We start from the raw sequence: 71796 nt of genomic DNA, 5'->3' as shown, positions 1-71796 counted from the left end.
TCTGAATGAGATGCTGTGTCTACGGGAGCAACAGCCTGAATATCTTCTTCCTTTCAAATCACCTTTAGGAATGATTTGGTGAAGAATGCAGATGACAGGGAGGCTCCTTTCATTCTGTGACCCATTTTCAACATCAAGAATATATGAACACAAAGGATTCCAAGTAAGTTTCGATGATGTTGACACTCTCTACAATTTCCCAAATTTGAGTTGGTGTAGAAAATTGCTTTCTGAACAAACACAGACTATACCAGCGCCGTTATGGCATTTAAATATCAATGGGCAAGTCACCCCTCATGCATTGGAACTCCTTTGGGCCCAACAGATGGTACTGTCTTTCTTTTAACCAGATGGCCGTGCCTTCAGGGAATCAATCAGTGCTGTGCACAGTCATTGCCTCAGTCAAATAATTGGCCGGGTTTTAAATAGAAGGTCCATCCCTGTTGGTGGCCACCGGCTCTCAGAGAAGCAGATGTCCTTCTATCTGAAGACCCCCTCCCTTTGAACAGTTTGGTACAGTTCTGATTTTTTTATTAATTCATGTAATCTAAAGTCAAAAAAACTTTCATAAGTCTTTCATATTTATACCTTTCTATAAAACACAGAGATAGACATCACTATCTATCCAGGGCCTCTCAGTTGTACTGAAGACTAGGCTTGTGTTCCATTGAATACTGGAAACTAAGGGGTGATTATGGTGCAAAATATATTGAGGGACGCCACTCCACATCAAGCACAGCTGACCAGCAGACTCTCCCTGTTTGGCCACATTATGTGCTCACCTTCCTTAGCCATCAAGTCCTGGAGTGGGACTCAAACCCAGAGCAGGGACACTACCCACTGCACCACAAGACCCCCATTGCAACAGTTGCTACACTGCAAAAATAATTTGTTGACTGTGAAGTAATTAAAATTATCCATAGGCTTTTAAAAAGCAAGCTTCATTTATCCACTATTAATTTGCCCCTTTAACTCTCCTACTCCTTCTGACCTTGGAATTGTTGTGGACTGTAGTCAGATCCCAAATTTCTCAATGAAAACAAAAGGTTCAGGATTTGTGGGGTTAATTGCTGTCCCTGTGAAAACAGATCATTATCCTGCAGAGTAATTGGCAAGCCGTTAGCAACCACTGGCATGGAAATGGGTGCTGAATATTACTTTCAACAGGGTTATGCTAATTGAATCACAGTCATGAAAATCTGTCTGTGGAATTCCAGAAACATCTTTCTGTTTTTGTGTGAGTTTAAAGTGGAATTGCTTTACTCTTCCCCTGAAGTCAACACATAGGATACAAGCAGTGCATTCATTTGATGTTTCTCTCCACTATATTTTGAGAGAATTATGCCAGTTTTTTTTAAAGTTAATGCCTCAACTTTAGGTATGTTATATTTTAAGTCTGTATCTATTTACTGTCAATGTTTTCCATTATAAATCCCCATGTCCATATTTATAACTTATTTCCATATAAACATGTCACACTGTAATTACATGCTTTGACCAGTGGAGGTGCTGCAATGTAACCATTAGTAGGAGGTTGTTATGACACATTACTAGTTTACATAAGATACAGGAAGTTATTATGATCTGGAATGCTGTATTTGGAAAGGCAGTGGAAGCAATTTTGGTTGTAACTTTCGGAAGGGCATATATATTGGGCAGCACTTTCATGATGGGCTGAATGGCCTCCTTTTATTCTGTATTATTCTTTGATTCAATAAACAGTTTTTGTTATAGATATGGCCACAGAATTATATAATGGAATATGAAAATAAGGATGGAATGACTGACTTTAAAATGGAGGTTTAATTACAACTGTGAGCTCAGGTCCAATTTCTCCCTGGGTCTGGACCCCCACATCACCTGAAAAGGATACTTGGCCTTGATTCTCTGTGTACAATGCCACAGATAATTGACAATATTATATTGAACTGATTCATTTGATAATATACATATTCTACCAGTTGGCAGCCCTAAGTATTGTGCACAGTGAGTTGAGAAAGGATATCCTCCAAGTGAAGTGGAGTTCGAGGGTTTGGAATAATATAGGCAGTGCATACAGACCTAAGATTTCTTTTTATTGATATATTTTGAATTGAGTCCTATGCGTTGTGTACAATAACCAGATGCCTAAGCAATCCAATCAGCTGGAAAATTAATGAGGGTTACAATCTCATATGAGCGCCAGTAGTCTGGTAACCCAATATATTTATCAGGAGGATGACACATTTCACTCACTGCTCCCACTGTTATCAACAACACACAACTGTTTCACCCGGTAGGTTACACAGGAGCAGAATCATATTCAGCACCTTCGGTAAGAGTGTGGGTCTCCTTGTTGGCCCAGTAATGAAGGGTCTGTTTTGGTGTAGTATCAAAACCATGTGCGGTGAAAGGGCCCTGGCTTGTTCTGAATTTGCTAAGCTCAGCTGGGGCAGGGTTTATAGAATTTCACAAGGAGGAAAGTTAGGCATACTAGGCCTGTCCCAATCCCTTTCAATTTTTTCCATTTGAGGCTATACGATTGATCTCAGTGGGGTCCAGGTTAGGGTGGAGAGAGACCTCTGAATCTTTGTTCCTATTCGGAGAAAGAAAAGAAGCTGCACTTAATGATTTCAGAGTGTCTCAAAGCAATTTAGAGTCAATTACGACTAAGGAAGTGTAGTTACTGCTATTGAGGGATAAAATATTGTCCAGGACACCAGGGAGAATCATTGCTCTTCTTTGAATAGCACCAACGGATCTTTTACAAACATCTGAAAGAACAGATTTAACATCTCATCTGAAAGACAGCACCTCCAACAGTTCAGTACTCCCTCAGAATTGTACTGAATTGCCAGTCTAGATTTTCACTCAAGGCTCCAGACTAGGAATTGAACCCATAACCTTCTGACTTAGAGGGTTACCCACTGAACCACAGCTGACAGTTCTGCTTCTTGTTGTTTTCTAGTGACTCCTGAATAAAATTGGAGATAGTGGGTGAAAACAGATTGAGACTCAGCCTTGATTCTCTTGATTGCAAAGCTTGCCAAAACCCAATATCTAAAGTTGTATCAAATCCCTTTCAGCCTTTTCCAAGCAACTGCATTGTAAAATAAAAACCGAAAATGCTGGAAAAACTCAGTAGGTCTGACAGCATCTGTGGAGAGAGAAACAGAGTTAACGTTTCGAGTCCGTATGACTCTTCTTCAGAACGTTAACTCTGTTTCTCTCTCCACAGGTGCTGTCAGACCTGTTGAGTTTTCCAGCATTTTCTGTTTTTATTTCATATTTCCAGCATCCACAGTATTTTGCTTTTATCACATTGCATTGTAAAATAGTTTGTTTGAAAATTTCTTTATGGGATATGGGCATTGCTGGCTAGGCCAGCATTTATTGCCCATCCCTAATAGCCCTTCAGAAGTTGATGGTTAGCCACCTTCTTGAACCGCTGCAGTCCATGTGCTGTAGGTACACCCACAGTGCTGTTAGGGAAGGAGTTCCAGAATTTTGACCCAGTGACAGAGAAGCGGTTCAGATTTACTTTTTGTCAGCAGGCCCCTAATTGGGATCTCTCTGATGAATAACCGTAAAATACTGAAGGATGTGGTGGTTTTGTGGTGAGGTCTGGACTAGTTGAGGAAAAGTCCAAATGAAATTTAATCTGCAATGCAAATGGATCAATTACTGTCCTGCATTGACCAGGTTGCTGGCCTGAATAGTGGAAATGTCATTATGCATCAAGCTCATGCAAGCCTAGTGTCCCATCGTAGAAAGTTATATGATGCTGCTCCTTGTCATAGTATACAAATACAGTGAAACAAATACAAGGGATGGTAAGTGTGACTGGAGGTGATCAACTCTGTGAAGCTTGTTATAAGTTGAATTTATTGGAGATTCTTGTGAAAGTTGTCATGCAAAGAGAATTGACCCACAAAATGTCAAATAACATATCTTGTTCCAGAAACCATCCATTTCAGCCAACTCAGTATGAAACAGACTCACAAAATTACAAATCAAAAGAAGGCCATCTAAAAGTTCAGAGCGTGCTACCTACCATAACAGGTCTCTTTCATGCTGGCCAGTTTCACTCTGAGACCAAGAGCTTCAATGGGAGAGGTGGGGAGAGTCTGGCTTTTGTTTAAGTAGAAGGTTAAGGGGTGATTTGATCAAATTTTCAAGATATTAAGTGAAACAGATATGGTAGATTGGGAGAAGCTATTTCTGTTAGTTGGCAACTAGGATTAGGAGGCACAGTCAAAAATTGGAGCCAGACTTTTCAGGAGGTAAGTTAAGAAATTCTTTATGCAAATGGTGGTAGATGTTTGGAACTCTCTTCTAAAAGGGCAATTGATATTAGATTAATTGTTAACTTTAAAACTGAGATTGATAGATTTTTATTAACAAAAGATATTAAAGGATATGGGGGAAAGGTAGATATATGGAGTTAGGTTACAAATCAGCCATGATCTCACTGAATGGTGGAACAAGCTCAAGGGCCTAAATGACCTAGCCCAGTTCCTATGTTCCCAAGTATATTGCCATCTTTGATCAATGAGGTGTTTTGATGTTGAGTTCTGAATCCTATTTTAAAATCAATGTTGGACCACTAGAAAGTGAATGGAATATATAAACAGAAAATGTTAGAAATAATCTTTCAGGTCTGCGTCTGCCTGAGCTGCTGAGTATTTCCATCATTTTCTGTTTATCCCTCAGATTTCTAGCATCTGCAGTATCTTCCCTTTTCTATTAGAAGTGAAAATAATAGTTCATTCTAACTTTAGTAAAATGTAAGCCGAGAGATTACTGCTTGCGATATTAGTGAACTGCATTTTTCCGTACAGAAGGGAGAATTTATTTGCTCCATTCTGTGTTTGCTGGCTCTTCTGTTGAGCAATAAATCTAATGCAACTACCCTTAGCACATTGGTATGGAATTCCTCTACTTATGCCAACTTAAGAACCTGTTTATTTTAAACGAGTTGCCAATGAAAGATTGGACAGAGCAATGTCCCACCAATGTGTTAAAGTTTCTTTGCCGACATTGTCATTGATCTGTAGACTATTATTGTTACAGAACTACTTTGTAGGAGAAATTTGTCGGGCTGTGGGGAAAGGGACGGGGTAGTTAGACGAATTGGATGGCTCTTTCAAAGAGCCGGCCCAGGCACAATGGGCCGAATGGCCTCCTTCTGTGCTGTATGATTCTATAAACTGGTTCTATATATGAATACACACACACACACACACACACCGGGCTATTGTTGTGCATCAGTTATTGGACAATGTTCAAGAGTATAAGACGCAGCAACATAGGATGTGTAACTTGATATGGGACTGGCAACGTTTATCAGCTCAGGGGCAGAGCTGCCGTTGAGTTCCCTATTAAACTAGGATAGTTCTTTATCCGGAGCTGCTCTGTGTATCCCGCCTAGCTGTCATGTTCTGAACACCGTGCTGCAGACTGCGGTTGAGTGACGCCTCCCTCCGTTCACCTTCCAGCCTTTCCCTTTCTCGACCAGAAACCCTATTCAGCACCACGGAGAGCTCCAAGTAACTGAACTCCTCCTCCCCTTCCTCAGTCTCTCATCTCTGCTAAAACCTTTCATATTGGCCCCTTTTACCAGCTCCTAGTCTGACCAGAGGTTGTTAACTATTAACCCTACAACAAACATTGATGATTTGAAAGACTCCGGTCCCGAAACAGAACAGCATGCGGAGGTCTGCCGCGGAGATGAGTTCAATGCTGTACCTGTGCCTACTAACTGTTGCAACAAGTAAGTGCTTCATTTATCCCTCCTTGTTAGCAGAAGTTAGATTGAACCCGGGCAAAATGTGTAACTGGACAGGTTTACATTGAAGAGGCCACCAGGCTGCAAGGAATTGGTGTTATTAACATTGAAAATCGTGCAAGTCTCTCACACACATTGCGCGTTTAAATCCTATTGCAATAGGAGTCTGTGTGACTACAGCCGAGCTGTTAGGGTCAACTGTGAGGAATTTCTATGATTTTCTTTTGAGGCTTTCAATGCAGAGCGAACTGAACGTGTGCCTTCCTGCCCGGCATCGGGAGGGTGAAACTGGCAAGGCGACAACTATTGGCGAAAGAGGCAATGCACACTTGAAACTGACTTACAGAGAAAGAATGAGTGGGAGAACAGATGAGGGGGGAAAAATAAAACTGCCAGGGCAAGTCCAGGTCCAAAATGTCGGCCCTCCTTGTAAACTGGAAAGGAATGTTGAAATACGCGTTACTTTGAACGGTTTGGCTAAGATGAAATACCATGGAATACCATGGTCAGCTTCCGCGATACAGTGTGGGGAGGGAGCGGTGCTATACATTCGGCCTACACTGGACCTTGGGGCCATTTACACCAGATCAATAAACTGACATCTCTTGTACTGCATTCACCATGAGCTCTGTTTTCTGGAACTTTCTGTCACACACAACCAGGAGATTGCAATTACAATTCATTTTCTAATGTGTATTAGTGCGAGTGCATTACCCTGTGTGGAGGTGGCCATATGGCTTGGGAACTTGACACCAAGTCGCTCACTTGATTGATTGAGTGTTCCCCTACATTACGTCTGATTAAAACCAAGAGCTTAGTATAATTGTGCGTGTGCGGTGTGTGTATGGGCGTATGTGTACGGGTGTCTGTAGGGTGTGTATGTATGTATGGATGTATGTGTGTATGGGTGTGTATATGGGTGTGTGTGTGTGTGCGCGTGTATGGGTTGTGTGATTGTGTGTGTGTACATGTGCGTTTGTGTACGGGTGTGTTTGTGTGTGTGTATGGGTGTATGTGTACGTGCGTGTGTATGGATGTGTACATGTGTTTATGGGTGTGTGTATGTATGGGGTGTGTGTGTGTGTACATGTGTGTGTATGGGTGTGAGAGAGAATAGAAAGACAGTTCCACTCTTCCTTCTCTGGGAACTAAGCCAATTTAATATTTCACTTCACAAACCCCATTTTCATTTAACTCATTCTCTTGGAACTACCTACTGTGACATTTACAGCCATTGAGTGAAGAAACCTCTAGCATACTGATATCTTCAACTGCTAATTGCCTATGCACCCAGTCCTGCTAAAAGTAGCTTGTGTGGAATTTAGTAGTGTGCAATTTCAAAATGTGATCAAAAAGATAAAGGTGTCCAGCATTTTAGCTTTTAATGGTTATTTTATATCTGATTTTAAAAAAATAAGCGTTGTTAACAGGCTTTTATTTTTTTCAAACCCAAAAATGACAGGCTTACTAACCCTACCTCTCAGTTAGAGTGGTTGATTCCCTTGCTTCTCTCAGCTTCAAACAGTCCATATCTGGTGTTCTGCTCTGTTTCCTTTACATTCCAATTCTAAAAAGTATCTCTGAAAAATAAGTCTTCCCCACCTCTTCTCCCTAAAAGTGTTATATCACCCTGGCGTATAGTTCTATGGCAGCTGACCCAAATTTCATTTATCACTTGACAGGATGCGTTGACAACAATTACAACAACTTGCAGTTACACAGCATAGTGACAGCCTTCTATCTCCTGTTTAGAGTTTGCACCACAGTGTTAAACTCTGTGTTAAGCATTGCCTGGTGGGTTCAGGAGCCCCACTCTGGCACTGCAATCTCTGCCATATTTGCTCCAAAGAAAGACAGTGGGCTGAGAACATACAGGATTCGCTGGACTGTCTTTTCACTGGGCCTTCTTCTCAACCAGCTGAGCTTTTCGTTTATGCTCACTTTTTCCAATGCCCTTCCAAACAGTCAGCCTCCAGAGATCATGACTGTCAGCTACTGTCTCCCAGCTGTCAGTGTCCACCATCTTCATATCTTGCTTGCAGGTGTCCTGGAAGTCATGACCCAGTGGCAATTCACCGTACAGAAGGTCTTTGGGTCTACAGCTGTCATCCACCCAATGAACATGGTTGGGCCAGTGCAGACATCATTGGCTTGGCAATGAGTGTGTGCTGATGGAATTAGCATATCCCAGGACCGCTGAGTTGGTGACCTTGTCCTGCCAAGAGATGCCGAGGATACGTCTGAAACAGCAAAGATGGAAACTGTTCAGCATTTTCTCCAACCTAGCGTGCGTTGCCTCGGTCTCACCACTGTAGAGGAATGTGCTGAGGATGCAGGCCTGGTAGTCTCATAGTTTAGTGTTCGCAGTTTGCTATTGCTCTATGCTCTCTTACTCTTGGACATAACAGCTGCAGCTTTGGTGGTGCATGTTGATTTCATCATCAGTTACCAGATTGATAGTCATAGTGGAGTCTAGATATGTGAAGCTGTGAAAAACCTCCAGCATCACATTGTCAAAGCTGACAGTTGGCAGTATGGCAACATGCTGGACCAAGACGTTTGTCTTCCTGATGCTGATGGTCAAACCAAACTGAGGCACAGTGTCAGAATAAGGGGCAGATCATTTATGACTGAGATGAGGAGGAATTTCTTCAATCAGAGGGTGGTGAATCTTTGCAATTCTCTACCTCAGAGGGCTGTGGAGGCTCAGTTATTATGTTTAAGACAGAGGTCAATAGATTTCTAGATAGTAAAGACAACAAGGGATATGGGGATAGTGTGGGAAAATGGCATTGAGCTAGAGATCAGCCATGAACTAATCAAATGGCAGAGCAGGCTTGAGGGGCCGCATGGCCAATCCTGCTCCTATTGCCTATTTCACTATGTTCCTAAGTTCCTATGATTACAGGTGTGAGAGAGTCTGTCCATTTCACTGAAGAAGTTCCTCAATATGAAATGCTAGTGCAGCATTGTCAGCGTAGAGCAACCTTCTATTGAGGTGTTGCGTACCTTTGTCTTGGCTTAGAACCATAGAACCATAGAACACTACAGCACAGAAAAACAGACCTTCTATATATCCCCACTTCTGACCTTATGATGGAGGGGAGGTCATTGTTGAAGCGGCTGAAGATGGTTGGACCTAGGACACTACCCTGAGAAACTCCCTCAACGGTGTCCTGGGGCTGAGATGATTGACCTCCAACAACCACAACCATCTTCCTTTGTGCTAGGTATGATTCCAACCACTGGACAGTTTTCCCCCAATTCCCATTGACTTCAGTTTTGCTAGGGCTCCTTGATGCCAGACTTGAACAAAAGCGGTCTTGATATCAAGGGCAGTCACTCTCACCTCACCTCTTGAATTCAGCTCTTTTGTCCAGGTTTGGACCAAGGCTGTAATGAGGTCAGGAGCTAAGTGACCCTGGTGGAACCCAAATTGGGCATCAGTGAGCAGGTTATTGCTGTGGAAGTGCTGCTTGATAGCACTGTTGATGACCCTTTCCATCACTTTACTGATGATCGAGAGTAGACTGATGGGGTGATAATTGACTGGGTTGGATTTGTCCTGCTTTTTGTGGACAGGACGTACCTAGGCAATTTTCTACATTGTCGGACAGATGCCAGTGTTGTAGCTGTACTGGAACAGCTTCACAAGGGGCGCAGCTAGTTCCAGAGCACAATTCTTCAGTACTTTTGCCGGAATGTTGTCAGGGCCCATAGCCTTTGCAGTATCCAGTCCCTTTAGCCATTATGTTGATGTCACATGGAGTGAATCAAATTGACTGAAGACTGGCATCTGTGATGCTGGGGACCTCGGGAGGAGGCTGAGATGGATTATCCTCTTGGCACTTCTGGCTGAAGATTGTTGCAAATGCTTCAGCCTTGTCATTTGCATTACTGGTGCTGGCCTCTCCCATCACTGAGGGTGGGGATATTTGTGGAGCGTCCTCCTCCAGTGAGTTGTTTAATGGTCTACCACCATTGACAACTAGATGTTGCAGGACTGCAGAGCTCAGATCTGATCTGTTGCTTATAGGAGCGCTTAGCTGTCTATTGCATTAAACTAAAGATTAATCTCATGGACACTGTTCTGAGTAAACCCTGTTACATGGACAGACTGGAGAAGATGGGGCTGTTCCCCTTAGAGAAAGGAAGGTTCACAGAATCACAGAATTGTTACAGCACAGAAGCACATTTGGCCCGTCATGTCTGTGCTGGCTCTCGGAATGAGCCATACACCTAGTGCCATTCCCTCACCTTCTCCCCGTAACCCCACATATTCTTCCTTTTCGGAAAATAATCCATTACCCTCTTGAAAGCCTCAGTTGAATCTGCCTCCACCACACTCCCAGGCAGCGCATTCCTGATCCTAACCACTCGCTGGGTGAAAAAGTTTCTCCTTATGCCACCATTGCTTCTCTTGCCAATTACCTTAAATTTGTGCCCTCTGGTTCTCGATCCTTCCACCAATGGGAACAGCTTCTCCCTGTCTGTCCTGCCCAGAACCCTCTTGATTCTGAACACCTCTATCAAATCTAAGAGGGCTTTGAGAGGAGATTTGATAGAGGTGTTCAAAATCATGAGGGGTCTAGACAGAGGGAGAGACTGTTCCCATTGGTGGAAGAGTCAAGAACCACATAGCAACGTGATTAGCAAAAGAACCAAAGTTGAGATGAGAAAACCTTTTTATGCAGCGAGTGGTTACGACTTGGAATGCAGTCCCTGGGAGTTGTGGAGGCAGATTCCATTTTGGCTTTCAAAAGGGAATTGGATAAGTCTCTGAAGGGAAAAAAATTGCAGGACCATGAGGAAAGGGAAGAGGGGAGAGGTGTAGTGGGGCTAGTTAATTGCTCCTATGCAGAGCTAGCATGGGCTAGATGGGCCAAATGGTCTCCTTCTGCAACTGTAACCATTCTTTCATTTTATTCTATGATCCTATGAAAGTATAAAGAAATCAATTTTAAAATGTTTCTTTTCTTTGAACACTTTCTTTAGTTATAAAAGTACTGGAGGTGTGGAAAACCGGCTATTTGACTGGGTGGGGCGGGTAATTCAGGAGGTCATGAAACCTTCATGAATAGGTCTAACCAGAGCTTGCAGCCTTAGTAAGTCACAAAACAAACACCAGACACCTCAACACCATTAAATTGACATTGTTCACCTTCCCTTCCACAATCTTGAGTCAGTGTCAAACCAACCCAGCTGCTTTTACCTCCTAGCAGCCAGCTCAGAGGCAGACGTCTGCAGCAGATTCTCTAACCAGAAAAGAGTTTGTGCCTGGGAAGAGCCTGGACGCGATGGGGAAATGAGGGGGTTTACAAAGCTGGAGCAATATTACCCTGGGCTTAAAGCACTCTTTCCTTTTCTGCAGGAAGCCACAGTGCAGAGGTCGAGGAGAAGTTAATGTCTTACCTCCTGAATCCCGAGAGGTACAATAGGTTGATCCGACCAGCCATCAACAGCTCTGAGCTGGTCACTATTGTCTTTCAGGTTTCACTGGCACAGCTCATCAATGTGGTGAGTTAATATGGCCTGAGGATATGTAGCCATGGTGTAGATCAACAACAGCTTGCATTTATGTAGCGCCTTTAACAATAGTAAAACATACCATAAGGAGATATTAGAACAGGTGACCTGTCAAAGAGGTAATTTATAAGTAGTCTTGTGAAGGAGGAAAGAGTCAGAGGGGTTTGGGGAGGGAATTCCAGAGCTAAGGGCCTAGGCAGTTGAAGGCATGGCCACCAATGGTGGATCGAATAAAATCGTTGAGGAATCGATGAAGAGTTATAGTGAGCTTATATAGGGCAATGTTCCAGTTCCATCTAGATACTATGTCCACGTCTGGGACAGAACTTTATGGCCCCATCGCAGGAGGGGAAGGGAGGGGTGGGTCGGAATGTGCGGCGAGCTGTTCAAAAGTCAATTGATTTCGGCAGGACCAGAAGATTCCACTGGCGGGAGATGCCCCTGGGCACCGCACTACAAGGGGGAAATTCTGGCTTTGACAGGGCCACGAAGAAAACCAAACCAAACATCGTATATTTACGCTGGTGAAAAGATTCTCACGGTCTAAGAATGCAGCTGAACTGAACTTTGATAAAATTATTTGACAGACTCGTAGACTTTGTCTAGCCAGGAGCGTAGACTGCAGCTCAGAGAAGGGGCACTGAACAGGCCAGATGCATTTAAATGCTTCATGCAGAGGTGGTATTGTGTAGCAGATTATCCAGGGTGTCAGTGAAAAGCATATTTAGGAGGGACCGGGATAGTTCTTTGGCAAAAGATGTGATTATAGTCTGTTGGCGACAATAGCCTATTTAAAATTCATTTTTGGTATGTAGGCATTTACTATCCATTCATAGTTGCCCTGAGTTTAATAGAACTGAGTGGCTTACCAGGCTACTTCACAGGGCAGTTAAAAGTCAGCCACGTCGGACATGTGGGGACTGGAGTCACATGTAGGCCAGACCGGGTAAGGATGGCAGATCTCCTTCCCTCAAGGACATTAGGGAACCAGTTGGGTCTTTTTTTATGTCAATCTAGCAGCTTCATGGCCACTTCTACCGATAGGAGCTTCTGATTTTCAGATGTTTAAAATGAATTTTCAAGCTGCCATGTGACTTTCTTTACCTGCTGTTTTATTGAGAATAGGTAAATGCCTGTGTTTTGAATCCAGATTTAATGGTCACATCCACTCCTCTAAATTCTGATGTATCTGAATCAGATTTGCTGTTCACTTTGACAACATATGAACTGGAGGGTGGTCCGAGGTGGTGGCTGCATCATATCAAGTAGTTCTGACAACTCAAAGCTAAGCCAATGAGCTGCCCCATTATATTTTTATCCTACAGCTAAAGAAAGACCCTCATATAGCACCTTTAATGACCTCAGATTAACCCAAACCACTTCACTACTCATGAATTACTTTTGACTTGTAGTTACTGTAGTAACACTGTGAATCACAGTGCTCAATTTACACACAGCAAGCTCCACAAACAACAATCAAATAAGTAATCAGGTCAATGTTCGTTTGTGGCGTTGGATGAGGGGTAAATATTAGCCAGGACACTGGGGAAAAACTCCCCTGCTCCTCTCCAACAGTGCCCTGGGATCAGTTTAACATTTTAGCTGAAAGACAGCACCTCTGACAGTGCAGCACTCCCTTAGTGTCAACCTAGATTATGTAATCAAGTATCTAGAGTTAAGCATGAATCCACAACCTCTGACTCAGAGACAAAACCACTGAACCATGGCTGAGATTTAATTACCCCTGCATTTAATCGGTAGTTGAGGGTTGCCTTCTGACATAATGTGTGCAAGTGGTTGCCTGTGTTCCTTTCTCCACAAGTGGTCTCCCTTCCTCTCCTGAAGATGCTGTTTCACGCTGGCTTATAGTTCTATAGGTCCTTCACCCAAGTGGTTGTTCCACTAATATGAGCCCAGACAGTGAGTATTTGATCAAGGGAGTGAGAACAGCCAGATGGATCACTCCCGGGCATTCTTTTGAGATTTTGTCCTTAGTGACAACCACTTTCTACACATAGGCCATTGAATAACTACTGTTCCTAGCTGAGATAGGTTAATGTAGCACAAACAATGATTCAAACCATATCAGCATTTTAATAGTGTATAAACCTGGGACTATACTCCACTGTACATATAGGCTTTAGAGGAGCATAGGCATGTGTAAAACCATTCCATGACATTTACAAATATTGTTCATGTTAACTCTCTGTGTCCCCCATCCTCACACCCCCTTGTGTCTAGAATGAACGTGAACAGATAATGACGACAAACGTCTGGTTAAAACAGGTCAGTACCTCTCAAATGTTTTCTAAAATGTGGGAATGACCACTCAGAGCATTGAGACAGGATCACTTCTGCTTGTGTGCTCCATTGCAGGAATGGTATGACTATCGGCTCCGCTGGGACCCTGAACAGTATGAAGGGATTCGCAAGCTGAGGATACATGCCACCAAAATCTGGCTCCCAGACATTGTACTGTATAACAAGTTAAGTTCAAATCCCGCATACCTGAAGGGAAAAAAAATGGACATTTCTACAGCATCTTCCATGAGCTCAGGACATCCTAAAGAATTTTACAGCCAATTCAATATTTTTCAAGTGTAGTCACTGCTGTAATGTAGGAAACACTGCAGCCAATTTGTGCACAGCAAGCTCCATTATATGTGCTCAATTATACCTGTCCATGCCCCTTACTAATTTAACTGAAATTCATTAACACCTTGGGTAAACAGTGAATGCAGGAACAAAAAGGACGGGTTACACCTTAACAGGACTGGGAGTAATGTCCCAATGCTGGTGCTGTTGGGGAGGGTTTAAACTAGATTGGCAGGGGAGTGGGAACCTGAGGGGAAATTCAGAGAGGAGAGGAGACAAACTGGCAGTGAGAAGTAGAGAAGTATTAACTGGTAAGGAGGATATATCAGAGAGTAGTATCAAGGTAAATAGAATACTTTGAGAATTTGATAGAACTAGAGTAAGCAATAGTAGGTCATTAGATGTGGTCAGAGCAAGGGGGAAAGTTAAAAAGCCTAAATCAGTATTAATGTGCGCGCATGTGAAAGCACAGAGTGTGGTAAATAAGCTTGGTAAACTACAGACACAGGTTGACAAATGGAACGATGATGTTATTACTTCAGTTCTGCCGAAGGGCCATGAAGGCTCAAAACGTTAACTGATTTCTTCTCCGCCGATGCTGCCAGACCTGCTGAGTTTTTCCAGGTAATTCTGTTTATGTTATTACTATAACAGAGACCTGGCTCAAAGAAGGACAGAACTGGGCATTAAATATTCCTGGGTACAAGATGTTTAGAAGAGACAGGAAGGGAGAGGGTGAAGTGGCAGTATTGATTAAGGATGGTATTACAGCACTGAAGAGAGAGACTGTTCCAGAGGGGTCAAGGACAGAATCTCTCTGGCCAGAGGTAAGGAATGAAAAAGGTGCAATAACATTGATCGGTGTAGTCTACAGACCATCAACTAGTGGAGGCGATGTAGATAAACAAATTTGCAAAGAAATTACAGAGAGGTGCAAGAATTATAGAGTAATTCTAATGGGCAACTTCAATTATCCAAATATAAACTGGGATAGGAATAGTAACAAGGGACAAGAAGGGCGAGAGTTAATGGAGTGTGTTCAAGATAATTTTCTGCAGCAGTATGTTTCCGGTCCAACAAGAAGGCAGGCACTGTTGGACCTGGTTCTGGGGAATGAGTTGGCATAAATGGATCAAATATCAGTGGGAGACAATTTAGGGCACAGTGACCATTGTATCATAAGGTTTGGGTTGGCCATGGAGAAGGATAGGGCACAATCCAGAGCAGGGAGAATTAATGGGGGGAAAGCCAACTTCCATGGAATGAGAATGCATCTGAGTCAAGTGAGTAGGAAACAAATGTTGGCGGAAAAGATGGTGGCTGAACAATGGGCTACCTTCAAAGAGATAGTATTGCAAGCAATGTCAAGATATATTCCCTTGAACGAGAAAGGTAGGACAAATAAATCTAGAACACCCTGGATGAGAGAGATAGAGGTAAAGATGAAAAGGAAGAAGTGCGCGTACGACAGATATCAGGTAGAAAATACAATGGCGAATCTGGCTGAATATAGAAGGACCAGAGGGGAAGTGAAAAAACTAATCAGAAAAGCAAGGAGAGAGCATGAAAAGAGGCTGGCAGCTAACATAAAAGGGAATCCCAAGATCTTCTATAAGCATATACATAATAAAAGGCTGGTAAAAGAAAGGGTAGGGACAATTAGGGATAAAAGAGGAGACTTGCATGTGGAGGCAGGAGAAGTAGCAGAGGTATTAAATGAGTACTTTGCATCTGTCTTTACAAAGGAAGAGGATGCTACCCAGGCCGAGGTGAGAGAGGAGGTAACTGGTACATTTGAGGAATTTACAATTGAGAAGGAGAAGGTATTAGAAAGACTACCTTTACTAAAATAGATAAGGTACCAGAACTGGGTGGGATGCAACCGAGGGTACGGAGGGAGGTGAGATTGGAAATTTCATAGGCACTGGTGATAATCTTCCTGCCTTCCTCAAACACAGGGGTGGTGCCAGAGGACTGGAGAATTGTGAATGTTACATCCTTGTTCAAAAAGGAGTGCAAGGATAAAGCCGGCAACTACAGACCAGTCAGTTTGGCCTCAGTAGTAGGGAAACTTCTGGAAGCAATAGTTCAGGACAAAATCAATAGTCACATAGACAGTGAGGGATAATTAAGGAAAGCCAGCATGGATTCATTAAGGGAAAATCATGTTTAACTAACTTGCTGGAGTTTTTTCAGGAGGTAACAGAGAAAGTTGAGAAGGGCAACACTGTTGATGTGGTGTATATGGATTTTCAAAAGGCATTTGATACAATTCCACACAATAGACTTGTGAGTAAAATTCTAGCTCATGGAATAAAAAAGAAATTAGGCACTTGGATAAGAAATTAGCTGAGTGACAGGAAACAGAGAGTAGTGATAAATGGTTGTTTTTCAGATTGGAGGAAGGTCTGTAGTGGAGTTCCCCATGGGTCAGGGTTGGGACCCTTGCTTTTCTTGATATATATTAATGACCTAGAGTGTGGTGTGCAGGGCATGATTTCAAAATTTGCAGATGATACGAAGATTGGAAGCATTGTCAACTGTGATGAGGATAAACTTGAACTTCAAAAGGACATAGACATATTGGTGGATTTGGCAGACAAATGGCAGGTGAGGTTCAATGCAGAGAAGCGTGAGGTGATTGATTTTGGCAGGAAGAATATGGAGAGACAGTATAAAATAAAGAGAGAGACTCTAAATGGGGAGCAGGAACAAAGGGACCTCAATGTATATTTTTTTTTATTCCTTCACGGGATGTGGGCTTCGCTGGCTGGGCTAGAATTTATTGTCCATCCCTAGTTGCCCTTGAGAAGGTGATGGTGATCTGCCTTCTTGAACCGCTGCAGTCCATGAGGTGTAGGTACATCCACAGAGCTGTTAGGAAGGGAGTTCCAGGATTTTGACCCAGTGACAGTGAAGGAGCAACGATAAAATTCCAAGTCAGGATGCTGAGTAACTTGGAGGGGAACTTCCAGATGGTGGTGGTGTTCCTGTCTATCTGCTTCCCGTGTCCTTCTAGATGGTAATGGTCATGGGTTTGGAAGATGCTGTCGAAGGATACTTGGTGAATTCCTGAAATGCATCTTGTAGATGGTACACTACTGCTGCTACTGTGTGTCAGTGGTGGAGGGAGTGAATGTTTGTGGGTGTGGTACTAATCAAGCGGGCTGCTTTGTCCTGGATGGTGTCAAGCTTCTTGAGCGTTGTGGGAGCTTCACTCATCCAGGCAAGTGGGGAGTATTCCATCATACTTCTGACTTATTCCTTGTAGATGGTGGACAGGCTTTGGGGAGTCAGGAGGTGGGATACTCGTCACACGATTCCTAACTCTGACCTACTCTTGTAGCTGCAGTATTTATGTAGCTAGTCCAGTTCAGTTTCTGGTCAATGGTAACCCCTAGGATGTTGATAGTGGGCTATTCAGTGATGGTAATGCCATTAAACATCAGGGGGCGATGGTTGGATTCTCTCTCTTGTTGGAGATGGTCATTACCTGACACTTGTGTGGCGCGAATGTTACTTGCCACTTATCAGTCCAAGCCTGGATATTGTCTTGCTGCATTTGGACATGGACTGCTTCAGTATATGAGGAGTCGCGAATGGTGGTGAACATCGTGCAATTATCAGTGAACATCCCCACTTCTGACCTGAAGGAAGGTCATTGATGAAGAAGCTGAAGATGGTTGGGCCGAGGGCACTACCCTGAGGAACTCCTGCAATGATGTCCTGGACCTGAGATGACTGACCTCCAACAACCTTAGCCATCTTCCTTTGTGCTACGTATGACTCCAACCAGTGGAGAGTTTTCACCCTGATTCCCATTGACTCCAGTTTTGCTAGGGCTCCTTGATGCCACACTCAGTCAAATGCTGCCTTGATGTCAAGGGCAGTCATTCTCACTTCACCTCGGCAATTCAGCTCTTTTGTCCATGTTTGAACCAAGGCTGTAATGAGGTCAGGAGCTGAGTGGCCCTTGCGGAACCCAAACTTGGCGTCAGCGAGCAGGTTATTGCTAAGCAAGTGCCCCTTGATAGCACTGTTGATGGCCCCTTCCATTACTTTACTGATGATACTGATTACTGGAGAGTAGACTGATGGGGCGGTAATTGGACAGGTTGGATTTGACCTGCTTTTTGTGTACAGGACATACCTGGGCAATTTTCCACATAGTCAGGTAGATGCCAGTGTTGTAGCTACACTGGAACAGCTTGACAAGGGGAGTGGGAAGTTCTGGAGCACACATCTTCAGTACTATTGCCGGAATATTGTCAGGGCCCATAGCCTTTGCAGTATCCAGTGCCTTCAGCTGTTTCTTGATATCACGTGGGGTGAATCCAATTGGCTGAAGACTTGCATCTGTGATGCTGGGGGCCTCAGGAGGAGGCTGAGATGGATCATCCACTCGGCACTTCTGGCTGAAGATTGTAGCAAATGCTTCAGCCTTATCTTTTGCACTGATGTGCTGGGCTCCTCCATCATTGAGGATGGGGATATTTGTGGAGCCTCCTCCTCCAGTGAGTCGTTTAATTGTCCACCACCATTCACAACTGGATGCGGCAGGGGCTGCAGAGCTTAGATCCGATCCGTTGGTTGTGGGATCGCTTAGCTGTGCCTATCACTTGCTGCTTATGCTGTTTGGCACACAAGTCGTCCTGTTTTATAGCTTCACCAGGTTGACACCTCATTTTTATGTATGCCTGGTGCTGCTCCTGGCATGTCCTCCTGCACTCTTCATTCTATATAATTCATTGAAGGTGGCAGGGCATGTTGAGAGAGCAGTTAATAAAGCATATGGTATCCTAGGTTTTATAATAGGGGCATTGAGTACAAGAGTAAGGAGGTCATGTTAAACTTATATAAGACACTAATTAGGCCTCATCTGGAGTACTGCATCTAGTTCTGGGCGCCATACTTGAGGAAGGCATTGGAGAGAGTACAGAGGAGATTCACAAGAATGATTCCAGGTATAAAGAACTGTAGCTATGAGGATAGATTGGAGAGGTTGGGTCTGTTTCCCCTGGAGAAAAGAAGGCTGAGAGGAGACTTGATGGAGGTGTTCAAGATCCTGAAGGGTATGGACAGGATAAATAGTGAGAGTACATCAAGAACTAGAGGGCACAGATTCAAAATAATGGGCAAAAGGGATAGAAGTGATGTGAGGAAAAAAAATTTCACCCAGAGGATGGTTGGAGTCCGGAACAAACTTCCTGAAAGGGTGGTGGAGGCAGGTACGGAAAGGGAATTGGATTGCTACCTGAAAAGAGAGAATGTGCAGGGTTATGGGGATAAGGCAGGGAAGTGGGATGAGGTGGAATGATCTTTCTACAAGCCATTGCAGATTCGATGGGCCGAATGGCCTCCTTCTGCACTGTAAAGATTCTGTGATTAGCAGCCAATGCATTAACAGTTCATACAAAATCCCTACATCTTCTGTTAAGAGAGTATTAAACCATCACAATAAACTGAAGTCTCTGTTAAATCGAAAATAGAGGAACTTCATGTCAAGACCATCATAGAGTATTTCAGCACAGTAGAAGCCCATTCAGCCCACTCTGTCTGTGCTAGCTCTTTGCTTGCACAATCAAAATGAATCCCAGCACCCTACTCTCTCTCCCAAATTTTTATGTCTTCCTTTGCTTCAAATATTCTTCCAATTTTTTGCCTTAAAATTGCTATGGTCTTTGCCTCAGGCACTGGCTGAAAATCATTCCATGCTCCAGTAATCCTTTGGGCAAAGAAATTTCTCCTAATCTCCTTCAGTGATAGTGATGACTGTAGCTATGAAGAAAGATTGGATAGGCTGGTAAAAACAAAAAACTGCGGATGCTGGAAATCCAAAACAAAAACAGAAATAAGCTGGAAAAACTCAGCAGGTCTGGCAGCATCGGCGGTGAAGAATAAAGTTGACGTTTCGAGTCCTCATGACCCTTCAACAGAACTGAGTAAAATTAGGAGAGGGGTGAAATATAAGTTGGTTTAAGGTGGTGGTGGGGTGGGGGTTGGGGGGGGTGGGTGGAGGAGAGAGATGTGGGGAGGGGTGGTTGTAGGGACAAGCAAGCAGTGATAGGAGCAGATAATCAAAAGATGTCACAGACTAAAGAACCAAGAGGTGTTGAAGGTGGTGATATTATCTAAGAGAATGTGCTAATTAAGAATAGATGGCAGGACACACAAGGTACAGCTCTAGTGGGGATGGGGTGAAATAAGACTAACAGGGCATAAAAGGTATAAATTTAAAAATAATGGAAATAGGTGGGAAAAGAAAAATCTAGATAAATTATTGGAAAAAACAAAAGGGAGGGGGAAGAAACGGAAAGGGGGTGGGGATGGAGGAAGGAGTTCAAGATCTAAAGTTGTTGAATTCAATATTCAGTCCGGAAGGCTGTAAAGTGCCTAGTCGGAAGATGAGGTGCTGTTCCTCCAGTTTGCGTTGAGCTTCACTGGAACAATGCAGCAAGGCAAGGACAGACATGTGGGCAAGAGAGCAGGGTGGAGTGTTAAAATGGCAAGCAACAGGGAGGTTTGGGTCATTCTTGCGGACAGACCGCAGGTGTTCTGCAAAGCGGTCGCCCAGTTTGCGTTTGGTCTCTCCAATGTAGAGGAGACCGCATTGGGAACAACGAATGCAGTAGACTAAGTTGGTGGAAATGCAAGTGAAATGCTGCTTCACTTGAAAGGAGTGTTTGGGCCCTTGGACGGTGAGGAGAGAGGAAGTGAAGGGGCAGGTGTTGCATCTTTTGTGTATGCATGGGGAGGTGCCGTGGGTGGGGTTTGAGGAGTAGGGGGTGATGGAGGAGTGGACCAGGGTGTCCCGGAGGGAACGATCCCTACGGAATGCCGCCAGGGAAGATGTGTTTGGTGGTGGCATCATGCTGGAGTTGGCGGAAATGGCGGAAGATGATCCTTCGAATGCGGAGGCTGGTGGGGTGATAAGTGAGGATAAGGAGGACCCTATCATGTTTCTGGGAGGGAGGAGAAGGCGTGAGGGCGGATGCGCGGGAGATGGGCCGGACGCAGTTGAGGGCCCTGTCAACGACCGTGGGTGGAAAACCTCGGTTAAGGAAGAAGGAGGACATGTCAGAGGAACTGTTTTTGAAGGTAGCACCATCAGAACAGATGCAACGGAGGCGAAGGAACTGAGAGAATGGGATGGAGTCCTTACAGGAAGCGGGGTGTGAGGAGCTGTAGTCGAGGTAGCTGTGGGAGTCGGTAGGCTTGTAATGGATATTGCTGGACAGTCTATCACCAGAAATTGAGACAGAGAGGTCACGGAAGGGAAGGGAAGTGTCAGAGGTTGGGTTGTTCTCCTGAGAACACGGGAGGCTGAGGGGAGATTTGATTGAGGCATATAAAATTGTGAGGGGCCTGGATAGAGTGGATGGGAAGGGCCTATTTATTTTAGCAGAGAGGTCAGTGACCAGGGGGCCTAGATTTAAAGTGATTAGTAGAAAGATTAGAGGGGAGATGAGGAAAAATTATTTCACCCAGAAGATTGTGGGGATCTGGAACTCACTGCCTGTAAGACGAGTAGAGGCAGAAACCCTCAACTCATTTAAAAGGTGTCTGGACACGTATTTCGAGGACCATAACCTGCAGGGCTACAGACCAAATGCTGGAAAGTTGGATTAGGCTGGGTCAACTAGTGCAGACACGATGGGTCAAGTGGCCTCTTTCTGTGCTGTAAACTTTCTATGATTCTATGTAAACATACACGTTTTATTTAATTATGAATTTAAAATTTCACCAGAAATAGCAGATAGGAGAAAGAATCATGCACATTTTTGACACAATTCCAACATGTGTGTTATCTGCTCCATTCAAATTTACTTTCTCCTCCCTGGCGCCACCTTTCATATGTGCACTAAATCTTCTGTATCACTTTCCATCCATTTATCTCTTTTCTCTCTCGTTGTAGTGCTGATGGGACCTACGAAGTCTCTCTGTACACTAACGCCATTATCTCCTTCAACGGGAGCATCTACTGGTTGCCGCCTGCCATCTATAAGAGTGCCTGCAAGATCGAAGTGAAGCATTTCCCCTTTGATCAGCAAAACTGCCCCATGAAATTCAGGTCATGGACCTACGACAACACTGAAATTGACCTGATCCCCAAAACCGATGGCGCAAGCATGGACGATTTCACTCCCAGTGGAGAGTGGGACATAGTGACACTCCCAGGGAGAAGGAACACAAATCCATCGGACCCAAATTATGTTGATGTGACATATGACTTCATCATTAGAAGGAAACCCCTCTTCTACACCATCAACCTCATCATCCCATGTATTCTCATAACCTCACTGGCCATTCTGGCATTTTACCTCCCATCGGACTGTGGTGAGAAGATGACTCTGTGTATCTCCGTTCTATTAGCACTGACTGTATTTCTCCTGTTGATTTCCAAGATTGTTCCTCCGACCTCCTTAGATGTTCCATTGATTGGGAAGTATCTCATGTTCACTATGGTGCTGGTGACGTTTTCTATAGTGGCCAGTGTCTGTGTGCTCAACATTCACCATCGTTCCCCCAGCACACACACCATGCCCCAATGGGTGAAGACCATTTTCCTGAATAGGCTACCTTCCCTCCTCTTTATAAAGAGACCTCAAAACAATTGGACTCGGCAAAAATCACACCAAGGCAGGAAGAGCAATCTCGGCAATGCCCACATGAGTCCAGAAGAGAGCAACAAGAACTCCGCCTTTTTTATAAATCCAGCATCCTCCAAAGTTTACGACATCAATTTAATAGAGGCGCCTGATGGCTTCGGCTGCCATCAAGACGCAAGGCTGAGAACATCCACAAAATACCCATCCGAAGTGCAGGACGCTCTTGATGGGGTGAGATTCATTGCGGACCACATGAAGAGTGATGATGAAGATCAAAGAGTAAGTGTGATTTTACTGAATCGGGTAGGGCTGCAGATCCACCCCAGGCTTATTGTGGTGGTAGCCATAATGACTCAGTGGTAGGATGGCCATTCATCTGGTTTCCAGCAGGCCTATCCCCTGTCCAGCTCTGGACACCTTTTTGTCCGGTATTTTTATTTTGGGGTCATTAAAAATGTCCAGATCCATGGAGACTTGGCTCTGGACGGCGTTGTTGGCCCATAAATGTTTATAAGCTCACCCCAGCAGCTGCCGTCCCAGTTCCAGCCCCAGCCCCAGCCCGACTTGCATAGTAATGGCCTCCCTATCACAGAAACTCCACGTGAACAAGCTCCTTGCTCAGTCAACACTGAAAACAAGGCAGCAACTCAGGACAACAAGGACGGTCAGCTCAGGTGGGTAACCCGAGACAAACAGACTTGGGCTAAAGGGTGCCAACGGTCCTTCACCCAAGTGAACTTAACCTCTGACAGTAGCTGGCTTCACACCACTGCCTCTGTAGATAAACTGGTCTGGGGCATCCAGTTCCTTTCAGCCCTCAAAAGGAAATCCCAAACATAGAAAATCAAAACACTCACCGACTGATCTCTATCCCACTGCTGCAATCTTGCAAAACTAAAGGCGCCATTTATTTATGATTAGCCGGTGGTTGGATTGAAAAGGCTAAAAACTGGGGATAAAACGATGAATAAAAATGGATGTAAATTTTAAAAATAATAATAATGAGTTGGGGAAATAAATAAATAAATAAAAATTTAAAAATAAATATAGAAAAAGGGGAGGGATCAAAAAGGGGTGGGGATGGAGGAGAGAGTTCATGGTCTGAAATTGTTGAACTCAATGTAGTTTGTGGGAGCTGCTGGGTAAATATTGGCTGCCCCCTTTCCTACATTACAAGAGTGACTACACTTCAGAATTATTTCATCAACTGTAAAAGGCATAGAGACATCTTGGGTTTGTGAAATGCATTGTATCAATGCAAGTCTTTTCTTTTGGGCTTTAACTAGTCACACTGTTAACCTACTTAAAGTAGTGTTAATGTTTGTTGTTTACATCTGTCTGTTATTCTAACTCAGCAAGGGTTTCTCCATCAAATTCTTCTTCTGGGGAGACTAAAACTAGGGGACAAAGCTTAAAAATAAGAGGACTCCCTTTTAAGACAGAGATGAGGAGAATATTTTTCTCCCAAAAAGTTGCTGGTGTGTGCAATTCTCTTCCCCAGAAAGTAGTGGAAGTTGGGTCATTGAATTTATTCAAGGCAGAGTTAGATAGATTTTGATAGACAAAGGAGTCTAGGGTTATAGGGAGCAAACAGAAAAATGGAGCTGAGACCACAACCAGATCAACCATGATCTAACTGAATGGTGGAGCAGGCTCAATGGGCTGAGTGACCTACTCCTGTTCCCATGTCCCTAAATTCCAATGTTGAAATTCAATATTTTATTAAATTATAGGTTTTTTTTTTTCTCCATTGAGGAACCAAAATGAAGGACTAAGGAAAGTAGTGAAGGAGAGGGCCAAGTAGAGGAAAAGATGGTAGCGATTAGGTGGCACTTTGCTTGGATTTTTAAAAACCTGTAGGAGGAAGCTTGGAGGGAGGTGAAGAGATCGGAAGTTTCGAGTTTGGGAAAGATAGGGTAGGAGACCGGCCATTAAATCTTGATTTCAACACAGGGAGGACATTGGAAAGAGGTTGAGCCCAAAGGACATAGTATTTGGGGAAGAAGACAGGTTCAAAGGACATTGATTTGTAGTATTATTGATAGAATAACCTGTAGCAATCAAGAGCCAAGGTTGCAATAGAAGCTAGAGGTGGGAGAGGGATCCCCTTTCAGATAATAAGCTTCTTCTTTGATTGTGGCCAGTAGTGAAAGAGGTGAGATTATTCCCAAATATTTAATTAAAGGAGCTTTGCACGTTAGGGTAACTTATCCAGTTTGCCTCCTCTCAATAGCCAACCCCATTATAGTGGGATTAGTCTGGCGCTAAATTTTTGTGCAGAAATGCCAAATAATGGATGCTAACAGAAATTTGAAAATGTCACCATGGCGCATTGGTAAGTTTTTCTGAGATTGGAGCATTGTTGGAGAGTGCATTGTTGGGGAGTGGTGGTGAGAGCTTTAACTGTGCTGCAGTCAGCCTAGGGATGCTTGATGCACAGTGGGAAAAATGTTCCACTTGCTGAGCATTAATATCTCTTACCCTGATAAGCACAAACTGCATCAAGAAATAAGCAAGTATTTTTTAAAGATAGGTGAGACCGAGTGCAAACCTAAATCTCACACTGAGGTCGTGAAAAGCGCTATATAAATGCAAATCCTTCCTTCTTTCTTTTCACACATGAGATTGGATGGGCTGAGGGATGGGTCTGAAGAATGATTCTGCCTCTCTCATTCTGTCAGCAGCCTTTGCCAGAGGGTTTGACTCACAGATTCAGATTGCAAACCAGCAGATAGTTGAAGGTTACTGGAGTCAATGAGTTGAAATTTCCCAGAAGGATTTCCATGCAGCACCAGGCAAATGTTAAAATCTGCATAAATATTCCAGAAAACCATTATACAGGGAAATAACAAAATTACTTTGAAGCCAACGCCTAAAACAAACAGGGCTTTCATTAAACATAGAGGTGAGGTCTGCCAATAACTTCATTCAAAGAGACACCATGGATAGTGCTCAGCCTTATACCCTACAGGTCCTAAGGTTCAATTACTGCTCTGCTTTGAGAGTCAGGATGTTACAATTGGCCTTGGACTGATTCTTCTGACAGGAAGGTCAGTAACCAGAGGACACAAATTAAAGATAATTAAGAACCAGAGGGGAAGATGAGGAGAATTTTTTTGACACGGTGAGGCATGAGGATAAGAATATTACACCTATAAAATGTAATATGTCATTCTTTTAGGAAAACACTGCTTTGAGAGGGCAGTGGAAGCAGATTCAATAGTAACTTTCAAAAAGAGAATTGGACATGTTCTTGAAAAGGAAAAATTTGCAGCGGAATGGGGAAAGAGTAAGGGAGTGTTATGATCGATGCAGTTGGTACTGCTGAGTTATTTAAAAATCCCAGAGGGAAACTTTAAACAACTGTCTTGACCTATAATTTTAAGTGTTATGTTTGAGATGCGACTCTAAATTCAGGAATCAGACCACCAGTTCTTGAGGCTTTACATTAAACTAAATGAAACATTTTATTAATTTAGACAGGTTAAAAAATATATATGCACGGCTACAAATTACGACTATCATAACTTTTAACAAATTCCCAAACTAATCTCCATTAAGGCAACAGCAACCCATAGACTTAACCAAACACCAGGCAAAGCATTTTCACCTTACAAATTCATAATGAAGTTCTTTTCACTGTGGTTCCTGTGGAGATAGTTGGAGGCTTACAGCTGCCTTTTGATCTCCACATTGCCTCTACCCCATACACCCGAAAACTGCTGAAGTTATACCTACCACTGCCCATTCAATGTAAGTTCTCATTGTATTACCAGCCTCTTCTAACAATAAAATCCCTTTCATAGCACCAATTTTATTAGTAATATAAACATATTGCTTGGTATCTGCTAGATAGGTGTCAGTTTTCACCCTCTATTCAACTGCTCTATTCAAAAAATGCAAATACACTCTACCTCTCTTACATATCAAAACTAGTACACATCAAAGCACCCAGGCTAGCTGGCTTTAATTAAGACACACCCACAGGCTAAACCTCTATTTTAAAAGAAAAATATTTTCCAATAATATTCTATACATTAATAGCTTCATGACAGGGAGCGGGACAAATTACAAAGAGCCCGAACAGGCCCAACGGGCTTCCTACTGTAATGTAAGATTCTAAGGACTGTGAAAGAAAAAAAGAAATCAGCCAGCGTTCTCACTCTGTTCAGTTGCCCTTTGCTGGAATGCACATGCACAGATCGGAGCTTACCTGCATTGCCTGACAGTCACACCCCCTGCAAATAGCGCTTGGCCAGAGTCTCCTGAATGGCTGCTGTACAGTCTAATGGGAACTGACGCTCTCAGGTAACTGACCTCAGAAGCCAACTTGGCTTCTGAGGTCAGTTACTTGAGAGTGTCAGTTCCCATTGGACTGTACAGCAGCCATTCAAGAGAGATGGGGAGGAAAATTAGACTACAGGGTGATTGAGGGCTGGTACCTCAGCCATGAGCTGATGAGGGCCCTGATACCCTTGTAAAGGTATGATCCTTTAAGAAACCTAACCTTTAAAAGGTAATTGCACCTGAAGTGGAGGGAGACTTTCCTCAGCCAGTTGAAAACAAAAGAGTGAGATTCAAGAGAGCGCACAAAACCTGAACAATATACTGCATGGCCTTGTCTTGTTTTATGTGAATTATAAAAATGTATATGAAACTTGCAAAAATGGACCGTGTTCACAGGGACACAATGTACAAAACTCTAGATAAAGGGGGAAGATATGTACCCAACATTGCCCTCATCCTGATGGCCACTTTTGCGTGTGGCTGCATCAAGCTGTGAGTAGAGCCTCGATACGCAAACACCAAGTGTCACTTCATGCTGAGGTTTTACCTGTCCCCGGTGTTGCGAAGGATGGGTCTGGCCACGCTGCCGTGGAACACTCCAAGTAGTTGGACCGTGCCGTACCACCTGTCCCTCATGGAAAAAATTATGCTGAGAAACACCTTTGACCACAAGTCCATCAGGCAGTGGTCGGCATGTAATATCCTAGAGGCCCTGCAGGATAAGGAGATGGTGATTCCTGTTGGATGGTTCCCTGAGCAGACTGGTGGGGTCATTTGGCAGAATGTCTCATCACCAGAACTTTCAAACTAGCAGGACGTAGCTTGGTTGGTGGTGAGAAAGGCTCTCCCCATCAGATCCTTCCTACACGTCTGGAGTCTCACTGCCTCCACACGTTGCCCTCGAGGTGGCTGTGGTGGAAAGACACTATTGTCCACCTCCTTGTGGAATGTGTCTTTATAAAGAAGGTCTGGAGAGGGATGCAGTAGTTTTTGTTGAGGTTCATCCCGAGCACTGCTGTGACACAGGACTCTGTGCTCTATGGGTTGTTCCCAGGGACGCACACCAAGACAAACATCAACTGCGGCTGGAGGATCATCAACTCGGTGAAAGACGCTTTTTGGTCTGCCCAAAACTTGTTGGTCTTCCAGCGCAAAGAGTTGTCCCCGGCCGAGTGTTGCAGACTGGCACATTCCAAGGTCCAGGACTACGTGCTGAGGGACGGACTAAAGCTTGGGGCAGCCACCTCAGAGGCTTAATGGAGAAAGGTCACTGTCTAAGGCCTTTCAGCCAGAATACACCGAGGGGCTGGAAACTGTATAGATCCCCTCAGGCAATGTGTCTCACATTGGATATGTACAGCAAATATTACATTTATCACAATTGTGTTGAAGCACTTCAGGTTCTATGTAGGAAATTTGAATATTATTGCGCTTTCTGTAATGACCATTTTGAAATGTTTGTAATGTTTCTTTTTGTTGTATTTAAGCACCTCAGAGTGCAACAAGACCAATGTAAAAATGTGAATGTCGCTGCACTTCGTGATGGCTATTTTGAAATGTTTTGTAATGTTCTTTTAGATATTTTATGAATAAAGTATATTTTTGCAAAAAAAAAAGAAACTTGGATAGTTTGAGGACTGCTGTATGTAGAAGGGAGTCTTTGTAACTATCTCTACATATATAAAAATGCATTGAATGTCTTGTCTTCCAGGTGACTGAAGACTGGAAATATGTGGCCATGGTGGTAGATCGCTTGTTCCTCTGGATTTTTATTGTGGTTTGCGTTCTGGGGACAGTCGGATTGTTCCTACAACCATTTTGTCAATCACCGTACCATTGAGCTCTGATGGATCTCTGCTAGTGTACACAAACTTACATTGCGCACAGAGCTTTTTAAACATGGACTGTTTTGTGCAAGCAAGATGAACCGTCCAAAAGTGATGTACATGCTTCAGCTGTCCTCCAATACGCCCTCCCTTTATCTGAAAAGTGTCTGTACTATATCAAGAGGCATTATTATATGAATTGTAGCATACCTTTGTCTTATTTACCAACTTTTATTAAACATGCAAGGTTTTGGTTTGATACAAAATACTGTTAAATTTATCTTTGTGATTTTTTTTTCAAGTTTTGACAGCTGCACTGTTCTAAATAAATTTAAACACTGCAAAGAAGTTTTGTCAGTCTGATTGTGTAAAACCACTACAGTTGGACATTAATGGAAAGGATTTTGAAGGGTAACATTTGCTTCTAAAGAGTTAATTTGAGCAAACAGTGGTTTGTATCTTAAGTACTTAGTTGGGCTTAGTGAAATTGTCAGCAAGCCTGGTCAAATCATATCACCAGGCATCGGAAAAACCTAGGCGCAAAATACAACTATATTCAGTCCTCGTGTGATTCAGACCAGATATATGTACTAATACATAAATGTCATAGAAAATGTGCACTAAACGTCATGTTTATTTTTACTAATTGCTGTTTGCCTGGATCTTTGGCAACAGAAGGACCAATCTGACAAAACGATCTTTTACACATCTGGATTTACAGGTGTGTTCAGAGTGATGAGATACTCTCAAACACGTTTTTAATTCACTTAAAAGGAGAAGGAAAACATTTTATCTACAATTTTATAAAACTGGTATGTCAATCCTGTCTGTTCTCACTACTAAAATGTTTATTTTTCTCAAGGCATAAACAAACAAAACAACTCCCCAGGACTCCAACATAGTGAAGTCAGAATGCCTGCAATCTCTTAACTCTCCCATCAATTAACTCATTAACTGTTTACTTAACAGCAACTAGATTTGCAATCTTCTACATTCATAGAATAATATATTGCATTCTATGTCTGTAATATTCCTATTCTGATAAAAATCAGCACCGTGATGGACCTGCTTGTGTACGAGTTTTGAAATGCAATGGTCACTTTTCAGGTATCACATCTTATCACACATGAAATTTCCTTTCTTCCCCCTCACACTTTTAAAGAGATATTAAGAATGAGAAAGCCAGTCAGGGGAACACCACCACAAGTTCCCCTCCAAGCCACTCACCATCCTGACTTGGAAATATGTCACCGTTCCTTCACTGTCGCTGGGTCAAAATCCTGGAACTCCCTAACAGCACGGTGGGTGTACCTACACCACATGGACTGCAGCGGTTCAAGAAGGCAGCTCACCACCACCTTCTCAAGGACAACCAGGGATGGGCAATAAATGCTGGCCCAGCCAGGAATGCACACAACACATGAAAGAATAACAAAAAAACTAACTTCTGGTTGGATTTCGGTGAGCTCGAGATTTACAAGCAGTTGTCAAAGAAAAGAAAGAAAACTGTTCTGCAGTTTTTTTGGTCTCCACATTAAAGAATGGATATACTTACATTGGAGGTGATACAGCGAAGGTTCACTGAATTAGTCCCCGGGATGAGGGAGATTTCCTATGATGAGAGGCTGAGTAAACTGGGCCTATATTCTTTGGAGTTTAGAATAATAAGAGGCAATCTAATTGAAAGCTACAAAATTCTGAAGGGATTGATAGGGTAGATGCTGAGAGATTGTTTCCGCTGGTTGGGGAACCTAAAACACGGGGGCACAGTCTCAGGATAAGGGGCCAATCATTTAGGACTGAGATGAGGGGAAATTACTTCACTCAAAGGGTTGTGAATCTTTGGAATTCTCTACTCCAAACAGTTGTGGATGCTCCATTGTTGAGTACTTTTAAGGCTGGGATAGATGGATTTCTGGTTTTGCAGGCAATTAAGGGATATGGAGAGCAGGCAGAAAAATGGAGCTGAGGCTCAAGATCAGCCACAATCGTATTGAATATAGTCTACTCCTGCTCTTCTTTTTGTGCTATTGTATTTATATAACAACTCCAACTCATTCTGAAGCATTTTACAACCAGTTAAGTACTTTTGAAGATTAATCACTGCTGTAGGAAGAAGCGGCAGTTAATTTGCACAAGGCAAGTTCTCAGAAGCAACAATGAAATAAATAATCAGATTTAGGTGTTGGTTGAGAGATAAATGTTGGCCTAGTCACTGGAAGAACTACATGATCTTCTTCAAAGCATGCTGTAGAATCTTTAACATTCACCTGAGAGTGCACAGAGGGCCTCAGTTTACAATCTCATTCAAAAACAATGCCTCCGGCTGTGCAGTACTCCCTCAGTAACTGCACTGGAATGTTAGCCTAGATCACATGCTCAAATCTCTAGAGTAAAACTTGAACTCATGAGCTTTGGGCTCAGAAACAAAAGTGCTACTCACTGAGACACAGCTGAATGATCAAACCAGAGAAACCTCCCCAGTGACCACAATTTCCTTTAATTGTTCACAAGAGCTTCCTAAGAGATACTAGCCTATAATGGATTTCAGGGTGTGTCCATACAGCCATTAGACCCTGTGCCCTTAAAGAAACATATCAGTTACACACCAGCAGAATACTGCATTGTGTGCTATCTGGTATAATGCTCATGTCCTTATCCTCCTGTCCTTATCCTCCTCCTCCAGGTACCATGCCCTAAGAAGGCATTGACGACCATGGACTTCCATTGGATTGGTCCATGATTATGCTTGGCAAAGCACTGCAGTGGTTTGCTGTTACCTTCTGCATTATGGTTGACCAGGGAATTCTCCTACTCTTACTACCTGCCACCGGGCCTGTTGTAAGGATTTACAGGCTGATAATCAACCTGTTTGGCCATGTTATGAACACACCTTCCGGGGCCATCAGGTCCTGAAGTGGTACTCAAAACCAGAGCTCCTGACCCAGAGGCAGGGACTCCACCACTGCACCACAAGACCTCCCTCCTGTCCTAATAAAATAGTATTATGATTTAGCAGGAGAATTCCCAGTCCAGATTCAGCAGAATAGTGCAATTTGCATGAAGGAGAGATGACTTGTACTTATACAGGGTCTCTTGTAATCTCAGGACATCCCAAAGCACTATACAGCCAATGAAATATTTTTGAAGTGCAGTCAATGTTGGAACATGGGAAAACATGGCAGTCATGTGAACAGCAAGGTTCCACAAAAAGCAACGAAATAAATGACCAGATGTGTTGGTTGAGGAATGGCCACATCCCCAAGGAGAACTCGTCGGCTCTTCTTCCAATAGTGTGGTGGATTCTTTTGCATCCGCCTGACAAAGCAGGCTAGGCCTTGGTTTAACATCTCATCCAAAAGACAGCAGCTGCAGCATTCCCTCAGTACTGCTTTGAAGTATCAGCCTAGACAATGATCTCAAGTCCGGAGTATGACTTGAATGAACAACCTTCTGATTCAGAGAGAAAGAGGGCTACCCGCTGAGCTACAACAGGCACAAATTGATATGCTGTCCCTATCATTATAAAATAACTACCATCCCAGCTACCATGAGTAACCCCAATGGAGATTTGCTTTTCAGTATTAAAATGGATGGGGGAAATGATGTACACTTTTAAATCTGATTTGTTCAAATTAGGATCTTTAATAGGGCGACTATCAAATATTAAGGAAGTGCCCATGACTCAATATCAAACTACTGACTCCTGGGAAATAATAGAACAAGACATCATATTTAAAAGGATTTCTATTACTTCTTCAGAATCGTTTCAATTTTTAAAAATGTTTTCTTTAGAATTTAATTGAGGTGGTAATTTCATAAACTATAAAGATGCATCAATAAGTCACATTGCAGATTCATCGATCCGGAACAAGACGTCAACTTATTTGCCAGAATGTAATATTATTTGATTAAGAATTCTTCAATGTCCCTATATTTATCCACAACTATGGAATTGCCTAATTATTGTGGGATTTAATAGCATTATAGCAGTATAGTCTGTAGGTATGACTACCAGGCAGATAGTGTATGAATTGCTTTTGTGTGTGGGACAGAGGGAGGATTGAATCAGAAGGTTGTTCGTTCAAGTCATACTCCAGACAGTATGGGTAATTCAGAGGGAGGGTATATGTGAGTATGAGAGGGGAGAGGGTATGTAACTTGTGTGCGTGTGTGAGAGTGAGAGGATATGTGAATCGTGTTGGGAGTGGGGGGTGAAGAGAGAGAGAGAGAGGAAATATGAAGTATGTGTGTGAGAGTGTGTTGGGAAGTGTGTGTTTGAGAGGGTATGTGAAGTGTAGGAGAGAAGAGCGTGTATCTGAGAGAGAAGGATCTGTGAATTGTGTGTGACACGAGCCAGGCAGGGGGTATGTGAAGGGCCTTGGCGGGGTTGGCTCCGTCTTGGTCTCGTCCCTTGAGGGTGCCGACTCTTCCTGTTGATTCACTAGTTGCTTTAGACACGGTTACTTGCGCTCCGCCTGTTCCGGCCCTGTAGTCGCTGTCCTTTCAGCACCTTCACCCCTCTCCGGCTCCACACGCTTTGCTCAATGGGTCTCATGCACAGGACTCTGCCGCTGGCCAGCAGTATCTACCTTTTGTTTCTTGGAGGTAAGCTTGCCTTTTGCATCTGCTGCAGGTGCAGTTTAATCAGGTCATATCTGTCCCAGTTTGTGCAAGATTATTTTTGACCTGCCTGATGTGTATTTCAGTGTGTATCTAGTGAAATACACACGGGACAATTCCCAATATATTTAGGTCTTGCAAACGGGGAGTAACGGGTTGGAATTAATATCTGTCAGTTACTGTCACATTCAGTTTCCATATCTCTCTACTTTCCATCCATTCGGGTTTTAAATGCTTCTGAAATCGTGCGAAAATGTTTTGTGTACTCGGGCACAGATGTAAGAGCTAAAACCTTGACAGCAACAGTTTCATTTACTGCAGTTGACTTGTCATTCTAATATCCTTTCCTCCCCATTCCCCACCCCCCCGCCAACCCTCCAACAACCCCGTTTTTTTTTGACAAGGTGTCCTGTCGTCGGAAACAGAGAGAAGGTTGTTTGCAAAACTCTTCAGCAACTACAATCCGAACATCCGGCCGGTGGAGAACCTGTCTCACGTGGTTGAGGTCCAGTTTGAGGTGTCCCTATCTCAGTTGATCAACGTGGTACAGTAGCCTAAATCCCAATCTCACAATGCTCTGGATTTGTTGAACTGTGTAATCAGATTAAACCCTAACAAGGTCCCAGCTGATTTGAGTATTTCTATTCACAGGACGAAATCAATCAAATTATGGAGACCAATGTTTGGCTGAAACATGTGAGTGTCCACTGTTTGTCTTGATAGATTTGGGTGCGCTGCGAGAAACAGCCTCGGTTATGTTGACTGGTTGTTTTCATAGCAGAGGGAGGTTGAATATCTGGGTATCTGCTGAGGATAGAATTGCTGCTTATATTAAAATCTCAAGTCATGGCTGTAATAAAACTTGAACGAATCGGTTGGTTCGACATGTAGGGGATGACACCCAACGATGGGCTGTGAATATTGCAGGGACAGAGTGATTATATCAGGAGAGAGGTTTGTACTTACACCAGTGACTGAGATCAGTAGAAGAGCAGGGGGAAAAGAGTGAGTGATAGCAACCGAGTAGAATCTGTAAAGTTCAATTTTAACAACAAGCCAAAGGAAGTGTCCAAGGGGAAGCGGTGGGGCGGTGGCGAAGGTGGGTGGAAGAATGGAAAGAATTAGGGAGAACCTGGCAGAGAAAAGGAGATAGAATGTGCTTCCTTTAACCTCACTTCCAAACGCCCATAATCTATACCAATGAAAAGGACATGAGATCATGACAGGAGCAGGCGTAGACCATTCGGCCCCTCGAGCCTCCTCCACCATTCTTTTTTTTAAATTTATTCGTAAATGGAATGTCGGTGTTGTTGGCTCAGCCAGCATTTATTGTCCATCGCTAATTGCCCTTGAGAAGCTACCTCCTTGAATCGCTGCAGTCCATGTGGTGTAGGTACACCCACAGTGCTGTTAGGGTGGGAGTTCCAGGATTTTTACCCAGCGACAGTGAAGGAACGGCGATATATTTCCAAGTCAGGATGGTGAGTGGCTCGGAGGGGAACTTGCAGGTGGTGGTGTTCCCAGGCACCTGCTGCCCTTGTCCTTCTAGGTGGTAGAGGTTGCAGGTTTGGTAGGTGCTGTCGAAGGAGGCTTGGTGAGTTGAATTAGATCATGGCTGATCCGGTTGTGGCCTTAACTCCACTTTGTTAACACCATCATGACAAGGACTGTAGCAGCTCAAAGAGAAGGACCCACATTATTAGGGAAGCAGGAATGGTCAATGAGTGCCAGCCTTGTGACACCAACATCCGTGAACAAATAATGGAAAAAAAAAGGATCTTGTCATGTGTGAAGAATGGTCCTTTGAGGTTTCAGTGAGCTACCTGAACCATTGAAACAATTAACCTAGTAAGAATCTGCATCTTGTGGGAAGGATAGAACCTTGGGAAACAAAGCAAGGGCAACAGGTTCAGGAAGAATACTGTAAATCTGTTACTGACTCAGGCAAGATTTCATTAATTTTATCTTACACATGGAAAGATAACATTAATTTTCCATTGAACTAGAGGCTGCTCATTTCATGCACTGCGGCAATAATTTATCAGTGATGTTTAAACAATTAGTAAAACTTACATTTCCAATTCAAAGTGATAATAACATCTTTCAAAGCCACTCAACCACAAACAAGCCATTTCTTAACAATTCCATATGTCAATAATGCTTGTTTATATACAAATATATCTGACAATAATCATTGGTAAAGCCTCTGTAACAGTAACACACTGTTCTGATGAAATGTCACCAACCAGAAATGCTAACTCTATTTCTCTCTCCACCAATGCTGCCTGACCTGCTGAGTATTTCCAACATTTTCTGTTTCTATTACAAACATGACAGACTTAGGCAAGGCAGGGTTCATATTTGCTCATTTACTGTGAGCTACCAGAGATCCACTAACAAAAAAGCTTGAAGAATACAAATACTTTGCTTAGTTACCTCCTGATATACTATTATCATCACAGCCAAAACTCAGGGTGTAAAAATCTGAGTCAGGAAGTTGTGGTTTTCAAGTCCCATCAGACACTTAACCACAAATTCCAGGTCAACACTCCAGTGCAGTACTGGGGTGGTGCTGCACTGTCAGAGATGCTGTCTTTCAGATGAAATTTTAAACTGCACCCCTGCCTGCCATCAGATGGCTATAGGAGGTTGCATGGCAATATTTTGAATAACACCAGAGAACTAGGGGAGTTCTCCCTAGTGTACTGGCTAATATTTAGCTGTCAATCAAAATCACAAAAAAATAGGTTACGTGGTCATTATTACGCTGCTGTTTGGTGGAGCTTGTTGTGTGTAAATAGGCTGCTGTGATTCTCATATTGCAATAGTGACTAGATTTCAAAAATACATGATATTCCAATGGTAGACCAAATGCAAAAGAATTATCAAATACTGCAACTGTGACAAGACCATTTTTAAAAGCTGGCTATTATATTGTACAACATATAACAGCATCCAACATTCATCCATTTACCATGTTTGTGAAACATTTGGTTTCCAACAAATGTCACTTCTCCATCACTCAAGTATAGGAAAATTTATCTCAGGCAATTATTTTTGCAGCAGATTGGACCATAGGCAAATCTATTACAGTACATGAATTGTGAAAAATGGAAGGAAAGTTCATTATTTGCAATGTACCGAGAGTCTGCCTCATCATGAGAAAATATTTGCTCCATACAAGACCCACAATGGCTAGACCTACGCCTTAGCAATCACATTCAAGAAGAAAAGGGAAAGACTGCTGGGATCTCACCCTAGGTTTGGTCTTGAAACCCGGAATGCAATTAAACTTTAACTGACCTCACCATGCACAGCTCCTTCAGCAAACAATTAAGCTCTGACTGACCTGACCCTGCTTACTTAACAATAAGTAGACCTAATGTGCCAAAAACGACAGGTTCACCTGGAGAGCAAGATTACGCATCACATAAATGTTCTGTTATGGCAAAGTTTATCATTAGATTTGCCTTAAGCCAAGCTTTGCACCTAGTGGGCATCTGTCACACACCCATGTGTCAGGTACCAGGAGTCACACTTTGCTCCAGATGTCAATCAATCATAAAAGCAAAAGGAGGCAAATAAAGGTGATACAGCATTAACAAGCTTACAACAATCTCCTTATTAGCTTCAGCAATTTACAAGCAGCTGGATTTTCCTAATTGAAGCAGGAGCCTTAAAGGGACAGGCAGCTAAACATCACAGCTGTCCTCCAGACCTTAGGCTACCTAAGCATAAGACATTGGGTGATCAACTCTTCTATTTAAAAATGCTTTGCCGACTGTGCATGTAATGCTGTGCAATTGTATATTATAGCAAGCCTCAAACCTTGTTGATTGATCCACATTAGCCACAGGAGGAATCAGGGGGAAAACTCTCCACTGGTTGGAGTCATACATAGCACAACAGAAGATGGTTGTGGTTGTTGGAGGTCAGTCATCTTAGCTCCAGAACATCTCTGCAGGATTTCCTCAGGGTAGTGTCCAATCATCTTCAGCTGCTTCATCAATGACCTTCCTTCCATCATAATGTCAGAAGTGGGGATGTTCGCTGATAATTGCAGAATGTTCAGCACTATTCATGACTCCTCAGATACTGAAGCAGCCTATGTCCAAATGTAGCAAGACTTGGACAATATCCAAGCTTGGGCTGACAAGTGGCAAGTAACATTCATGGTCAATGGTAACCCCCAGGATGTTGATAGTAGGGAATTCAATGATGGAAAGCTACTGGGCAAGGGAGAATCTTACCATTGCTCCTTGACATCCAATGGCTTTCCATTGCTGAATTCCCCACTATCAGTTTGCTGGGGGTTACCATTGACCAGAAACTGAACTGGGCTAGCCATATAAATACTTTGGCTACAGTAGCAGGTAAGAGGCTAGGAATCCTGCGATGAGTAACTCACCTCCTGACTCTTCAAACTCTGTCCACCATCAACAGGCCACAAGTCAGGAGTGTGATGGAATACTCCCCACTTGCCTGGATGAGTGCAATTCCCTCAACACTCAAGAAGCTTGATACCATCCAGGACAAAGCAGCCCACTTGATTGGCATCACATCCACAAATGTTCACTCACTCCACCAAGATTCACAGTAGCAGCAGTGTGTACCATCTACAAGATGCACTGCAGGAACTCACCAAGGCTCCTTAGACAGCACCTTCCAAACCCACGACCACTACCATCTAGAAGGACAAGGGCAGCAGATAGATGGGAACACCACCAGCTGGAAGTTCCCCTCCAAGTCGCTCACCATCCTGACTTGGAAATATATCGCCGTTCCTTCACCGTCGCTGCGTCAAAATCCTGGAACTCCCTTCCTAACAGTACTGTGGGTGTACCTACACCACATGGACTGCAGCAGTTCAAGAAGGCAGCTCACCACCACCTTCTCAAAGGCAATTAGGGATGGACAATAAATGCTGGCCCAGCCAGCGAAGCCTGCATCCCGTGAATGAATGATAAAAAACATGACACCACATCCCAATGGGAGCTTAATAATGGTCCATGTTATCCATGTGTCCTTGTGGATTAATCAGATTATTGGAAAAACATATTAAACTTTTCAGCTGTATCCAACTAATTCACCAAAATAGTGGGCATTAGGTTTATACATTCCTTAAATAGGATATTTCTTACAAAAATGTTACACATTCATAGAATGATTTGACAAACTACAATTTCACCACACTAGCTGGTCTCCATAAACTTGAGGTCATGCAAAACACTGCTGCTCATATCTTAACTTGCACCAAGTCCAGTTCCCCTATCACCCCTGTGCTCACTGAACTACATTGCCTCCCGGTTAATTAAAATTCTCATCCTTGGTTTCAAATCCCTCCTCGCCTCTTCTTATCGCTGTAATCTCCTCCAGCCCCACAACCCTCCAAGGTATGTGCGCTCCTCTAATTCTGGCCTCTAGTGACTTTCCAATTATAATTGCTCCCCCATTGGTGGCCGTGCCTTCAGTTGCCTCATCACCAAGGTCTGGATTTCCCAACCTGCCCCTCTCCATCTCTCTGCCTCCCTTAGGACAACTCCTTAAAACCTACCTTTTTGACCAAGCTTTTGGTCATCTGGCCCAACGACTCCATACGTCGTACTTTGTTTTATAGTACTCCTGTGGAGCGCCTTGGGAACTGTCATTACATTAAAGTTTCCATATAAATATAAGTTGTTGTTGTTGATATCACAGACCCTAATTTCATCTCATGGGTCTGATAGATGTTTACTTCATGCGACGCTTTTAATGTATTTTTTTGTTTTTCTTTTTGCCTTCTTCAGATCTGGAATGATTATAAGCTAAGGTGGGATCCAGCTGAATACGGAGGTGTCCAGCTTATTCGAGTTCCTTCTGAGAGAGTCTGGAAACCAGACATTGTCTTGTACAACAAGTAAGGAACGAGGAAAGTCACATCCAAATGAACCAGTTACCAGCACAGGTGGATGGTAAACTTTGTCCCCATTCACAATGGGCGGTAACATTAGTGAACCCCGCCATGGGTTAATTAGTAAACTGCGTTGTTCAATGCAGAGCTGAGATAAACAGGCAGATAAACAGGTTGTTGATGGGAGCACTACAATTTGTCCTAGGGACTTGCAGGGGGGAAAAAAATAAATCAGGATTCCTGCTGTCCAGTGATCCACATAATGTGGATGTCAGATGAGACTGAAATTGAGTGTGATGCTCTCCACTCTCAAATAGCCCACGGTCTAAACAAGCACATTGGCTGGGATACCCAAGACCTCGCAGTGTCTGTGGAACTATACCCCAGCAAAAATCAGTGTCATCAGAAGAGGAGCTTGCTTTGGCTGAAAACAACTCAACATGAAATTTGGATACAATCAAATCACTGACTGGAAAATTTAGCTTCTCCTCTTCCCAATGTCTCCAGCACCAATCACTTCCATGATGCACCCAACACACCGAGGCACTTGAGGAACCACGAGCTTCTATACGACCATGACTTGAAGAGTTTTATCATAATTTGGTGATGTAGAGAATACACATTCGTAGAACAGGATAGATTACATAGAATAAACAGTACAGAATCAGGCCATACAGTCCAATTAATCAATGCAGGCATATGTCTTTCAATACTGTGCACTAAATCTCAGCTTTCCAACATCTCTTTCTACCCCCTTTACCCTCATGCACTTGTTTCCTCCTGAAAACATCTAAGTTATTCGTCTCAAGCACATCCACTGGTAGTGAATTCCATATTACATCCACCCTGAATAAAGAAATTTCTCCTTATCTCCCTATTGGAATTATTGTTTATGATTTATATAATGAATATAGAATTTATTATAAAATATTTATAACCTTATTGGATTCACTCAACATGAAGGACAGAATCAAAGTATTGTCACGTGATATAAAGTAGAACTAGCTTGAAAGGTCAAAATTAATCCTGCAATGAAAAATGAGCTATTCTTTGGATTCCCTGTGTTTTTGTTTAGAATTAGTTTAAGACAAGGCGGTAGTTTGGAGGTGATTCTATCAATGCTGCATTGTATTAGGCTGATGGACATTCTTCTGCTGTTCAAACTTATCAGTCCATTTTATTTGACTGAAATCAACCAGACAAAAATTCTGCCAGAGTGCAATTGAAACGATGTGACATTTGTAGGAACGCTAATTCACATTAAAATCAATAAATTATTCTGCATGAGCTATGCACTTAATGAGAATGGGCACCCACTTCATGAATAAGCAATATAATTCACTATGCATATTGATTTTCCTGCAGGCGTACAGTAAAAGTGATCTTGTGGCTTTAGAAGTGCCAGTTTAGTTGGTAGCATTCCTACCTCTGAGTCAGCAGTCATGGGTTCAAGCCCCACTTTTTTTTTTAAATAGGATATGGATGCCACTGACAAGGCCAGCATTTGTTGCCCCTCTCCAATTTCCCTTGTATGACTGAACGGCTTGCTAGGCCATTTCAGAGGGCAGTTAAGAGTCAACCACATTGCTTTGAGTCTTAAGTCACACATAGGTCAAACCAGGTAAGGATGGCAGATTTCCTTCCATTAGTGAACCAGACGGGTTTTTACAACCGTAGCTTCATATCAATTCCTCATTTTTATTAATTGAATTTAAATTCCACCAGCTGCCATGGAGAGGGTAGGGGGGTGGGGGGGGGGGGGGGGGGGGGGGGGGGGGGGATGGGGGAGGGGGATGGGTGGGATTTGAACCCATGTCCCCAGAGCATTAGCTTTGGTTTACTAGTCCAATGACATTACCACTATCCCCGATGGAAAAGAGTTTTGGCTTTGGGCTCAATCGGCACTCAAAAGAAGCGATTTAATTTTAAAGGCCTCTTGGAATGCTCATGAACAGGTACAATTAGCAGAAACTCCCAATGGTGATTATATCATTCAACAGGCATGACTAGTATCATGGCCCAGGCCAGCTTCTAACTAGAAGCTTTTTAAATTATCCCAAAAGGGATAATTTGCACAGAGCATAATTTGTGCTTAAAATTCCATAATAATTTGCTCTTGTTATACTGATTTTGGGCAAATTGCACAAATGAACCAGCACAACCAAATGGAAACTCGACCCATTGTCCAGGACTTAAGTGAAATACTGAGGGAGTGCTGCATTGTCAGAGGTTTTGGCTTTCAGATTAGATGTTAAGACCCGACTTCATTTTACAGGCAGATATAACTAATCCCATGCCACCAAGGTTGCCAACCCTCCAGGATTGGCCTGGAGTCTCCAGGGATTGAAGGTCAATATCTAGGACACTGCTGAGTGCAACCCTGGAGAAAAATCAAGAACATTAATAAAGATTGTATGTCTTTTGTCATTTTCTTTGAACATTTCCCTTTACCAGATATAAAAATATTGAAAATGAGAAAAAAAACAGCTGTTTGGCTGACATTCAAGCATCATCCAATTGGATAATGAGACTTTTTGCTTTCCAATTGGCATAGGAAAGCAGTACATCACAAAGATGGGTGTGTTGGCCAACTGATAGTTGGAACATGAGGGAAAGTCATGTGATGGAACCTCCAGGGATACATTTAATCACAATTGGCAACCCTACATGCCACCCTGTCAAGAAGCAGGAAGTTCTTCCAATGTCCAGCCAATGTTGATCCCTTTACTGCAGTAGATTGATCAGTTATCTCCATGTTGTTTTATGGGATCTTGCCGTGCGCAAATTTCTTGCCACGTCTCCTACAAAACAACAGTGACAACATTTGACTGTAAAATGTTTCAGGGTGTCGTGAGGGTGTGAAAGGTGTTATTCAATTTTTTCCTTAAAAAGATTGGATGAAAAAAAGAGGCCACTCAGCCCATTATATCCATGCTGATTCTTTGCTACAGCAATTCATAAACTATGTCACTTTTGCCTGAATAGCTCTATAAGTTCCATTGCTCTACATATCTATTCATTATTCCTTTAAAAGGTCCAGTGATCTCTGCCTCAATCACTCCCTTTACGCATGTTCCATGTTCCAACAACTATCGATAAAAAAACATTTCTCCTAACATTTAAACTCTGTTTCTCAATGACAATGTTATTTTGACCCCTTGTGACTTACTCCCAGAGGAAATAGGTTTCTCCTATTCACTCTGCTAAGTCTCATCTTAACCTCCTCTGTTTAAATGTCCACTCAAAGTATATTTGCAATTCCTAGAGCTGCCTAATGAATCTGTGTTGTGCGCTCTCCATGGCTTTAATATCCTTTCTACAATGGAAGGTCATATGTGAAAACCGTAATCTGTGATCTAACCATTACCTTGCATGGTTAAGTGTCATCCCTGGCTCAACGGTAACACTGGTCATTAGCTCATTGCAGTTTGCGGGAGCTTGTTGTGCGCAGATTGGCTGCCGTGTGTCCCTGCAACAGCATCTAAATTTCAAAAGTACTTAATTGGCTGGGACATCCTGTGGTCATGAAAATCTCTTCTCACTTCCTTTGTACAATTTTATCCTTATCTCTTTGTACTTTATGCCTTTTAAATATTATCCTTCCAGAATGAGATCTCTGTGAGATCTCTCTTTTAATTTTAGCTGCACTCTCCATAAGAACAGTAGCAGGACCTTGGCTGTCTCATTCAAAAGCACCCCTGACAATGCAGCACCCTCTCAGTACTGAGTACTAACCTGAATTGTGAGTGGGGCTCAAGACATAACCTTCCAACTCAAGAGTCTATCAACTGAGGCACACTATTGTTGGTAAATTATTGTAAGTCATCAGTTAAATATGTTATTAAGCTGTGGATTGGCCAAAATATGTTTCAGGAGACATCACAGTCTTTCTGGGCAGGGTTTGCTTGCCCTTTGAGTGGAAGTGCAAGGAGTTATTTGGAGAGGTCAGATTACAGGAGCAGTTTGGAGCAGCCTCAGTGATTGATGACACTCAGGCAGCAGATGATGATGAGCTCACCATCTTTCTGGCAGTTCAATTGTAGAGAATCTAAACAAAGCACCGTCTTGAGATGGATGTTCCCATGTGAAGGACAGACTGTTTAAACTCTTCAAAGTAATCATCTGCAGCACACTAAACACTGCATCTCGTGGGTAGTAATGGAGTAGGCAATTCAGCCCATTGTGCTTATGGTGGCTATCTGAAAGGGCCATTCTTAGCCCCATTCCCCTCCTCACATCAGGAACACATAGTTTGTAAACCAGAAATAAGTCAAAATTTAGTTTGGGGATGGTGGGGGTAGGAAATTGCTGAACATGGAAACAATGACTATAATTATATTTCTTTTGGTTGTAACTCCAGTGTAGTCGCTGATTTCCAATTGGATGAAAAGACTAAAGTCTTGGTGAAGTTTGATGGCAACATGACCTGGACATCACCAGCCATATTCAAGAGCTCCTGCAGGATGGATCTGACTTATTTCCCCTTCGATTACCAGAATTGCAGCATGAAGTTTGGCTCCTGGACCCATGACAAAGACAAAATCGACTTGGTCTTGATCGGCAACGAGATCAACAGGTTGGACGTCTGGGAAAGTGCTGAATGGGCAATCATCACTGCACCAGGGTACAGACACGAAATCAAGTACAATTGCTGTGCAGAGATATACACAGACATAACCTATTCTATTTACATTAGGCGAATGCCTCTATTCTACACTATCAACATTATCATCCCTTGCCTGATTATCTCTTTTCTGACAATTTTGGTTTTCTACCTGCCCTCTGACTGTGGAGAAAAGGTAACTTTAAGTGTTTCAGTCCTGCTTTCCCTCACAGTGTTTCTCCTGGTCATCACTGAGAGCATACCATCCACTTCCCTGGTGATCCCTCTAATTGGAGAATATCTGCTCTTCACCATGATCTTCGTGATTCTATCAATTGTTATAACTGTTTTTGTGCTCAACATCCATTATAGAACCACCATGACCCACACCATGCCAGTCTGGGTGAAAACCATCTTCTTAAAGCTGCTGCCACGAGTTCTGTTCATGTCGAGACCCACAACCAGTTGCGAGGCGCAGGAGACTCCGACACCCAAGTTTCTGGACAGCAGTACCGAGCTCACCAGTATCAACAGTTTCGGCAAATGCTCCAAAACCAAATGCTCAGAGAATGGTTTCTACTGCCAGGACCCACAGTGTGCTTGCTGCACATTCCGTAAGATGAAGGATCTGGACTCAGGCGAGAGTTCGAAACAAAGCTCGAGTGAAGAGACCATGGACTCCCTGCTCGCAATCTCAGCCTTGCCCGCTGAAATTCGAGAAGCCATTGAAAGCGTTACTTACATTGCAGAAGTTATGAAGCTGCAGAATGAGTCCACGGAGGTGAGAAAGAGTATATATACATATTTTAAATACATAAACACACCCAAGCGACCAAGTCCTCAGGTGCAGCAAGCTTAGAGAGTTAGGGCTAATTGAACCAGGGCGTGCAGACATAATAATTCAGTCCCCATTTTGAAGCCACACATTCTATCCTTCCTTATATATTTTCATTATAATATTATGTTCGCATTTGTATGTAAATTTAGCACGTTGTAATTACAAAAGCAAAATTCTGCAGATACTGGAAATCTGAGGTAAAAACAGAAAATGCTGGAAACACACTACAGGTTAGGCAGTAACTGTGGAGAGAGAAACAGTGTTAGTGTTTCAGGTGGTTGACCTTTTGTCAGAACTAGAAAAAGTTAGAGATGTAACAGACTCCAAGCAAGTACTGAGACAGGGAAAGGGGGGAGGGGAGGATAAGGTGGCAAACAAAAGATATTAAACTGTAATTACCCCATCCATCCAGTGGTGATGTTGCAGCTTTCTGTTGAAGGTGTAATTACAGCGTGATATGATTACATGGCAATTTTCACTGTAAATGTGAACATTGAATTTATAATAAGAAAAGTTGACAAAGTATGTACAGCTGCTATTTTTTTAATATATTTATAATTATATTAAGGCAATAAGTACTTTGGATTATAAAATTAGGGATATTGTCAACCAAATGAGGGGGAAAATGATACGTAAAGTGTAACACTTTGGGGAAATTTGTGTGAAATGCATTATAGCTAGAAGCTGAGCTCATTATCTAAGTCATAAGTGTCTGTGGGAGAGAGTCCCTGGTGGTCCTAACCATAATGTTGTCACTAAACCATAAGACTTTAATAGATGCATTATCCTAACAGCAACTGAAAGAATTAAGCAGGACAGACTGAGATCAGCAGGCAGGCCCAGCACAGCTTTACTTACAACAGAAGCAATCCTTCAATCTAAAGAGGACATGAAACTCCACTGGCTTACGAACAGCATCAAATATCAGAGCGGGCATCCGCTCTTCCTTAATCCCGCTGCCACTACTTGTTTCCTGAGCTAGGCCGTTGAGAAGTCCTTCTGGTCGCTGCTTCTTTCGTCAAAAGGTCAAATTTAGGACTGAGGGCAGAAAGGCTTTCTTCAAAGTGTCATCAAACATGGATTGGGCTTCTGGTTAGGGTAGCAGAGGCAGAAAACTGGATTCATTTGTAAGGCAAATGATGAATGAGGGGCTGAAATGTCGCTCTGGATGCATGAGTTAGGTGGGTTGCATGGCCTTCACTTATTGGGACAGATCTTCAGATGCCAACAGTGGCGAATGTCCATTTTGTCCATTTGCACTCTGTGACCTTTTCTCCATTCGTTTAGTTCTCCTTTTAAAAGCATCTTTCCTTTAAAGCCTTTGGCTCTTTTTTCATTGCCCATTAAACTATTAAAACTTTCTTCCTCTTTTGTTCTCGTTTTCCTATTGTAGGGAATTTATCTGAAACCATGTTTTCCAACATCAGCTAATTTGGGTTACTGCTGTGCAGGATAGGGAATTGTCATTTTTGAGAGAGAGAGAGAGACTTGCAAATTTCTTACAACGTTCCAGTTTTTTTGAAATGGATACGTACAAAGTCAATGGCATAGCTTCGGATCACACCCACCCCATAACACTTTACTAAAATTGTAATAAACCGCCACCGTTGAGCTGAGTGTGACACTCGATCAGCCAGTACCCCTCATATAACTACAAAGGGACAAAACCTGCAGGTGAAATTCTATCAAAAGAACATACTGGAGAAATTTTCACTCTGCGCTTAATGCCAAAAAGAATTCAGCATGTCTAATATTTATCATCATTTATTTAGTAAATTGATTAGTAGTTATTTCAAAAGGCAACTGAGTCGGCACTTGAAGGAAATAAAACTTGCATGGCCACAGGGATAGACCGGGGTAATGGGACTGACCGGATTGTTCCACAGAGAGCCAGCATAGACTCAAATGGGCCAAATGACCTCCTTCTGTGCTGTTTATGAGAACTTCTTTAGATACGTGGAGAACTGTTTTTCTTTTTGAAATGATTTTTTCGCCTTCTCCACTTTCTTCCCCTCCTCGCCCCTGGTCTATTTCATATGCACAAGTTGACATCTAGTGGCGAAGGATTGTACTACACTTCCAGCAGTCTGCAAACTTGCAGTCCAAATTTCTATTTTTAATTAGCACTGCACTGGGTCACTGTGGGAAGCGTGGCATTTTTTTTTTTAAACTTCAATATTTATTTAAACTGTTTAATCAACAGGTATCCTTCAATATCCTGTTTCACAGTCTGGTTGGTAGTGTGGTACAATTCCCCACAGCCCAGAACGTAACAGGTTTGATTCTTGACTTGTGCTCAGGTGGGTGTTCTCAGCCAAAGTATGGCCGAGGATACAATCATTCGTGGTTTCTGTTAGAAAGTGTGCCTTGCTTTCAACAAAGAACATTAAATTGTGATGCACTACAGTGGAATAGCCAAAGCTTAAGGTAGTGTCAAGAATTGCCAATTGGGTGATGTACCAAGAAACAGCTGGTTAAATTGTACCCAATATCTTGAAGAGGAACAAAGGGACAGTGTAGAGGGAGCTTTACTCTGTATCTAACTCTGTGCTGTACCTGTCCTGGGAGTTTTTGATGGGGACAATGTAGAGGGAGCTTCACACTGTATCTAACCCAGTGGTGTACCTGTCCTGGGAGCGTTTGACAGGACAGTTTTTTTTATTTATTCATGGAGAGTGGGCATCACTAGCTTGTTCAGAGGGCACTTAAGAGTCAACCACATTGCTGGTGTGCAACAATGTGACAGTGACCTTCTGTCACCTTCTCAGCTCCCCAGGACTTCCCTGAGCCTAACTGCACAGAGCAGCTGAGAGAGCTTCTCTGTGAACTGTAAAGCATACAAAGTCCAAACTGCAACTCTCAGCTACATTGAATGGCTCCCAGGGCTTTTTTGAGCTCTAACTGGAACCTACTAACAGCAGCACCTTTCTCCTGCTGCTGGACACGGAGATCAGTTGAAACCCGAGCCCCTTAAGCTCCACCCATCTCCATGACAACATTGCCTTTCATGTTTCACTGAACGCTTTTAAATTAATTTAGCTACAACTCCCATCATCTCTCTAGACTGCACTTCTTTGCAAGCAGTATAAGCAGCCCATCTCCATTTCCCCAGCTAAGTAAGCCAACCTGCTGTTTTATGGATCAATTTCTTCTATTCTGATTCTATTCAACAAACATGGGTAATCTTCTAAACTGCCATTTTCTTTTACATGATCTGGCAATCTCTGAAGCCCAGCATTTTAGTTACCTCACCTTCACAACAACGGTCTTCCCAGTACTAAACATAACCTCCAAAATATTACCATGAACCATGAAGTAGATATTCGTCACAAATCCCATGCTGGGATCCATCCCTGGGAGTTTTTGACAAGCCAGCAGAGGGAGCTTTACCTTGTATCTAACCTGTGCTGCAGCTGCCATGGGAATGTTTAATAAGGATTTACATTAAAACTATAGTCTTATTTCTAATATTTCTCTTAATGGTACTTGTCTCAGATACAGGATGATTGGAAGTACGTCGCTATGGTGATCGATCGGCTCTTCCTCTGGATCTTTATCCTGGTATGCATCCTGGGAACAAGCAGCTCTTTCCTACAGCCATTGTTGTCAACAGATGAGTTGTGAATGTCAGATACGGGTACATGGTTATAAATACGGGGATCCCTTTAATACTGTGTGAAAGAGCCAATCAGAAACCTGGTGGCGTTATGCATGGAGGGAGAGCTAGCTTATTTAACAAGACGTGGAGAGAAACTACGGGTGCTAGGGAACACCTCTCCTCCCTCAATCTTTCAGATACTTGCTGTGCACACGCATTTTTTAAGCTTAATATTGGAAGGGATCCAGTCACAAAGAGCTGCATGTAAAAATAAAAAATACAATCAAATTTGACCACCCAGAATCTGGGAAAGCTACTGTTACACAGACCAATATGCACAGGGTGGAGAGAAGGGAAATCAGATCAGGGTCCCAATGTGATGGAGAGAAGGGGGGAATGCAGGATAGAGAAGTAATTGCCTCAGTGAGGAAATGCTACTATGCTTTAATCTTGGGAAATATTACAGATCAAATGTTTAGGAAAAGAGAGGTCACGATTCAAAAATTAAGACAAAGGCTAAAAATTTGCATGATTACAGATCATAAATGGCAGTAACTGGAAAGTATGGCCATCAGACTGCAATATATAAAATGTTTTAAAAGGTGATTTTTCTTAAAGTTCTCAAATAGCACAATGTGGCCTTCACCCCGAGACAGTTGACTATTACCAGAGAGAGGTATTTGTCACAGTGCACCGCCTATTACAGAACTGAGCCACACCAACCAGCAACATAACCGCCTCTATCCTTGATCCTGCGCTCAGGTAGCTGCATCAGAAGCAGGACGGTCGAACTGGAATCATAACCCACGTGAGAATGGGAGACTCAAAATCAGCCTGTCCCACTCACTCCACCAGAAAATCATGTCACCTCGTGGGAAAGATGAGAAATACAGATAATATACAAGTAAAAAAAATCAAACATTTCTGACTGGTAAACTCCTCACTGATCCCCTTAGGTGATCAAAACGAGCCCAGGAGGCCACTCTGGCCCTGGTTAATGGCAGACAGTACATTTTGTATGAGATAATCACTACCCAGCCAGACACACCACCTCCTGACAAGTATATGCATGGATGTCAGCTGAAGACTCGATTGGGCTCGTGTGTGAAGCGCCCTCTGATCAAACAGCCAGTCTTTGTTCATTGGGGAAGAGTGGGCTTTTAGGCATGATACATCAGAAAACAGGTGCTGAGAAACTGTACCATTGTAAGCTAGTAATAAGGGGAGGATCAGTAAAGAGAGCAAGTACAAGAGGTAGTTATAGCTAACATTCCTGAGGTTGAGAGAGAGTGGGAGTAATGGTGCGATGTACTGACAAGGTCAACTTGCTGTGTGGCAAATGCGATAACCAACTTAGAATATTCTTCTAAATTTGCCATTTCAGCAAAGATGTTGACATGTATACAGGACAAAGGGGTTTCACACAAGGCCACATGCATGTTTGTTCTTTCAAGCCAGAGTGGTGCACTGTCTATAGGCCCCTGCCTTACCTGGTTTTTTACAAGCTGAGTGACAAAGGCACTTGGGTGGTGGATTTTTTTTCTTGCAATAGCTGAGATGTAACTGGATTACTGCAGCTTGCAAAGCACCGCATGTAACCTACAACTGTGCTGTAAATATGGTTTTCTGGAGTGGCGCTGGTGAGTGTAATGCTGTTGCCTGTTCTGCCATATCTAATAAAGGAAAATGAAAACATCACCGCACTGGTTTAACTAACTCCACATGTTAACGTGCCAAGAAGATCTTAATTTGTATCTTTAAACAACCCAAATCAGTTCTAACATTTATATATAACCACCTTTCACACAGCTGCCCCAAGAGCTAGGAAGAAGAGCTAAGTTAGAAAGGTGAAATGTTGGCAGTCTAACCTCACAGGTCTATTTCATTAGTGCCAGCTGGGCTCAGTTGGTAGAACATTAGCCTCTGAGGAAGCCTTATGCGCTTTCTGTATCATAAGCTAGATTGAGCCTTCAATGTAGTATGGAAGGTGGTGCCCTTTGGAAGGTGCTATTGGAGGTGCTGTCCTTTGGCTGAGACAGTTAACTAAGGCCACTCCAGCCTGTTCAGGTGGACAATTGCTAGACAAAAAGGATCCGAGTTTGCTTTCTACCATACTGGTAGTCGCATGATACAATAATAATGGAATTGCTGACTAATCACAGTAATGAGTCAACAATAGGCACAGAAATGAAATGAGGGTCTTTGGGAATCAAAACTCCAAACTCACTTTTTTTTGATCCACGCATGTCACACTTAATATGCCATGTTACAAATTAATGTATTTCAAAATCTTTTTTTTTTGAAAGAAACCTAATTTGCATTTGAGGGAATCAATACTAGCTGCTTCCATTGTCTCCATAGGGAGCCTATTCCATACAGTGACCACTCGCACATCAAAATATTGGGCTTGATTTTATCTCAGTATTAAGTGAATGGGTGAGTAAAAAATCTTGCCCAATATTGTCTCGGAAGATTAGTTTTGAGTTTACGCCCCCTTCCAATGCAGCTTGTGCCCTCTTGTTCTGGACAAGGTGAAACAGCTTGGCATTGTCTATTCTAGTCCACTAGAATCCTATAAAGAACAATCACATCACCTCAACTTCGGTTTACAGCAAGAGCACACCCAACTTACACAATCCAATCCAACCCAATCCCTCACATTCTGGATTCTGTCTTTCATTAGCTGGGCAAGAAGTGAGCTCCCCCCAGTGTCCCAGCCATCATTCCCATTCTCAGCAAGCACCACCATTTGCTGTTTGATGGATCTTTCTGTGCAGATTTACCAGATAACAATGGTGAGATGCACTTTAATTCGATGGATGTGAAACATTTTGTGGTGCTATGATAGATGGGACGGGGTGCTAGATAAATGAAAGTTCATTCTCAAATACGTCAGCCGCGCTTTGGAGAAAAGATGTGAGAAACAAACAGCTAGAAAAAGTGAGATACATGCCCCCAAAAAAGTATTAGAGTAAAATTTAATGGTTTATGTACATGCAAAGTAACAGCACACAATAATTATGTTAGCCCGGCAATCATTACTTTAAGCAGTTATTTGGGAAGCTCAGCTGTTAAGGTTCCCAAGGGCAACAGGATTTCATAATGACCATTGCAGAAAGCTTCAGGGCTAATGAAGATCATCTCAGGTGCATCTAAGCTACACGTAATGTAACACCGGCCCACACAAGGAAACAGTCGTTGAGTAGCAGCGGGCTGTGGCATCAGCTGCTGGTGGGTGGGTCCCATGCATCAGCTGGCAGCTTCCAAGTAAACTTGCCGGTTTGCAAGGGCAGGCGGGCTAGACACAAGCGCTAGGAGCTTCCAGCGTCATTGTCAGGTTAAAAACAAGGAAATCGTCGTGGAAAATTTTCTGAATCCATTCATGCTCTCCAAGGCAGATTGAGCCGCGAAACTGATTATTACAACCTCCCCATGCACCCACCCAACCCAAAAACAAAACTCCCAAATTCAGACTTCAGCCCTCGTCAACGTCACAGCAGGTGAGAATTTTAACAAACACTCCAGTAAGAAACGCTCTATGTTTTACTTTTAAATCGATACATTTTAAAGAGGAACTTTAGAGTAAAGCTGTGGGTTACAGGAATGGCAAGTGCTGACTCAAGACAAGTTCCAAGCACCTCCACTTTTTATTGCGGGCGTGTGGTAGCATCTGGTTTTAAATAGATTCCCATTGACAGGAGACTCCCCTAACCCAAACTGATAGTGCTCTAAGGATAGGGAAACTGACATGGTGCCTGGGTATTTCAATATTTATCATTTGCCGCTCATTAGTGCGAGATAGTGATGCCAGCAGTCTACAGCCCATAACTAATCGCTTATCTTGACAATAGGCCAGGCAGCCACACCCCTCACCGCTTTAGGAAATCCTATCCCAATCTTCTGACACACAAAGTAGCCTCAAAATACAACGCACGGCCCATGTCAGAAGCATATCCCCTGCTCCTCAGTTTAGCAGAACCAATGCTGGTCACGAGGGGTCTTGAAACGGGCATTTTTTAAAAACAAACTGGTGCCCACTTCACTCTCCAGGTAGAAATATCCCAGAGACCTGTAGGAGGCAAGTACTTACCAGTCCCAGTACTCTGCCCACAGTGAAAGTTCCCTTTAAAACAAATGAGTCTGTAGAGTTAAACATTCTGCCATGCACACACTACTCCTTCTTCTGTTGGGTAAGAGCTCCTCAGGCACTGTCCAGCAAAGCTAAAGGGCTCCTCCGGCAAATATGAGTTCCAGAGCAGCTTGGATGTCCCCTCCGGTGGCCTGCAGAGCTCGCAAGCTCAGCTCGCTGTCCTGAATCCCCATGTCCCTCAGCTGCTGGAGCTGCGGCTGCCATTGGTTCTGAAGGAGGCAAACACGGCCAGAGTCAAATTTTATTCCCCCCACTACCCCACGTGAAGCTTACAAATATACCAAACTCGAGCAAAGGAGCTCAATTTGACAAAATTTAAAAAATAAAAGGTGGTTTAAGCAGGTGCCTTCTTCCAACCCCTCCCCTCCCAACCCCCATTCTCTGCATGTCCCACTGGTAACCCTGGAGTGGCTTGTGAGGCCAAAGGGCAGTTAGGAGTCAGTCAATTGGTGCGGGTGTGGAATCACATACCGGCCAGAGTGGGTAATGATGACAGGTTTCCTTCCCTAAAAGGACGTTAATGAACCAGTTGGGTTTTTTATGACAATCAAACCATTTCATAATTCTTTTTACTCGGATGCTTCATTTTCATCTCACCACCCTGTCCCTACAGACACACGCCCCGCCACCCCAACCCTGCAGACACTCATGCACTAATGAAGACACGCACACACCCTTAGACACACAGGCACATTTCACTGTGTCACCGGATCGAGATTAGGAGCAGCTGGAGTCAGTGGATAAGGGTCAGGTCCCGCATGACTGATTTCTCCATGCCTGGTTCAATGGTACCAAGGTCAAATGCAGCAGGCCAAAGTAAGGTTAGGTCACGCTGTACAGACAGGGATCAAACCTGCAGACCTACCTGCTCCGAGGAACACCGTTACCTACCACGTGGGGTGTGTCTGGGGAGGCCTGAAAACCCCCTCATGCTGCACGGCAGCCAGAAGTTACTGAAATCCCCTTTTACTTTCAGGAGTGCAGGAAACTCACTAACCTGAAGTGCCGAGATGTTGGAGGCTTGCAGAGCCTGCTGCAGAGCCTGGCTGAATATATCATGGCTGATCGGGGCAGTTGATGGCATCCCCGAGTTCATCACTGGAGACAGACCCGATGCTGTGCCCTGTGGAGAGAAAAGCCGAGACCGAGGGTAAGTGAGGAGGAGGGGGCACATTAGTGGAGAGGAAGCTAGTGGTCAGATGGGGTCAACTGACCTGTGCTCCTGTAGTCGGGGTAGCGGCGCTGCTCTCCGGGGTGCTGGCCAGGGCCAGCGCGGTTGCCAACTCGCTCTGTGTAATGGGCCGAGGTCCCACTGAGCCGCTGTAGCCCAGTGTGGCCGGACGGGAGCCGGATGCATTGCTCGAAGAAGCATTGGACCGGGCCTGTGTAGACAATGTGAAGAGTTTTAATTGTTGTTGGCAAGAATATTCACCGTGTTAAGATAAGTGAAAGCCCTGGCATGCCAGTGTCATGAGGTTATACAGTCCTCCAGGGCAAGAGCAGCACATCAGGGGGATTGCTCACAAGATCCCGAAAGGGGCCCCCCCTGCTGCTCCCAGCCCAGGAGTGGTGGGTTCATTAATATTGCCAGCCACGGCTCACTTGGGAGCACCTGAGTCGGGAAGTTGTGGCTCTAGCTCCAGTCCAAAGATTTAAGCACGCAATTTTGGCTGACACTCCCATGCACTACTGAGGGAATGCTGCACTGTTGGAGGTGCCGTTCTTCAGATAAAACATTCAGGTGAGGTGACTGCCCTCTCAGACGGACGCAAACGATCCCATGGCACTATTTCAAAGAGCTGAGGAGTCCTCCCTGGTGTCCTGGCCAATATCCCTCAGCCAACATCACCAAAATGAACTATCTGATCACTATCCCCTTGCTGCATGTGGGATCCTGCTGTGTGAAAATTAGCTGCTGTGTTTCCCATATTACAACATTGACCACGCTTCAGAAGTGCTTCATTTGCTAAAAGACAATGTATAAAGACACCTTCCAAACCGGCAACCTCTACCACCTGTTACGATCCTTGGCCAGACCCCGGGACGTTGGGGGAGGTGCGGTTAGGGACCAATAATGTTCTGTTTACAGTTGAGATTCAAGGCACCTGCTTTTGGAAAAGGTACCCTTTTGAAGCAGTGGTGTTCTGTTTCCATGGGGTTTGAACAAACAAAAACAAACTTTACTATACAAGTTCAGAAAGATAAAACAATTTACAAAACCGTCTTATACTCTAACATTCGGGGTAAGTATGAGGGACATGTGAATTAAAAGATGAATTGTGGTCGGGCACACCACACTACAGAGTAAATGACAGATGGCAACCAAAAATAAATTCCATAGAAAGCTCAACAAATCACTCAGATGCTAGTCCCACTGTGAGTCAACCAATCTCACAAACTGCGTCTTTCTCATGAGGGTTTCCAATCTCTGCCTTTGGAGATCTCTCCTTGGATTTCTCTCCACAAGTTGTTCCCACTTGGACAGATTTAACAACAGCCCACCTCACAGGGTTTCAATCTCGCCTTCCGAGATTCTTTTTCCCTGGATTCCCGAATACACTCCACACCGGCTCTCAAGCACATTTTCAGGTCTACGGCCATGCCAAGCAGAACACCACTGCTTCAAAAGGGTACCTTTTCTCCAACGACCCTCTTTACTGGAAGTCTGCTCTTGACAACTCTTTCCTTAAGTTTTTAACAACTTAACCAGGATCTCGGCCTGTCCCTGAATCTCTGGCACTTGTTGGCTGGCAGACTCCCTGAAACTGGCTGCCTCAAGAAGAGCTGTTCACTGACCCTTGAACCAATCTGGTGACCTTTCAAAACACTCTCAGAGGGTCCCACCCTTGTTCAGGCAGCAACCAATGTAAGAAGCATTGGAAGTTCCTGTATCTTAAATGTTACAATCTCCACAGTCTGCAGGTTTATCACCCAAGGACACAAAGATTAATGGATTTCACAACATACCTAGAAGGACCAGGGCATCAGACTCATGGGAACACTATTACGTATACAAATTCACCTCCAAGTCACACACCATCCTGGCTTGGAACTATATCACTGGGTCAAAATCCTGGAACTCCCTTCCTAACAGCATTTTGGGTGTTCCTACAACACATGGACTGCAGCGGTTCAAGAAGGTAGCTCACCACCACCATCTCAAGGGTGATTAAGGATGGGCAATAAATGCTGGCCTAGCCAGCGATGCCCACCTCCCATGAACAGATTTTTTTAAAAATCAAATCTTTCTTTATACAATAAACTGTGTTATATCAGCACTCTACCAACCAGAATTCCTGACTGGTATGGTACAGCCAATGGTAAATGCTGAGCTGCTCAAATCCCAAAGGTAAACTTGAAACAACTGCCACAACTTGTTTTGCAATTTGTATAAATTTCAAGATGCGTGCCTTGAGTTCAGTAGTAATAAGACCAAGTCTTATAGGTTTCTTACAAAACTAAATTAAACCTTTATTAATAGAAGAAATGATTTTAAACATAGATCTACAAATTACTACTATGATAACTTCTAAATCCCCTAATTAATCTGACTCCCAGTTACACCTCCATTAAGGCAACAGCAAGACACAAAGTTTAGACCCAGGCAAAGAAACATGATACCCTGAAGACTCCAATTCAAAGTGAGTTTCCTTAACTTCAGTTCTTTGTAGACAGCAGCTTGAGGCTTAGATGCTGAAGGCGTTTCACACTTGTTAGATCTTAGAATTCTTGCCTTTACACGCACCCTTCGCTCCTTTATACATATTTTCCCCTTTGAATATAAATTCCCATTGTTTCACTATGTCTTTGGACTTTACTTCCCTGATCATAAAATTTTATCATAGTACCCACTTTACCGGTAATCTTTGGAAAAATAAACACACTGTTTCTGAACTTCACCTGGCTAGGTGACATATTTCACCCCTCCTTTGAAAACAATCTGTGGTTTATTTTAAAATGCAAATGTCCTTTTAACCCTTACATTCTAAACTTCCCCCATGTTATTTACTTAACATTTCAAACCTTGCTCATCTTTTGTTACATCAAAGCCTCCAGACCAGCTGCCTTTAATCCAATTAAGTCTCACACAGACACTACTATTTTACAGTAAATTCCAATAACATTATATCATCTTCCTGACACTGACAACTCGATTTTTTAAAAAAGCCAATCACTTTCAGTGTTCAGATAATGCATCCTTTAAAACAAACTAATATTATTACCAACAGATTGTCAGTCTGCAGAAGTTGTTCTTAGGAGCTTTTACATTGAAATTATTCAATTATTGGATCAGTTTTGGTTTTTTTTAAAAATTCGTTCATGGGACGTGGGTATCATTGGCCAGGCCAACATTTATTACCCATCCCTAGTTCAGAGGGCAGAGGGCATTTCGAGTCAACCACATTGCAGTGGGTCTAGAGTCACATGTAGGCCAGACCAGGTAAGGACAGCAGATTTCCTTCCCTAAAGGACATTATTGTGCCTGAACAAAGATGTACCACACCTTGTCTTGTGTCCGGAGTAACGTAACTCCCAATTAATCGGCATTTTTGATTAACCGGCACCACCCATTCCCCCAAGCATGCCAGATAACAAAGATTTTACTGTATTGCTAACACCAGCTGGCCACACATGCACCGTTTGAACACATTTAATTCCACCAAACAATGCAGCCATTTTGTACTCATGGAATTGAAATCAATTATTGACTAAACAGAAGCAATTAAATTTCACTTAGAATTACACAAGATTTTGTTTTTCCTTTTGACCACATTAGAACACTTTGTATACAGCAGCAACCTAGAGCTATGAACAGTGACAGTGTTTAATTTGATATATTTTAGTTTAGTTTGTGTTAGACACATGATGAGGTGCTGTATACACACAAGCACTCTCTTCAATTAGCTTCACACTTACCTGCTGAAACTCATCCTCATCGTCAGAGAGCCCGTCAAAGAGGAATCCTCCTGGAACATGAAGCAGAGAGGAAATGTGGCTTTTATCTATTGGTCTACATGTCCCCTGCCTACAACAGGGGCATTGGATGGTGTTATTGACTTATAGACATCAAGAGACATGTCAGAGGGCAAGATTGAATCGATCATCATTACAGATGTTGCCAGCTTTGCCGATTTGCTCAGCATTAATAAGGCAGTGGCACGAAGACCTTTCATTCTCTCCAGAGTGACTGGACTGCATTTTGCTATCAGTCTGTTTAAGGAGAAAAACAACCCCACCTATATCTACCAGCTGATGCGTGAACTCTACAAACCACCAAATCTAAATATAATAAAACTCACTGAAACCCAAAGTAAAAGAAAAGACACAAAGACCAATGAAGCAAATTAAATGCAAACACAGCATGATTACTGGGGGGTCTAGAACAAGGGGTCACAATCTCAGGGTATGGGGAAGACCATTTAGGATTGAGACGAGAAGAAACTTCTTCACTCAGAGGGGGGTGAACCTGTGGGGTTCTCTACCACAGGAGGCTATGGGGGCCAAGTCACTGAAAATATTTAAGGAAATAGATAGGTTTCTTGACTCTAAAGGCATCAAGGGGAGAGAGAGCGGGAGTTGAGGTAGAGGATCAGCCATGAGCATACTGAATGGTGGACAAGGCCTCCAAAGGCCGAATGACCTACACCTGCTTCTATTTTCTATGTTTCTGTGACACAGTGGGAAAAATGTATTGAATGCCCTCAATAATTGGTGCGCTAATAAGCAGTACATTTGTAATCGAATTCAGCAGAAATAGCAAATGCTTAGCAGGTTTGGGGGTGGTCTAAAGAAAACAATGGGGGTGTGAGGGATGGGTCAGAAATGGAAAACCCCACACAAAATCGTGAACTTATTTTCCTATTTTTCCTCTTTTAAACACCAGCTGTGTGGTTTCCAAGATTTTCTGTTTTTATTTTGTACTTTCAGCATTCCAGTGTATCCCCCTCATTAAGAACCTCCTTCCCCAAAAGAAAAAGGCGACAAAAATCTGTAATAAAAATAGTGCTAGAAACATACAGGAGGATCAAGCCAGGTTAAGTTTTAGTTGCAATCATTTGCTAGAATGGATGCCTGGCCCTGTCAGTTTGATAAAGGATCACATTGAAAATACTAACCTGCCCTTTTGCTCCGGAATTCTCTCCATAAACCTCTCTGTCTCTTTCTCCTCCTTTAAGATGCTCCTTAAACCTACTTCTTTGACCAAGTTTTTGGTCACCCATAATAATAGTAAAGTGCACTGAGGCACTTTACTACATTAAAGGAGCTATATAAATTGCAGCTTTCCTCAACACCGCAGATGTGGGACTTACCTGGTACTTCACTGTAAGAACTGGATGGAATATTCCTCGAGTTACTGGCAGCAGTCGGCGAAGGGGCCACTCCGGTCACAGAGTGCAGGACCAACACCATTGCATTGACCAGGGCAGGGTGAGAGGAAATCAACCTACAAAGGGGATCATGTACATTAAAGACCAACATGTCAACATCATAGAGCAACAGATTAACAAAGGGACTAACTGACTGCTCAATGCAAGTGAATCCTTGGTTTAATGACAAGTATTCTCTCACTGGAATCAAGTTGTGGGCATATGATCCACACTGGGGCTTCATTGTATAACCTAGGATGCACAAGAGAGTCTTGGATTGTCTTGCTCAAAAGTCATGTCAATGTTAAGTCTGATATTCTAGTCATGCAGGAGGATGTTAAAGATCTCACTGTCTAGGCCAAGGTTCCTCCTGTTATTAAAACATTGCACTGCTGATTCTGGGAAATTACAGTCACATTTTCTTACATAAAAAGACACTGAACTTCAGATCTGTGACATTTTTGACTTGATAGGATGCATATAAATAAAAATGTTGGACCATTGCTTCTCTGTGCCAGCGAAATATGTTTAGTACAAGCTCAAAGGTTGAAGGAAAAGTCCAAAGTGTGCTGGTGCAGCATAAACAGGGCAAACTCCAGAACTGGGTAACAGAAGTGGTATGCTCTTTAAACCACGAGGATTAACTCCTACTGAATGAATTCCCCTGCAGCTTCTTTAAACCCAGGGGAGCCAGGTTTCCAGGCTCTGGAAACTACCCGTAGGGAACTGTGATCGAAGGAACAGAGGACAGAGACTCTGCACTGACGTAGCCCCGTCTCAGACCACTGATCCTTCCCTCTGCAGCTCCCTGCTGGGTACACATTTACCCTCATGCTTTGATTATGGCTGTACCTTGTACAGTTTTCCCTTCTAAGGTCTTAACCATTCACTCCTGCGCACAATCGCTTGTGATAAGCATGTCCATATCGTATTTATTTAAAAAGTTAGTAAATAGATCCATTAATTACATCCTGAATACGTAAAGCAAGATAATAGGAGGGGGAGTATTCATTCTTGGGATGTGGGCATCACTGGCAAGGACAGTATTTATTGCCCATCTCTGATTTTAATATGTCTGAGTGGCTCACTAGGTCACTTCAGAGGGCAGTTAAAAGTCAACCACTTTGGTGTGAGATTAAAATGATATGCAGTGCCAGAACAGATAAAGACATCAGGGTTTCCTTCTCCACTAGTAAGCCTGTTGGGTTTTTACAACAATCCTACAGTCACATTTTTTCCCCCCACTGATGCCAGCTTTTAATTTCTAGATTTTATCAATTTCAAAACTCATTCCAGATTTGAATTCATCTACTCAGGAATGCTAGCCCAACAGCATAACCACAATACTATCTGACCCGTGTATGAAGTGCTTCTTTCTAAATTTATGCAAGTGCTAATAGTTCAGTTGGTTACTACAGTGTCAGTGGTGAAACTTGGCCCTTATTCGATGCATGGCCTATTGTGTTAGTGTCTCAGCTTGCAGCTTGGCTGCTATAATCAGCCTGATCATTCTCAGGCAGGGAAGTTGGAGTGGGAGTGTGGAAATCAGCAAAAGTTTCTTGTTCCTGATCATTATCCAGTGACTCCAGGCCAGATATGCCTTTTGTGGAAACCAGGAGGCGACAAAAATCAGACCCAGAGAGATGATACCCACACAAATCCCAATGCTAGCTGCGTACACTTTCACATAACGAACATCAAATACAAAGCTTGCCCATCTAGTATGCAACTGTATCATAGTCCATGTGGGGAGCGGGCGAAAAGAAGGAAAATTCACCCTCATTAGTGCCCCTGGGTGCTTGTCCCATGCTCCATCATCCTTTACCTGTTGAGAGAAGTCGATAGTTGACAATGGGCTGCAGGCCTAAGGCCCTTGGAATGGGGGCTCCATAAACACATGGTCATTTTCAATATGATCGCTGGGTTTGAGGTTTATAGAATTAGCACTTACGTGTCCAGTAGGCTTGGGTCAGTGAAGAGCACAAACAAATCTTTGTCTTGCAACACACCTAGTTCAAAAATTTGAAAAAACAAGGTCAGGCCTTGTACATGGTTCAGTGGGGTTCACATCCATTGAGCGGTGGGGCCCCGAAACCTGAAAGTTTGCTTCGCCCGTTTTCCATTTAATTTATTCATCAAAAGTTGTCAACATTTGTGTTTTAAATGGAAACCTGATGCAAGGCCTTTCCAAATGCTTGCATCTCAAACGTCCAAGTACAGCTTTCTGCAGGATTACGCTATGAACTCGAGTATTGCTAAAAAAGACATTTTGAAGCTTTTCATCTTGCACTCATCAGGACAATCGCAAGAGTACCAATGTCAGGGGAAACAACAACTTTATACTGTATGAGAAGAGTGCGCTGATTGGTTGGCAAGTAGACGTTGATTGGTTGAGGGGTTGCCATGGTGAATGCATCAGTGGTCTGTACTACCAAACGACAAAACAGCTTGTTGCATTTACACACACTAACTACAGTGTCAGTATGACTCGGTCTCTGGATTACAAGGTTTAACCCTATTTCAGAAACAAGTATATAATCCAAGCTCGCATCCTAATGCAGTACTGAGAGTGTGCTGCACTGTCAGGGGAATGCCAAAGTGATGCCCCATCTCCCTATCATAAGCTAATAATCCAATGGCCTCGCAAAAAAACGTCAGGGAGTTTACCTAATGTCCTGGTCAACATTCCTTCCTCAACCAGCACCACAGGGGCTTCATCTGGTGATTTATCATAATGCTGCTTGTAGGACCTTGCCGAATGCAAAATAGCTACCCCATCTGACAACAGAACAGCATTTCAATTGAAAAGTGCAATTCACTGGAATGAGAAGGCACATATAATTGCCATTCCTTTCTTAGCTGCATGTTGGTTCCACAAGTCGTGCAACTCACAAGCAAAACAACAGAGAAGAAATCTCAGCTATTGAAAGGTCTGAGATTCCTATACTGAAAGTGCCAGCTCACCTGTAATAGGAGAATTTACCTGGAGGTGGTTTAAAATAATTGCTCAATGTTATACCATTCTTTTCACATTCTGATATTTAACATGGCCCCTTGTTAAAAACACTTCACGTGTTTCCCCATCGTTCTATTGCAGTCTGGTTATTTTCACATTATGTACAAAAGGAACAACTATGCCACTGGCTGTTCTCCACTGAGATGCTACAACAAGCCTCTGCATCTCTGAGTGAGTGAATCGAAACAGCCAGGGTTCCTGCTGCTGATCGCCATCTAGGACTGGTTTCTGGAAACAGCAAGTGTCGGGGAGCTGGACAGCAGGTGTCGGCTTAACCATGAAGTCATTCACATTCGTGGATTTAAATAGCAACTTTCACAACCTCAGGACACCACAAATTACTTCACAACTCGCGATGTACTTTTGAAGTGCATTCACTGTTGGAGTGCAAGAAAATCCCATTTGTACACAGCAAGCTCACACAAACAGAAGTGTGATAACAACCAGGGAATCTGTTTTGGTGACGTTGGTTAGGAATACATATTGGCCAGGACATTAGGAAGAACCTCCCCCACTTCGGAATAAAGGTCACGGTGCCTTTTATATCCACTAAGGACAGCAGACGGGGCTTTGGTTTAATGTCTTGTTCACAAGATAGTGCAGCACTCCCTCAGTGCTGCACTATTCGTGTTGGTCTAGATTAGGTGTGGGTCTTTAAGCCATGACCTTCTGATTCAGAAGCAAGAATGTTACCCACTGAGCCGAGGCTGACACCACACTGGCCCTGTCCAACAGCAAAGGTAGCATGCGATAGACAGAGCCATGTGATCCCACAACCAACCGATCAGATCTAAGCTCTTCAGTCCTGCCACATCCAATCGTGAATGGTGTTGAACAATTAAACATCTAAGAAGAGGCTCTGCAGATATCCCATCCTCAGTGATGGGGGAGCCCAACACATCAGTGCAAAAGACAAGGCTGAAACATTTGCAACCACCTTCAGCCAGAAGTGCCGTGGATGATCCATCTTGGCCTCCTCTGGAGACCCCTAGCATCAGATGCCAGTATGCAGCCAGTTTGATTCACTTCACGTGATATCAAGAAACAGCTGAATGCACCAGATACTGCAAAGACTATGGGCCCTGACAATATTCCAGCAATAGTATTGAAGGCATGTGCTCCAGAACTAGCTGCGCCTCTACCTAAGTTGTTCCAGTACAGCTACAACACAGGCATCAGCCCAGCAATGTGGAAAATTGCCCAGGTATGTCCTGTCCACAAAAAGCAGGACAAATTCAGTCCAGCCAACTACAGCCCCATCAGTCTACTCAGCAAAGAAATGGAAGGTGATGTCTAAAGTGCTATCAAGCAGCACTTACTCAGCAATAACCTGCTCACTGCCACTCAGTTTGTGTTCCGCCAGAGCCACTCAGCTCCTGACCCCATTATAGCCTTGGTTCAATCATGAACAAAAGAGCTGAACTCCTGAGGTGAAGTGAGAGTGACTGCCCTTGACATCAAGGCAAAGTATTTGTCCGAGGAACACTAGCAAAACTGGAGTCAATGGGAATCAGGGGGAAAGCTCTCCACTGGCTGGAGTCATACCTAGCACAATGGAAAATGGTTGTGGTTGTTGGAGGTCAATCATCTCAGTCCCAGGACATCACTTGCGGGAGTTCCTCAGGGTAGTGTCTGAGGCCCAACCTTCTTCAGCTGCTTCATCAATGACCTTCCCTCTATCGTAAGGTCAGAAGTGGGACGTTCGCTGAAGATTGCACAATGTTCAGCACCATTTGTGACTCCTCAGGTACTGAAGCAGTCTATGTCCATATACAGTAAGACCTGGACAATATCCAGGCTTGGGCTGATAAGTGGCAAGTAACATATGTGCCATACAAGTGCTAGGCAATGACCATCTCCAACAAGAGAGAATCTAACCATTGCCCCATGACGTTCAATGGCATTACCATCTCTGAATCCCCCACTATCAACATCCTGGGGGTTACCATTGACCAGAAACTGAACTGGACCAGCCAGATAAATACAGTGGCGACAAGAACAGGTCAGAGGTTGGGAATTCTGCAGAGTGTAACTCACCACATGAATCCTCAAAGCCTGGCCACCATCTACAAGGCAGAAGTCAGGAGTGTGACAGAATACTCTCCACTTGTTGGGATGAGTGCAGCTCCAACAATACTCAAGAGCCTCAACAGCATCTAGGACAAAGAAGGCTGCTTGATTGGCACCCTTTCCACCACCTTAAACATTCACTCCCTCCAACAGCAGTGCACAGTGGCAGCAGTGTGTACCATCTACAAGATGCACTGAAGCAGCTCACCAAGGCTCCTTTAACAGCACCTTCCAAACCTGTGACCTCTGCCACCTAGAAGGACAAGGGCAGCAGATGCATTACCTGCAAGTTCCCCTCCAACAATACTCAAGAGCCTCAACAGCATCTAGGACAAAGAAGGCTGCTTGATTGGCACCCTATCCACCACCTTAAACATTCACTCCCTCCAACAGCAGTGCACAGTGGCAGCAGCGTGTACCATCTATAAGATGCACTGAAGCAGCTCACCAAGGCTCCTTTAACAACACCTTCCAAACCTGTGACCTCTGCCACCTAGAAGGACAAGGGCAGATGCACTACCTGCAAGTTCCCCTCCAAGCCACTCACCATCCTGACACGGATATATATAGCCAGTCCTTAACTGTCCCTGGGTCAAAATCTTGGAATTCCCTCTGTAACAGCACTGTGGGGGTATCTACACCACCTGGACTGCAGCAGTTCAAGAAGGCTTCTCACCCTCTCAAGGCGATTAGGGATGGGCAATAAATGCTGGCCTAGCCAGCGACACCCACATCCCATGAAAGAATTTTTTAAAAATTGGATGGACAACGGATGAAGCATAAAGAGAGCAACTGACAAATGATCAGTGGCTCAACAAGTCAACATCTTCAGGAAAGGACAAGAGTTCATTAAAAACCATGACTGATGTGTACATTTGCAAACATATTTGAAAAATTAAATGCTCACATTTACAATGGGTTGCTGAATCCTAGTTTCCAACAACAGTAACGACACTACTACAAACACTTAATTACATGTGAACAACTTTAAGAAGCCCTGAGGTAGTGAAAGATGTCAGCATAAAATTTCAAGTCTGTGAGATCATTGTGAAACATATCTGGTCACTGTAAATTTAAAACTAGTTATTCAGACGTGGGTGACAGAGACATTTGCTGTCCATCCTTAGTTGTCCTGAGAAGGTGGTTGTGAGCCTTCTCCTTGAACCGCTGCTGTCCTTGTGGTGATGGTGTGCCTACGAAGGTGTTAGGTAGAGCATTCCAGGATAAGAAGAAAATAAGAAATAGGAGCAACAGGAGGCCATACGGCCCTTTGAGCCTGCTCCACCGGTCAATGAGATCATGGTTGATTTGATTGTGGCCTTAACTCTATTTCCCTGCCTGCCCCCCATTTTCCTCGACTCTCTTGTAGATCAAAAAATCATCCTAACTCGGCCTTGAATATATTCAATGATCCAGCCTCAACTGCTCTGAGGTAGAGAATCCCAAAGAGCAACAACTGTACGATAGAAGAAATTCCACCTCACATCCATCTTAAATAGGAAACTCTTTACTTTTAGACTCTCCCTTAGTTCTAGGTTCCCCCACAACCTCTCAGCATCCACCCTGTCAAGTCCCCTCAGAATCTTACGTGTTTCAATAAGATCACCTCTCGTTCTTCTAAACTCCAATGAGTATCAGCCCAATATGCTTAACCTTTCCTGGAGGAATGGTGATATACATCCAGGTGAGGATGGTATGTGACTTGCAGGTGATGCATCTCCTATGGAATGACTGCCAAGTGACAAGAAAGCCACTTAACAGCAAGGAAGATCGATCTCTCAAACTCACCTAAAGCAATGGGGTCATTGCTGAGACCCGGGGTAGCAACAATGATCTGGTCCAGCGATTCCTTGTTAGCCAACATCTTGAAAACCTGCAATTTGATAAAGTGGGTTGAGGTAAAACACTGATCATGACAAGACACTGGCGGAACTTATTCATAATCCTTCCAAACTGCTACAAACATTTTCTGCTTCTAGTTTTTCATGTAAACTTACAGTGCTGGCCAGCAAACCATGGAGAGATTTATAGTCTCTTCATTTGTTTTTGGGGTTAGGGTGGGAGAGGTGAGCGACGTGGGTTAGGCAGCATTTATCCCGTTTTACTGGAGCACAATATTGCTGTGAATCATCATCTGGAGGAATTCACCGGATTCCAATTTCACGCACAGTTCATTCGTGAAATACAGCACAGATGTGATATGTGATCAATACAGCAAATTAGATTTGAGCTGCAGCTCGCTGTTTGTGATGAGAAAAGATTTTATTCTGACTGCTGCTTTATTTCACTGCATGGTTTTTTTTTTGGAGTACTGAGCACGGCTTTCAACAATACCTTTCTCTATGCTGTCTTTTAACAAAGTCATTAAAACAAAGGGGTTAACAGCAGCTCCAACAGGACAAAAGGCATGAATTTAACTTGGAATACTTTTATCGCTGCTTCACCACTAGCGGCCATGCCTTCAGCAGTCTCGGGCTCAAACTCTGGAATTCCCTCCCTAAACCTCTCCACCTTTAAGACCTTAAAACCTACTCCTTCATCCAAGCTTTTAGTCACCTAATATTTCTTTATATGGCTCAGTGGCAAATTTTGTTTGATAAAGCTCTTGCGAAGTGCCCCAGGTTGTTAAAAGCGCTATATAAATACAAGTGGTTGTTGGTAAACAAGTGCATTAATAATAGTGAAGGAATTAAGCTCCCAACTTCCACTGGTTCTATGCTCCTTAGAGAGTGGTACTGAGCCATATAGACCACAAGGGTTTGATCTCTGGTCATTTTTATCCAGTTAATCTCAGATGCAGCAGCCACTGTTGGCCCAGCATGAAGGAGGGCAGGAAAAATAATGAACCCATTCATCAGTGTCAAGTGTACATGCAAGGTCCAGGGTAGGGTAAGGTTGGCTCTGGCTGCGATGCTCCTACAGTCAAATAGCCTGGCAGACCTTCCACCAGGAGTCAGTCAGATGAGGCAGCAGCGGTCAATCAGCAACCGGGTCCCAGTAGGACTCGTCATTTAGTGAGGAGAACAATCGGGAAAGGTGAAGCAGTCTAAAAGCCCTTGGCTCCGGAGTGTTCCACTTACCGCTTCCCTGTAAGCAGGGCTGGCATGCAGTGCTGCCTGGAGTACACGGAACTCCCGCGCTGCGGCTGCCTGGTCCACGGGCTCTGTGAAGGAGGTATGTGTCAGTACATGCAGTTCAAATGCACAATGTGCCGACATGTGCTTTTTCTGCTAACCCTTTTGCTTCTACCTGATTCCCTTTCCCACCTTGCATCCAGGGAGTGAAGCAGTGTGCTCCTGTCTATTCCCTATACAGGACAGAATAAAAACCGGAACTCTTCCCATTCCACTCGCTCTTAATCTTTTCAAACTACTAACCACTGCTTCCTAACCAAGTCTAGATCCCAGCCTCAACACCATTTCTGGCAGCTCATGGATGGTGAGCTGCTGCACACCATCCATGTCATTAACTCCTTCCTGACCTTTGCCTTAATTCAATCTTCACACCCTGTGTCAGCCTGGCTTATCTACAAGTATTGTTCCAGGTTTACATTTTTTACTCAGTTAAGTAGTTTCAGTCTGTTTCTAGTTTCTCCTTTCGAGGCTGAAGGGCCCTTCATCCTGTATCAATCTAAAACGAGCACTCGTCCTCTCTTAGCAATGCTACTGAATTAAAGTTCAAAGCTGGAGTCTCAGCTTCATCCAGACCGAACAGGGACTTTAATGACCCCTTAGCCTCCCAGCGCTGCTAACTGCAACTGCAGCACAGCCAGACAGTCCTGCTGTCACCAGGGATGCCAACAAGAAGTGGCATCTGCCAGCCCCTCAAGGGCAAGTGGCAGCCCCAATGGCAGATCCAGAGGCTGCCCCTCTGTACTGCTGAACAGTGCAGAGCAGCGCTGGTCTGCGCTAACTCTACCCAACCATTGGAAACCATCTCAATTCCTGGAACTGACACTTGTCTGGCTTGCCTGAACACAAGAATTAAGAGCAGGAGTAAGCCATTCGGCCCCTCAAACTTGCTCCATTATTCGATAAGATCATGGCTGATCTGATTTTGGCCTCAACTCCGCTTTCCTGTCAGCTCCCACCCTCCAACCCCATAACCCTCAACTCCCTTGTTGATCAATATCTATCTAACTCAGCCTTGAATAAATTCAATGGCCCAGGCTCCACTGCTCTTTGGGGAAGAGAATTCCACAGACTAATTAAACCCAGAGAAAAAAATCTCATCTCCGTTTTAACTGGGAGATCCCTAATTTTTAAACTGTGCCCCCTAGTTCTAGACTTCCCAACAAGTGGAAACATCCTGTCAGCATCCACCCTGTCAAATCCCCTCACGATAATATATTTTTCAATAAGATCGCGTCTCATTCTTCTAAACTCCAAAGGGTATAGGCCCAACCTGTTCAACCTTTCATCATAAGAAAAGCCCTTTATGCCAGGAACTGGTCAAGTGAATGCTCCCTGAACTGCTTCTCATATAAATATATCACCTCTTAAATATGGAGACCAAAACTGTACACAGGACCCCAAATGTGGTCTAAGTAAGGCCCTGTACAGCTGCAGAAACACATTTTGTATGACATTTCTCTTGCAATAAACACCAAAATTCCATTTGCCTTCCTAATCACTTGCTGCACCTGCATACTAACTTTTCCTGATTCATGTACCAGGACACACAAATCCTTCTGTACTGTAGAGTTTGAATTTTACATTCAAATAATATATTGCCTTTCTATTCTTCCTGCCAAAGTTCACATTTTCCCACATTTTACTCCATCTGTCAAATTTTTTGCCGACTCACTTAACCTGTCTATATCCCTTTGCAGATTCCTTATGTCTTTTGGCAACTTACTTTCCTACCTATCTTGTGCCATCAGCAAATTTTGCTACCATACATTCAGACCCTCCGTCCAAGTCACTAATATAGAGTGTAAATAGTTGAGGCCCCAGCACTGATCCCTGTGACACTCCACTAGTCATAGCTTGCCAACCCAAAAGTGACCCATTTATCCCTACTCTCTGCTTCCTGTTGGCTAACCCATCCCCTTTCCATGCTTATATGTTACCCCCTACAGCTTGAGCTCTTATTTTGTTAGTAACCTTTCATATGGCACCTTGGCGAATGCCTTTTGGAAATCCAAGTACAATACGTCTACAGGTTCCCCCTTCATCCACCTTGCTTGTCCCTTCCTCAAAGGACTCTAATAAATTAGGAAACACAATTTCCCTTTCACAAAACCATGCTGACTCTACCTGATTGTATTATGATTTTCTTAATGTCCTGCTATTACCTCCTTAATAATTGATTCGAGCATTTTCCCTACGATTGATGTTAGGCTAACTGGCCTATAGTTTCCGGCTTTTCGTCTCCCTCTTTTCTTGAATAAAGGTGTTACATTTTTCCAATCCACTGGGACATTTCCAGAATCTATGGAATTTTGGAAGATCAAAGCCAATCTATGTACTATCTCTGCAGCCCACTTGTTGGCATTAATACTGTGGAATGTGTTCCTGCAATACTGGACTACCACAGGATACCATCTGACTGAAGCAGCGCAGTACATGCGCTCCAGGCACGGAATCTTGCTGCACTTGCTCACAGCGAGTCTGCTGCCTGTTTACACTCGACATTGCTCCACGTCTCACTGCTGGGTGGATACTCATTTTGATCAAAACTGCATTGTTTAACATCCCCTAGTAACTTTGAGTCATTCCAAACCCACATTCCCATATCTCTCCATTCAATGGAGTCTCAAACTCATTTACCTTGTCCACTTCAATGGCCTAACCTAGTACATATTAAGAACAGCAGCAGGCCATTTCACCCCTTGAGCCTGCTCATGCCAGTGTTTATGCTATACACGAGTTTCCTCTCACCTTTCTTCTAACCCCATCAACACATCCTTTTATTCCTTTTTCCCCTTGTGTGCTTATCCAGCTTTCCCTGAAATATATTTATGTTATTCGCTTCAACCCAGATCAGCCGTGATCTTATTGAATGGCAGGGCAGGCATGAGGGGCCAAATGGCCTACTCCTGCTCCTATTTCTTAATGTTCTTAACTGCTCCTTCTGGTAGCAAGTTCCAGTCTCTGGGTAAAGACATTTCTCCCGAATTCCCTAATGGGTTAATTTATGCAATGATTTATAAATAATGAATAATTTTCCAAACCGGTTTTCTGCTCTGGTTCCGGCCAGGACTTCTTCAGGACGTGAATTGTGGAGCCAGCTTGAATCCCGTAGAAATCCAGCGTCTGCTCATCTTTCAGCTTCCGGCCGCAGTACACCAGCTCTGCAAGAAAACCAGTGAAGTAACAAACCATCAGTCTGCTTCGCGAGTGCCAGGACAGGTATAGGAACACCAACAACTGTGGTGCCAGCTGTGGCTCAGTGCCAGCACTTTTTCCCCTCGGAGTCAGGGGGTTGTAGGTTCAAATCCCACAGCAAAGACAACAACAACTTGTATTTGCATAGCACCTTCAAATTCAACACATCACTCAAGGCAGGCAGGTGGGAAGGTTAGGTTAAGTTGGTTAGGGTAAGGCAGAGCAGGTTAAGGAAAGTTAGGTAAATTAGGGCCAGTTAAGATTGGGGAAGGTTAAGAGAAGTTAGGTAAATTAGGGCAGGTTAAAGTCAAGAGAAGTTAGGTAAATTAGGGCAGGTTAAAGTCAAGAGAAGTTAGGTACATTAGGGCAGGTTAAGAGAAGTTAGGTACATTAGGGCAGGTTAAGAGAAGTTAGGTACATTAGGGCAGGTTAAGAGAAGTTAGGTACATTAGGGCAGGTTAAGAGAAGTTAGGTACATTAGGGCAGGTTAAGAGAAGTTAGGTACATTAGGGCAGGTTAAGAGAAGTTAGGTAAATTAGTGCAGGTTAAGGGAAGTTAGGTAAATTAGGGCTGGTTAAGGGAAGTTGGGTAAATTAGGGCAGGTTAACAGGTTACGGTTGAGAAGTTAGGTAAATTAGGGCAGGTTAACAGGTTAAGAGAAATTAGGTAAATTAGGGCAGGTTAAGAGAAATTAGGTAAATTAGGGCAGGTTAAGAGAAATTAGGCAAATTAGGGCAGGTTAAGGTGAGTTAGGCTGGGGGGGCGGGGGCAGCTGCTACTTCCCTCCCTCACCCATTAACTCCGAAGCGGCCGCGGCTCCGGGCAGCTTCTCGGCAATCAGCTCCTTCAGGGCGGAGATCCGGACTCCGCCGCCCGGGCCCTGCTGCAGGCCCTCGGGCAGAGGTAGCAGCAGCTTCGGGGCCCGCGGCTGCTCGGCCAGTTTAACGGCGATCACCTCCGGCCGCATCTTCTCAGCAGAGCCTGAGGCCGAGGCCCGGTTACTATGGAGACGGACCGGAAGCGGCGGCGGTTTTGCTGCGTCACCAAACCGGAAAGAGGCCCAAACAGAAAATAAAAATAAATGGATCGTGTTTATCCCTGAGGCAGAGGCTGTAAATTGTTGTTCTGATCAGTAACGAGGTTATTATAATTTTTAATTTGAATTATATTAGAACTACAAGTCCCACAATGCACTGCAAATGGTGCTTGCAGTTATAGGAATTAGGAGTGGGGGCCACTTGGCCCCTGCTCTGCCGTTCAATAAGATCATGGCTGATCTGATTATAACCTCAACCCCACATTCCTGCCAACCCCCCTGATAACCTTTCCCCCCCTGATAACCTTTCACCCCCCCCCCCCCCCCCCCGTTAACCAAGAATCTATCTAGCTCTGCCTTAAAAATATGCAGACTCTGCTTCCGCCGCCTTTTGAGGGAGAATTCCGAAAACTCTCGACCCTCTGAGAGAAAAAAAATTCTCCTCATCGTCTGTCTTAAATGGGCGACTCCTTATTTTTAAACAGTGACCCCCACACACAACCCCCCCCACCCCCCCCCCCCCGACCCCAACGCCGAACTCTAGATTCTCCCGCAAGAGGAAACATCCTCTCCACACTATTGTCAAGGTTAAATCAAGATCTTAAAGGTTTCAATCAAGTTGCCGTTCACTCTTCCAAACTCCAGTGGGTACAAAGGAAAACAGA

At 43.5% G+C, this 71796-nt stretch overlaps 3 protein-coding genes across 3 annotated transcripts; 2 read left to right on the top strand and 1 right to left on the bottom strand.

Annotated features, from left to right (window-relative positions):
* Window positions 1–5556: 5556 nt before the first annotated feature.
* Window positions 5557–28939, top strand: LOC144669915 (neuronal acetylcholine receptor subunit beta-4-like). Its single transcript, XM_078532200.1, has 6 exons — window positions 5557–5752; window positions 11139–11284; window positions 13535–13579; window positions 13670–13779; window positions 21804–22776; window positions 28496–28939. Exons 1-6 carry the CDS (start codon window positions 5689–5691, stop codon window positions 28622–28624), a joined length of 1467 nt encoding a protein of 488 aa, XP_078388326.1. The 5' UTR covers window positions 5557–5688; the 3' UTR covers window positions 28625–28939.
* Window positions 28940–32972: 4033 nt separating this feature from the next.
* Window positions 32973–48188, top strand: LOC144670027 (neuronal acetylcholine receptor subunit alpha-3-like). Its single transcript, XM_078532367.1, has 6 exons — window positions 32973–33218; window positions 33638–33777; window positions 33885–33929; window positions 39020–39129; window positions 43484–44507; window positions 48060–48188. Exons 1-6 carry the CDS (start codon window positions 33158–33160, stop codon window positions 48186–48188), a joined length of 1509 nt encoding a protein of 502 aa, XP_078388493.1. The 5' UTR covers window positions 32973–33157.
* Window positions 48189–51123: 2935 nt separating this feature from the next.
* On the bottom strand, window positions 51124–71125 carry LOC144670031 (ubiquitin-like protein 7). The gene is made up of 10 exons (XM_078532381.1): window positions 70888–71125; window positions 69942–70061; window positions 66847–66929; window positions 65555–65639; window positions 60632–60689; window positions 58624–58757; window positions 57230–57279; window positions 53527–53694; window positions 53310–53435; window positions 51124–52521 (listed from the first exon to the last, which is right to left on the bottom strand). Exons 1-10 carry the CDS (start codon window positions 71060–71062, stop codon window positions 52384–52386), a joined length of 1137 nt encoding a protein of 378 aa, XP_078388507.1. The 5' UTR covers window positions 71063–71125; the 3' UTR covers window positions 51124–52383.
* Window positions 71126–71796: the final 671 nt, after the last annotated feature.

The sequence above is a fragment of the Cetorhinus maximus genome, chromosome 30 (genome assembly GCF_964194155.1).
Source record: "Cetorhinus maximus chromosome 30, sCetMax3.hap1.1, whole genome shotgun sequence".
Lineage (NCBI taxonomy): Eukaryota > Metazoa > Chordata > Chondrichthyes > Lamniformes > Cetorhinidae > Cetorhinus > Cetorhinus maximus.
This window is presented reverse-complemented; position numbering and strand designations above follow the sequence as displayed.

Excerpts from the sequence above, each read along its gene's own strand:
- LOC144670031 (XM_078532381.1), bottom strand. The coding sequence starts at position 71,062 with ATGCGGCCGGAGGTGATCGCCGTTAAACTGGCCGAGCAGCCGCGGGCC. Across the intron at positions 57,280-58,623 it reads TTCTTACAGTGAAGTACCAG|GAGGATTCCTCTTTGACGGG; the intron begins GTAAGTCCCACA and ends TTCATGTTCCAG. Across the intron at positions 53,695-57,229 it reads ATGAGGATGAGTTTCAGCAG|GCCCGGTCCAATGCTTCTTC; the intron begins GTAAGTGTGAAG and ends TTGTCTACACAG.
- LOC144669915 (XM_078532200.1), top strand. The coding sequence starts at position 5,689 with ATGCGGAGGTCTGCCGCGGAGATGAGTTCAATGCTGTACCTGTGCCTA. Across the intron at positions 5,753-11,138 it reads CCTACTAACTGTTGCAACAA|GAAGCCACAGTGCAGAGGTC; the intron begins GTAAGTGCTTCA and ends CCTTTTCTGCAG. Across the intron at positions 13,580-13,669 it reads CAAACGTCTGGTTAAAACAG|GAATGGTATGACTATCGGCT; the intron begins GTCAGTACCTCT and ends GCTCCATTGCAG.
- LOC144670027 (XM_078532367.1), top strand. The coding sequence starts at position 33,158 with ATGGGTCTCATGCACAGGACTCTGCCGCTGGCCAGCAGTATCTACCTT. Across the intron at positions 33,930-39,019 it reads CCAATGTTTGGCTGAAACAT|ATCTGGAATGATTATAAGCT; the intron begins GTGAGTGTCCAC and ends TGCCTTCTTCAG. Across the intron at positions 44,508-48,059 it reads TGCAGAATGAGTCCACGGAG|ATACAGGATGATTGGAAGTA; the intron begins GTGAGAAAGAGT and ends TACTTGTCTCAG.